The 72,089-nt window shown below is 45.8% G+C and overlaps 1 protein-coding gene across 4 annotated transcripts; it reads right to left on the reverse strand.

Annotated features, from left to right (window-relative positions):
• Positions 1-1,747: 1,747 nt before the first annotated feature.
• On the reverse strand, positions 1,748-58,060 carry LOC115125403 (patatin-like phospholipase domain-containing protein 7). Of its 4 annotated transcripts, none has more exons than XM_065004664.1 (35): positions 57,953-58,060; positions 50,953-51,031; positions 50,738-50,821; positions 48,858-48,945; positions 48,510-48,589; positions 45,896-45,984; positions 45,681-45,821; positions 45,421-45,580; positions 44,978-45,058; positions 44,431-44,559; positions 43,907-43,987; positions 43,206-43,416; positions 43,029-43,114; positions 42,749-42,904; positions 42,282-42,359; positions 38,560-38,765; positions 38,319-38,450; positions 37,612-37,735; positions 36,623-36,736; positions 32,215-32,281; positions 31,933-32,082; positions 30,199-30,262; positions 29,513-29,681; positions 28,212-28,394; positions 25,067-25,185; positions 21,928-22,084; positions 21,247-21,363; positions 20,310-20,379; positions 19,523-19,639; positions 19,161-19,309; positions 15,547-15,699; positions 11,942-12,061; positions 4,608-4,695; positions 3,820-3,938; positions 1,748-3,479 (listed from the first exon to the last, which is right to left on the reverse strand). In XM_065004664.1, exons 2-35 carry the CDS (start codon positions 51,028-51,030, stop codon positions 3,360-3,362), a joined length of 4,080 nt encoding a protein of 1,359 aa, XP_064860736.1. In that variant the 5' UTR covers position 51,031; positions 57,953-58,060; the 3' UTR covers positions 1,748-3,359. The 4 variants fall into 4 exon arrangements, with proteins under 4 accessions (XP_064860736.1, XP_064860735.1, XP_064860737.1 ...); XM_065004663.1 differs by having other exon boundaries at positions 43,029-43,117; XM_065004666.1 differs by lacking the exon at positions 3,820-3,938 and having other exon boundaries at positions 3,390-3,479; positions 43,029-43,117.
• Positions 58,061-72,089: the final 14,029 nt, after the last annotated feature.

Genomic DNA, 72,089 nt, shown 5'->3' on the forward strand with positions numbered 1-72,089 from the left:
ATGAGGCAAATGGTGGTCACACCAGATACTGACTGGTTTTCTGATCCACACCCCTAGGTTTTTTTTTGTTGGTACACTATATATACAAAAGTATGTGTGGATTCGGCTATTTCAGCCTCACCTGTTCCTGACAGGTGTATAAAATCAACACACAGCCATGCAATCTCCATAGACAAACATAGAATGGCCTTACTGAAAAGCTCAGTGATTTTCAATGTGGCAGCGTCATAGGATGCCACCTTTCCAACAAGTCAGTTTGTAAAGTTCTGCCCTGCTAGAGCTGCCATGGTCATCTGTAACTGTTATTGTGAAGAAACGTCTAGGAGCAACAACGGCTCTGCCGCGAAGTGGTAGGCCACACAAGAACGGGACCGCCGAGGGCTGAAGGGTGTAGTGCGTACAATCGTCTGCAACACTCCCTACCGAGTTACAAACTGCCTCTGGAAGCAACGTCAGCACAATAACTGTTCATCGGGAACTTCATGAAATGGGTTTCCATGGCCGAGCAGCCCCACAGCATTCTCTGGAGTGATGAATCACACTTCACCATCTGGCAGTCCGATGGACAGATCTGGATTTGGCGGATGCCAGAACACTACCCGCACGAATACATAGTGTCAACTGTAACATTTGGTGGAGGAGGAATAATGGTCGGGTGCGGTTTGGGCTAGGCCCTCTAGTTCCAGTGAAGGGAAATATCAAGGCTACAGCATACAATGACATTCCAGCAGTTCTGTGCTTCCATCTTGGCAACAGTTTGGGGAAGGCCCTTTCCTGTTTCAGCATGACAATGCCCCCATGCACAAATCGAGGTCCACACAGAAATGGTTTGTCGAGATCGGTGGAAGAACTTGACTGGCCTTTACAGAGCCCTGACCTCAACCCCATCAAACCTTTTGGGTGAATTGGAACTCCGACTGCGTGCCTAATCGCCCAACATCAGTGCCCAATCTCACTTATGGTTGAGTGGAAGCAAGTCCCTGCAGAAATGTTCCAACATCTGGTGGAAAGCCTTCCCAGAAGAGTGGAGGCTGTTACAGCAGTAAAGGGGGGACCAACTCCATATTAATGCCCGTTATTTTGGAATGAGATGGTCAATGAGCATGTCCTGTATCTGTGACAAACAGATTCCCAGTCCTGTGAAATCCATAGATTAGGGCCTAATGAATGTATTTCAATTGACTGATTTTCTTATGAATTGTAACTCGGTAAAATCTTCAAAATTGTTGTTTCTATTTTTTGTTCAGTGTAGTTTGTGACAAAACAAGCAGGTAGAGAATCATTGTACCATCTAAACCGCTATGAAATACCTTTACTATAACCAAAAATATTGTATTTTCAGCTATTCGAAGCCGTTGTACAAAACCAAAAGTAAAGACCCGAAAACAAAACTTAAGAACGGGAAGGCTAGAAATAGCTCACATAGAACAAATCTACCGCTTCTTAGACTTGCTTTAAATGAGAATGACAGATCTAACACACATTAATATGTGAATTTGTTTGGGTTTCCGAAAAGCTAGTTTTTCCCTCCCCACTCAGACCAAGAAAAATGATTGCTGAAAAATTGATCTCGCTAAAAAAGCTCTTTTTTTTTGGACCCTTTTGAATTGAAAACAAGCGCAGTAAGGCACTCAATTGTTACCCAGCAATGACTTGGTAGCGAAAACCCCCCCAAATCCTTTTAACAAATCCCCTCATTAGTACGAAGCTGGGGAAATAGACAAACACAAATGTAAAGAGACTCAGCTAACCAATAGTGGTTTATTATTAGTGATTAGTGTTATACAATGAATGATCAAAAACATACAAATAACATTCACACACGTCTAAATACTACACCAGTTCTTCATTGTTTAACAGGGTCATTGGCAAACTGTGCTCAACATTCAAGTTGAACTAATCAGCAAGTGATTGTCAGTCAAAGGCACAATTAAATAGCTTGAATTGGTGTTAAAAAGGTGAAGTTGGTTTAGTTCAGTAAGGGTTCACAAAAAAGCTTTGTTCCATTCACTGAACATATGCATGCATTTTATAAACAAGACTCCTGTTACGGACACGCTCACACACACACACACACACACAGTCACACACACACGCTCACACACACACGCATACACACACACAGTGTCTCTTCTGCATTTAGATAGGTTGACTCCCAATCCTATCCCCTTGTATAATGCATTACCTCTGCTCCGAGCCCTACTGGTCTACAGTAGTACACTGTAAAAGGAATAGGTTGACTCCCAATCCTATCCCCTTGTATAATGCATTACCTCTGCTCCGAGCCCTACTGGTCTAAAGTAGTACACTGTAAAAGGAATAGGTTGACTCCCAATCCTATCCCCTTGTATAATGCATTACCTCTGCTCCGAGCCCTACAGGTCTACAGTAGTACACTGTAAAAGGAATAGGTTGCCATTCAGGACGCCTTACAACCTCAGGGGACTTTCTAAGATCTACAACACAATGAAAGGCTGCCGGTGCGTGAATATCAGCTGGGTTAAAGACACTGATAAACACGCGTAAAAATTATAATAATACCTTGCATTGATTTGCTTAATGTTCTGCATCTATAAAGTTAGTTCTAGAGGTAAGTAAAGGTTAATCGTTCATTAGTCAAATCAACTGTGTTACACTGGTCAATCGTCTAGCGGTCTTGGATGTTCCTGTACATAGATAAATGCTATATGGCATTAACAGTGTGGTCTGCATTTAACCCTTCATCTAATTGACTGAAGCCAGAAGACGGATGAGAAGAATAACCAGATGCTACCGCTGCTTCTTCTGTGTGTCCCGTCACACACTGTGCACGTCCAATTGCCGCCCAACTGCGCCCCCCGTGACTCGGAAAGGATCCTCTTTCTTCTCGTCGTATCGCGGACCTCAGGCGTACAGAAGACCAGTAGGCAGCCATTTCAGAAGAGACCGCCCCATCTTCACCACCGCCCAGCTTGTGTCCCATTAAGTGATTTATATTCAGAGGGCAGAACACGGGACACAAACAATCAATCTCCACCATCTCCAGGTGGCGGACAGACTCAGACAGGAATAGGATTATGCATTGACTGTTGAAAATAGTTGGTCCTGTATTTGTTGTGGGTCTGTAAGGCACTGTGTTAGCGCTAGTGCTGGAGGGAGCCAGGGAGTCAGTTCCTTGTATTTGTTGTGGGTCTGTAAGGCACTGTGTTAGCGCTAGTGCTGGAGGGAGCCAGGGAGTCAGTTCCTTGTATTTGTTGTGGGTCTGTAAGGCACTGTGTTAGCGCTAGTGCTGGAGGGAGCCAGAGAGTCAGTTCCTTGCGCTTCCAGACGGTGGGTTCAGTGACTCTTGGCATGGTCTTCGCTCAGCGGTGGGGTTCCCCTCAGTTTCCTCCAAAGGGTGGGGCTGTAGGCGGGGGGTGGGGGGAGGAGAGGGGGCTCATGTCGCTGTAGCCCGGGGGAGGAGGGCGACGTCTTCTCCCCATGTCCAGCAGCTCTTCATCCTGAGGATGAGGAGGACACAGTGACTAGCTGATATGTCATTAGGCTAATCTCAGGCTTAAAAGTCTCAAAAGGAGAGAGAAAATGATAAGACGGCACAGGTCCTAAAATGTCCTCTTATTTTACACTGTCACGCAATATCGAGTTAAGAAAAAGCATCAACATTCAACAATGTGTGGCTCAGTTGGTAGAGCAGGGCGCTTGCAACGCCATGTTGTGGGTTCGATTCCCACGGGGAACTAGTACAAAAAAAGGACACAAACGTCAGACTGTAAACCATAAAGTCACTCTGGATAATTAGCGTCTGCTAAAATGACTCAAGATGTAAACCCTTCACCGCACCGTGTCCGCAGTCTCCTCCCCCTCGGTGGTGTGTTCGCTGTAGTGATTGGACAGCTCAAAGTCGGAGTAGGCACTCTCCACCGCCTCCTCCTCATAGTCTGTGGGGTAGTCGGACTCCTCTGAGATAGGGAAGGGTCATGGAGAGCGTGGCGGGGAGAGAGAGATGGAAAGGTGCACAAAGAGAAAGGTGGTGAAGAAGAGAGTGGACAGGGGTGATGAAAGAGGAAGGAGGGGTGTGTCATAGGAACTGTCATAGCTGCATATTAATCATCATTTAACCAAAACAAATGTATCTGCTAAGTGAGTGTGGCTGCATTCACAGAGCCCAAACAATAGTCTACAACAAGCAAGGAGAAAGACAAGATAGAAAATAATCTTCCCCAGGAGAGCAGGAGGCAGAGCAGGAGGGAGAGCAGGAGGGAGAGCAGGACGGAGAGCAGGAGGGAGAGCAGGAGGGAGAGCAGGAGGCAGAGTGCCAAACCCATGACAGAGAGGGGAGGGGGGTGAAAAGCTAGCAGAGCGGCATTAGAAACATAAATATTCAATTGCTCCAGCTGTGACGGTAACAGGAGGGTCATCAGCTATCGGCTCAGCTATTGGCTCGCAGGCTCTTCCCAGCTTACAATCAAAAAAGGCCTTTTCCAGTTAAAATAACAGTTACAGCTTTTCCCCTCTCTTGTTGCCAAATATCTGGGGTCCCAGAGGTCATGTGTCTCGTTGTGATAGGCCTACAACGTATAATGCCTGTTTGACCTCCACAGCACTCTCAGATCATCTGCCAGTCTCACCGTCGACCAGAGCTGGTTTGGCCAGCTCGATGCGGGACACGATCTCTGCCAGGTCAGTGAAGGAGGCATTAGGACAGGTCACGGGTCCCTGCAGAACACATAGGACAGACAGCACACTGGTATCATACAGAAATCATTCCGAATAATAGCATTAAAATACACATTTGTACATTATCTAGTCATGACCATCCATTCTGGTCAGGATTTTATTACTGTTCTGGTTCTGGTTGTCGCCCTGGATATCTGCTGAGGACCTCTTCAACCTCCTCCTGATACCTGCTGCTTCCAGCCTGCCCTGGTCTGTCTCTCTCTGTCTGGTACAGTTGCCCCTGCCCTGGTCTGTCTCTCTCTGTCTGGTACAGTTGCCCCTGCCCTGGTCTGTCTCTCTCTGTCTGGTACAGTTGCCCCTGCCCTGGTCTGTCTCTCTCTGTCTGGTACAGTTGCCCCTGCCCTGGTCTGTCTCTCTCTGTCTGGTACAGTTGCCCCTGCCCTGGTCTGTCTCTCTCTGTCTGGTACAGTTGCCCCTGCCCTGGTCTGTCTCTCTCTGTCTGGTACAGTTGCCCCTGCCCTGGTCTGTCTCAAACGTTTTACTGATCTGCTGTTGGACTACTTGATTTGCGACTCTTTGTTTTGTTGCAAATGACATAAGTGATCACTGTGCTATTGTTGCCTGTGTGAGAGATGGTAAAATTCCTAAGCGATCTCCACCTGTCGTTACGAAAAGAAAACTGGAAAACTTCAAAAACATATTTTAGAAAATCTGAGATGACAGTGTTGTTAACAAAAGGCTAAGCTTGAGAGCTAGCATAGTGATTTCATTTAATTTGCGATTTTCATGAATAGTTAACGTTGTGTTATGCTAATGAGCTTGCGGATAGATTTACACAATCCTGGATACAGGTTTTTGTCTTAGCTAAACGTGACGCACAAAATGGAGCGATTTCTCCTAAACAAATAATCTTTCAGGAAAAACTGAACATTTGCTATCTGAAAGTCTCCTCATTGAAAACATCAGAAGTTCTTCAAAGGTAAATTATTTTATTTGAATGGTTTTCTGGTTTTTGTGAAAATGTTGCCTGCTGAATGTTAACGCTAAATGCTAACGCTAGCTATCAATAGCTATTAATACTGTTACACAAATGCTTGTGTTGCTATGGTTGAGAAGCATATTTTTGAAAATCTGAGATGACAGTGTTGTTAACAAAAGGCTAAGCTTGAGAGCTAGCATATTTATTTCATTTCATTTGCGATTTTCATGAATAGTTAACGTTGCGTTATGGTAATGAGCTTGAGGCTGTATTCACGATCCCGGATCCGGGATGGCTCGACGCAAGAATTTAAACGTCTTTCAAATCTGTGTGTGGCTATGACCCGAAAACTGAAAGCAGACCACTACCATAAATCTACTTTGGGTAATTTAAATAATCCCGCCACATTTTGGCAAGTAGCGAAAGGTTTAAAAAGATACACAGCTTCAGTTGTTGGTAGACACACAGATTGTATCGAAGAGAACCTCTATTCTGAAAGCCTTAAATCAGAACTTTCTAGATGCAGGCAGTTTATTTGAAAAGGTCTACATGAGCCCCCTGTGAATTACTGGTCATGCTCTAGATTGGTTTATAAATTACCTATCAAATCGTACACAATGTGTAATGGTGGGTTGTTGTAAATCTGAGTCTACAGAGTTGTGCTTAGGTGTTCCGCAAGGTTCTATTTTGGGCCCACTGTTGTTCATTTTATATATCAACAACATTGGGGATCATATTGAAATAGCGGATGTACATTTTTATGCAGATAATACTGTTCTTCATTCAAGTGGTAGTAGTTTATCTTCAGCTTTTCAAAAGTGCATATTATTAGGCTTCTTTTTCTTTCTTTCTTTTCTTTTTCTCTACGATGTACATTACTGCTTTACATTTAATTGAACCTTTATTTAACTAGGAAATTCAGTTAAGAACAAATTCTTATTCACAATGGCGGCCTACTCCGGGCCAAATCCTAACCCGGACGATGGGTCAATTGTGCGCCACCCTCGACTCCCAATCATGGCCTGTTGTAATACAACCTGGAATCGAACCAGGGTCTGTAGTGATGCCTCTAGCACTGAGATGCAGTGCCTTAGACCGCTGCGCCAGTGCAGAGTGCATTCGGAAAGTATTCAGCCCCCTTGACTTTTTCCACATTTTGTTACGTTACATTGTTACGCCTAATTCTACAATGGATTAAATAAAACAATCCTCAATCTACACACAATACCCCATAATGACAAAGCAAAAATCAGAAATACCTTCTTTACATAAGTATTCAGACCATTTGCTATCAGACTCAAAATTAAGCTCATGTGCATCCTGTTTCCGCAGATCATCCTTGAGATGTTACTACAACTTGATTGGAGTCCACCTGTGGTAAATTCAGTTGATTGGACATGATTTGGAAAGGCACACACCTGTCTATATAAGGTCCCACGGTTGACAGTGCATGTCAGAACAAAAACCAAGCCATGAGGTTGAAGGAAATGTCCGTAGAGCGCCGAGACAGGATTGTGTCGAGGCACAGATCTGGTGAAGAGTGCCAAAACATTTCTGCAGCATTGAAGGTCCCGAAGAACACAGTGGCCTCCATCTGGAAGAAGTTTGGAACCACCAAAACTCTTCCTAGAGCTGGCCGTCTGGCCACACTGAGCAATTGGGGGAGAAGGAGTTGGTCAGAGAGGTGACCAGGAACCCGATGGTCACTCTGACAGAGCTCCAGAGTTCCTCTGTGGAGATGGGAGAACCTTCTAGAAGGACAGCCATCTCTGCAGCACTCCACCAGTCAGGCCTTTATGATAGAGTGGGGCTTGGAGTTTGCCAAAAGTTCCCTAAAGACTTTCAGACCATGAGAAACAAGATTCTCTAGTCTGATGTAACCAAGATTGATTTCTTTGGGCTGAATGCCAAGCGTCACGTCTGGAGGAAACCCGGTACCATCCCTACGGTGAAGCATGGTGGTGGCAGCATCATCATGCTGTGGGGATGTTTTTCAGCGGTAGGGACTGAGAGAGTAGTCAGGATTGAGGGAAAGATGAACGGAGCAAAGTACAGAGATATCCATGATGAAAACCTGCTCCAGAGACGTCAGGACCTCAGACTGGGGTGAAGGTTCACCTTCCACCAGGACAACGACAACATACAATCAAGACAACACAGGAGTGGCTTTGGGAGAGCTTGAGAGGATCTGCAGAGAATAATGGGAGAAACTCCTCAAATACACGTGTCAAGCTGGAATCATCATACCCAAGAAGACTCTAGGCTGTAATCGCTGCCAAAGGTGCTTCAACAAAGTACTGAGTAAAAGGTCTGAATTACTTATGATATAATTGTTTTACATTTTTATAAAAAAAAAAATTAAAAGTTTTTTGCTTTGTCATTATGGGGTATTGTGATGTCATTATGGGGTATTGTGATGTCATTATGGGGTATTGTGATGTCATTATGGGGTATTGTGATGTCATTATGGGGTATTGTGTGTAGATTGATGACGAAACAAAAACTATTTAATCCATTTTAGAACAAGGCTGTAATGTAACAAAATGTGGAAAAAGCTGAAAAAAAAGGCCCTGTATATATGCAGGCCTCAACCACAACCCTGAGAGCACTTGACTCAGCATGAGGCCCTCAGGTTCATGACCAATGAAAAACGTCTAAACACATCACTGTGATCTCTACAGCGCCGTTGGCTGGTCGTCATCGACCTCGCGTGGGATAAACACTGGTTTATAAGGCCACATTGGGTAAAATAACACTATCTACACCGGTTCTTCTTTAATCAGGTCAGCAAATAAATATCAATTACGGTCCCGTTCTCATTTGCTTTTAACAGTACCAAGAATTAGAACAGTTTTAGTTGCTCCGTGGTCCTGGAATTCTCTCCTGAACATTTAAACACATGATGATCTAGTCACTCCCTGACCCTCCCTCCCTCACGTTGTAGTCACTCCCTGACCCTCCCTCCCTCACGTTGTAGTCACTCCCTGACCCTCCCTCCCTCACGTTGTTGTCACTCCCTGACCCTCCCTCCCTCACGTTGTAGTCACTCCCTGACCCTCCCTCCCTCACGTTGTAGTCCCTCCCTGACCCTCACGTTGTTGTCACTCCCTGACCCTCCCTCCCTCACGTTGTAGTCCCTCCCTGACCCTCACGTTGTTGTCACTCCCTGACCCTCCCTCCCTCACGTTGTAGTCACTCCCTGACCCTCCCTCCCTCACGTTGTTGTCACTCCCTGACCCTCCCTCCCTCACGTTGTAGTCCCTCCCTGACCCTCCCTCCCTCACGTTGTAGTCACTCCCTGACCCTCCCTCCCTCACGTTGTTGTCACTCCCTGACCCTCCCTCCCTCACGTTGTTGTCACTCCCTGACCCTCCCTCCCTCACGTTGTAGTCCCTCCCTGACCCTCCCTCCCTCACGTTGTAGTCCCTCCCTGACCCTCCCTACCTCACGTTGTAGTCACTCCCTGACCCTCCCTCCCTCACATTGTAGTCACTCCCTGACCCTCACGTTGTTGTCACTCCCTGACCCTCCCTCACGTTGTAGTCACTCCCTGACCCTCCCTCCCTCACGTTGTAGTCACTCCCTGACCCTCCCTCCCTCACGTTGTAGTCACTCCCTGACCCTCCCTCCCTCACGTTGTAGTCACTCCCTGACCCTCCCTCCCTCACTTTGTAGTCCCTCCCTGACCCTCACGTTGTTGTCACTCCCTGACCCTCCCTCCCTCACGTTGTAGTCCCTCCCTGACCCTCACGTTGTTGTCACTCCCTGACCCTCCCTCCCTCACGTTGTAGTCACTCCCTGACCCTCCCTCCCTCACGTTGTAGTCACTCCCTGACCCTCCCTCCCTCACGTTGTAGTCACTCCCTGACCCTCCCTCCCTCACGTTGTTGTCACTCCCTGACCCTCCCTCCCTCACGTTGTTGTCACTCCCTGACCCTCACTCCCTCACGTTGTAGTCCCTCCCTGACCCTCCCTACCTCACGTTGTAGTCCCTCCCTCACGTTGTAGTCCCTCTCTGACCCTCCCTCCCTCACGTTGTAGTCACTCCCTGACCCTCCCTCCCTCACGTTGTTGTCACTCCCTGACCCTCCCTCCCTCACGTTGTTGTCACTCCCTGACCCTCCCTCCCTCACGTTGTAGTCCCTCCCTGACCCTCCCTACCTCACGTTGTAGTCACTCCCTGTCACTCCCTGACCCTCACGTTGTTGTCACTCCCTGACCCTCCCTCACGTTGTTGTCACTCCCTGACCCTCCCTCACGTTGTTGTCACTCCCTGACCCTCCCTCCCTCACGTTGTAGTCCCTCCCTGACCCTCCCTCCCTCACGTTGTTGTCACTCCCTGACCCTCACGTTGTTGTCACTCCCTGACCCTCCCTCACGTTGTTGTCCCTCCCTGACCCTCCCTCCCTCACGTTGTAGTCCCTCCCTGACCCTCCCTCCCTCACGTTGTTGTCACTCCCTGACCCTCCCTCACGTTGTTGTCACTCCCTGACCCTCCCTCCCTCACGTTGTAGTCCCTCCCTGACCCTCCCTCCCTCACATTGTTGTCCCTCCCTGACCCTCCCTCCCTCACGTTGTAGTCCCTCCCTGACCCTCCCTCACGTTGTTGTCACTCCCTGACCCTCCCTCACGTTGTTGTCACTCCCTGACCCTCCCTCCCTCACGTTGTAGTCCCTCCCTGACCCTCCCTCCCTCACGTTGTTGTCCCTCCCTGACCCTCCCTCCCTCACATTGTTGTCACTCCCTGACCCTCACGTTGTTGTCACTCCCTGACCCTCCCTCCCTCACGTTGTTGTCACTCCCTGACCCTCCCTCCCTCACGTTGTAGTCCCTCCCTGACCCTCCCTCACGTTGTTGTCACTCCCTGACCCTCCCTCACGTTGTAGTCCCTCCCTGACCCTCCCTCCCTCACGTTGTAGTCCCTCCCTGACCCTCCCTCACGTTGTAGTCCCTCCCTGACCCTCCCTCCCTCACGTTGTAGTCCCTCCCTGACCCTCCCTCCCTCACGTTGTAGTCCCTCCCTGACCCTCCCTCCCTCACGTTGTAGTCCCTCCCTGACCCTCCCTCCCTCACGTTGTTGTCCCTCCCTGACCCTCCCTCCCTCACGTTGTTGTCACTCCCTGACCCTCACGTTGTTGTCCTCCCTGACCCTCCCTCCCTCACGTTGTTGTCACTCCCTGACCCTCCCTCCCTCACGTTGTAGTCCCTCCCTGACCCTCCCTCACGTTGTTGTCCTCCCTGACCCTCCCTCCCTCACGTTGTAGTCCCTCCCTGACCCTCCCTCCCTCACGTTGTAGTCCCTCCCTGACCCTCCCTCCCTCACGTTGTAGTCCCTCCCTGACCCTCCCTCACGTTGTAGTCCCTCCCTGACCCTCCCTCCCTCACGTTGTAGTCCCTCCCTGACCCTCCCTCCCTCACGTTGTTGTCACTCCCTGACCCTCCCTCACATTGTAGTCCCTCCCTGACCCTCCCTCCCTCACGTTGTAGTCCCTCCCTGACCCTCCCTCCCTCACGTTGTAGTCCCTCCCTGACCCTCCCTCCCTCACGTTGTAGTCCCTCCCTGACCCTCCCTCCCTCACGTTGTAGTCCCTCCCTGACCCTCCCTCCCTCACGTTGTAGTCCCTCCCTGACCCTCCCTCCCTCACGTTGTAGTCCCTCCCTGACCCTCCCTCCCTCACGTTGTAGTCCCTCCCTGACCCTCCCTCACGTTGTAGTCACTCCCTGACCCTCCCTCACGTTGTAGTCCCTCCCTGACCCTCCCTCACGTTGTAGTCCCTCCCTGACCCTCCCTCACGTTGTAGTCCCTCCCTGACCCTCCCTCCCTCACGTTGTAGTCCCTCCCTGACCCTCCCTCCCTCACGTTGTAGTCCCTCCCTGACCCTCCCTCCCTCACGTTGTAGTCCCTCCCTGACCCTCCCTCCCTCACGTTGTAGTCCCTCCCTGACCCTCCCTCACGTTGTAGTCACTCCCTGACCCTCCCTCACGTTGTAGTCCCTCCCTGACGTTGTAGTCCCTCCCTGACCCTCCCTCACGTTGTAGTCCCTCCCTGACCCTCCCTCACGTTGTAGTCCCTCCCTGACCCTCCCTCACGTTATAGTCACTCCCTGACCCTCCCTCACGTTGTAGTCCCTCCCTGACCCTCCCTCACGTTGTAGTCCCTCCCTGACCCTCCCTCCCTCACGTTGTAGTCCCTCCCTGACCCTCCCTCCCTCACGTTGTAGTCCCTCCCCTGACCCTCCCTCCCTCACGTTGTAGTCCCTCCCTGACCCTCCCTCACGTTGTAGTCCCTCCCTGACCCTCCCTCACGTTGTTGTTGCTGTGAGTGTTGTGAAACTCTTCCTGACGACGGTCCTTCAGCATCTTCTCCACCACTCCACTGCGACTCCACACGTCAAACACCGTCTTGCCGTGCTGGTAGCCCACCTCCTACACACACACACACAAGGCTGAATGTAATGTAGCTAAGGGGGGGGGGGGGTCTCAGGCAATCCTTGAAAACCTTCTCACACTTTTGACTGAAGATGGAGGAGGCAAGAGAGACAAATAGTGAAGTGTGAAGAGGTGAGGTCTAGAGTAAGAGGGGGTCATGGGAGAACGAGAGAATAACAGACTGACTGCCCAGGTCAAATAAAGAGAGCGAGAATAACAGACTGAATGCCCAGGTCAAATAGAGAGAGAGAGAATAAAATACTGAATGCCCAGGTCAAATAGAGAGAGAGAGAATAACATACTGAATGCCCAGGTCAAATAGAGAGAGAGAGAATAACAGACTGAATGCCCAGGTCAAAGAGAGAGAGAGAGAGAATAACAGACTGACTGCCCAGGTCAAAGACACAGAGAGAATAACAGACTGACTGCCCAGGTCAAAGAGAGAGAGAGAGAATAACAGACTGAATGCCCAGGTCAAAGACACAGAGAGAATAACAGACTGACTGCCCAGGTCAAATAGAGAGAGAGAGAATAACAGACTGACTGCCCAGGTCAGAGAGAGAGAGAGGGAGACTCACAGCGATCTCGTCAGAGAGAGAGAGAGGGAGACTCACAGCCCAGGTCAGAGAGAGAGTTGAGGGAGACTCACAGCGATCTCGTCAGAGAGAGAGAGAGAGGGAGACTCACAGCGATCTCGTCAGAGAGAGAGAGGGGGAGACTCACAGCGATCTCGTCAGAGAGAGAGAGGGAGACTCACAGCGATCTCGTCAGAGAGAGAGAGACTCACAGCGATCTCGTCAGAGAGAGAGAGAGGGAACCTCACAGCGATCTCGTCAGAGAGAGAGAGAGGGAGACTCACAGCGATCTCGTCAGAGAGAGAGAGAGGGAGACTCACAGCGATCTCGTCAGAGAGAGAGAGAGGGAGACTCACAGCGATCTCGTCAGAGAGAGAGAGAGACTCACAGCGATCTCGTCAGAGAGAGAGAGAGGGAGACTCACAGCGATCTCGTCAGAGAGAGAGAGAGGGAGACTCACAGCGATCTCGTCAGAGAGAGAGAGAGGGAGACTCACAGCGATCTCGTCAGAGAGAGAGAGAGGGAGACTCACAGCGATCTCGTCAGAGAGAGAGAGAGGGAGACTCACAGCGATCTCGTCAGAGAGAGAGAGGGAGACTCACAGCGATCTCGTCAGAGAGAGAGAGAGGAGACTCACAGCGATCTCGTCAGAGAGAGAGAGAGGGAGACTCACAGCGATCTCGTCAGAGAGAGAGAGAGGGAGACTCACAGCGATCTCGTCAGAGAGAGAGAGAGGGAGACTCACAGCGATCTCGTCAGAGAGAGAGAGAGAGGGAGACTCACAGCGATCTCGTCAGAGAGAGAGAGGGAGACTCACAGCGATCTCGTCAGAGAGAGAGAGAGAGGGAGACTCACAGCGATCTCGTCAGAGAGAGAGAGAGAGGGAGACTCACAGCGATCTCGTCAGAGAGAGAGAGAGAGGGAGACTCACAGCGATCTCCTCAGAGAGAGAGAGAGGGAGACTCACAGCGATCTCCTCAGAGAGAGAGAGAGGGAGACTCACAGCGATCTCGTCAGAGAGAGGGAGACTCACAGCGGTCTCGTCAGAGAGAGAGAGGGAGACTCACAGCGGTCTCGTCAGAGAGAGAGAGGGAGACTCACAGCGGTCTCGTCAGAGAGAGAGAGGGAGACTCACAGCGGTCTCGTCAGAGAGAGAGGGAGACTCACAGCGGTCTCGTCAGAGAGAGAGAGGGAGACTCACAGCGGTCTCGTCAGAGAGAGAGAGAGGGAGACTCACAGCGATCTCGTCAGAGAGAGAGAGAGGGAGACTCACAGCGATCTCCTCAGAGAGAGAGAGAGAGGGAGACTCACAGCGATCTCCTCAGAGAGAGAGAGAGAGGGAGACTCACAGCGATCTCCTAAGAGAGAGAGAGAGGGAGACTCACAGCGATCTCCTCAGAGAGAGAGAGAGGGAGACTCACAGCGATCTCCTCAGAGAGAGAGAGAGGGAGACTCACAGCGGTCTCGTCAGAGAGAGAGAGGGAGACTCACAGCGATCTCGTCAGAGAGAGAGAGAGGGAGACTCACAGCGATCTCGTCAGAGAGAGAGAGAGGGAGACTCACAGCGATCTCCTCAGAGAGAGAGAGAGAGGGAGACTCACAGCGATCTCGTCAGAGAGAGAGAGAGGGAGACTCACAGCGGTCTCGTCAGAGAGAGAGAGAGGGAGACTCACAGCGATCTCGTCAGAGAGAGAGAGAGGGAGACTCACAGCGATCTCCTCAGAGAGAGAGAGGGAGACTCACAGCGGTCTCCTCAGAGAGAGAGAGACTCACAGCGGTCTCCTCAGAGAGAGAGAGACTCACAGCGATCTCGTCAGAGAGAGAGAGAGGGAGACTCACAGCGATCTCCTCAGAGAGAGAGAGGGAGACTCACAGCGATCTCCTCAGAGAGAGAGAGGGAGACTCACAGCGATCTCGTCAGAGAGAGAGAGAGGGAGACTCACAGCGATCTCGTCAGAGAGAGAGAGGGAGACTCACAGCGATCTCGTCAGAGAGAGAGAGGGAGACTCACAGCGATCTCCTCAGAGAGAGAGAGGGAGACTCACAGCGATCTCCTCAGAGAGAGAGAGGGAGACTCACAGCGGTCTCGTCAGAGAGAGAGAGAGAGGGAGACTCACAGCGATCTCGTCAGAGAGAGAGAGAGAGGGAGACTCACAGCGATCTCGTCAGAGAGAGAGAGAGAGGGAGACTCACAGCGATCTCGTCAGAGAGAGAGAGAGAGGGAGACTCACAGCGATCTCGTCAGAGAGAGAGAGAGAGGGAGACTCACAGCGATCTCCTCAGAGAGAGAGAGGGAGACTCACAGCGATCTCCTCAGAGAGAGAGAGAGAGACTCACAGCGATCTCCTCAGAGAGAGAGAGGGAGACTCACAGCGATCTCCTCAGAGAGAGAGAGAGGGAGACTCACAGCGATCTCCTCAGAGAGAGAGGGAGACTCACAGCGATCTCCTCAGAGAGAGAGAGGGAGACTCACAGCGATCTCCTCAGAGAGAGAGAGGGAGACTCACAGCGATCTCGTCAGAGAGAGAGAGGGAGACTCACAGCGATCTCCTCAGAGAGAGAGAGAGAGGGAGACTCACAGCGATCTCCTCAGAGAGAGAGAGAGGGAGACTCACAGCGATCTCGTCAGAGAGAGAGAGGGAGACTCACAGCGATCTCCTCAGAGAGAGAGAGAGGGAGACTCACAGCGATCTCCTCAGAGAGAGAGAGAGGGAGACTCACAGCGATCTCCTCAGAGAGAGAGAGAGAGGGAGACTCACAGCGATCTCCTCAGAGAGAGAGAGAGAGGGAGACTCACAGCGGTCTCGTCAGAGAGAGAGAGAGGGAGACTCACAGCGATCTCCTCAGAGAGAGAGAGAGAGGGAGACTCACAGCGATCTCGTCAGAGAGAGAGAGAGGGAGACTCACAGCGATCTCGTCAAACTTGCCAAACTCCAGTGTACGGTAGCGGTCTATGGGAGGCCTGATGTACTCGCAGTAGTCACAGCTCTTCACTGCCTCCAGTTGACGCACACAGCACACGTACGCCAGCCGCGTCTGAATCTCTGCCATGTTCAACACCTACAGGGGTGTCAAATGCCACAACACTTAGCGCAGCAGGGTGACAACTGGGCACATACCTCCAGTGCCTAGTGTGTCCAAAGTGGCACCCTAATCCTTATATAGTGCACACGTTTTGACCAGAGCACTAAATAGGGAAGAGGGAACCATTTTGGACACACAAAGTAACTCCACACATTCACAGTTCGTGAAAACCTGCAGAACGACAACACATTTTCACTCCGATATGAAACCATTTCATAACAATGAATTGCAAAGTCGGACATGACATGAATGCCATATTATCACACCATATCTTTGGGATTACACCTGAGGCTGTAGTTCTATACAGTGAATGCTATATTATCACACCATATCTTTGGGATTACACCTGAGGCTGTAGTTCTATACAGTGAATGCTATATTATCACACCATATCTTTGGGGTTACACCTGAGGCTGTAGTTCTATACAGTGAATGCTATATTATCACACCATATCTTTGGGATTACACCTGAGGCTGTAGTTCTATACAGTGAATGCTATATTATCACACCATATCTTTGGGATTACACCTGAGGCTGTAGTTCTATACAGTGAATGCTATATTATCACACCATATCTTTGGGATTACACCTGAGGCTGTAGTTCTATACAGTGAATGCTATATTATCACACCATATCTTTGGGATTACACCTGAGGCTGTAGTTATATACAGTGAATGCCATATTATCACACCATATCTTTGGGATTACACCTGAGGCTGTAGTTATATACAGTGAATGCCATATTATCACACCATATCTTTGGGATTACACCTGAGGCTGTAGTTCTATACAGTGAATGCCATATTATCACACCATATCTTTGGGATTACACCTGAGGCTGTAGTTCTATACAGTGAATGCTATATTATCACACCATATCTTTGGGGTTACACCTGAGGCTGTAGTTCTATACAGTGAATGCTATATTATCACACCATATCTTTGGGATTACACCTGAGGCTGTAGTTCTATACAGTGAATGCTATATTATCACACCATATCTTTGGGATTACACCTGAGGCTGTAGTTCTATACAGTGAATGCTATATTATCACACCATATCTTTGGGATTACACCTGAGGCTGTAGTTCTATACAGTGAATGCTATATTATCACACCATATCTTTGGGATTACACCTGAGGCTGTAGTTATATACAGTGAATGCCATATTATCACACCATATCTTTGGGATTACACCTGAGGCTGTAGTTCTATACAGTGAATGCTATATTATCACACCATATCTTTGGGATTACACCTGAGGCTGTAGTTCTATACAGTGAATGCTATATTATCACACCATATCTTTGGGATTACACCTGAGGCTGTAGTTATATACAGTGAATGCCATATTATCACACCATATCTTTGGGATTACACCTGAGGCTGTAGTTATATACAGTGAATGCCATATTATCACACCATATCTTTGGGATTACACCTGAGGCTGTAGTTCTATACAGTGAATGCCATATTATCACACCATATCTTTGGGATTACACCTGAGGCTGTAGTTCTATACAGTGAATGCTATATTATCACACCATATCTTTGGGGTTACACCTGAGGCTGTAGTTCTATACAGTGAATGCTATATTATCACACCATATCTTTGGGATTACACCTGAGGCTGTAGTTCTATACAGTGAATGCTATATTATCACACCATATCTTTGGGATTACACCTGAGGCTGTAGTTCTATACAGTGAATGCTATATTATCACACCATATCTTTGGGATTACACCTGAGGCTGTAGTTCTATACAGTGAATGCTATATTATCACACCATATCTTTGGGATTACACCTGAGGCTGTAGTTATATACAGTGAATGCCATATTATCACACCATATCTTTGGGATTACACCTGAGGCTGTAGTTATATACAGTGAATGCCATATTATCACACCATATCTTTGGGATTACACCTGAGGCTGTAGTTATATACAGTGAATGCCATATTATCACACCATATCTTTGGGATTACACCTGAGGCTGTAGTTCTATACAGTGAATGCTATATTATCACACCATATCTTTGGGATTACACCTGAGGCTGTAGTTATATACAGTGAATGCCATATTATCACACCATATCTTTGGGATTACACCTGAGGCTGTAGTTCTATACAGTGAATGCTATATTATCACACCATATCTTTGGGATTACACCTGAGGCTGTAGTTATATACAGTGAATGCCATATTATCACACCATATCTTTGGGATTACACCTGAGGCTGTAGTTATATACAGTGAATGCCATATTATCACACCATATCTTTGGGATTACACCTGAGGCTGTAGTTCTATACAGTGAATGCTATATTATCACACCATATCTTTGGGATTACACCTGAGGCTGTAGTTCTATACAGTGAATGCTATATTATCACACCATATCTTTGGGATTACACCTGAGGCTGTAGTTATATACAGTGAATGCCATATTATCACACCATATCTTTGGGATTACACCTGAGGCTGTAGTTATATACAGTGAATGCCATATTATCACACCATATCTTTGGGATTACACCTGAGGCTGTAGTTCTATACAGTGAATGCCATATTATCACACCATATCTTTGGGATTACACCTGAGGCTGTAGTTCTATACAGTGAATGCTATATTATCACACCATATCTTTGGGGTTACACCTGAGGCTGTAGTTCTATACAGTGAATGCTATATTATCACACCATATCTTTGGGATTACACCTGAGGCTGTAGTTCTATACAGTGAATGCTATATTATCACACCATATCTTTGGGATTACACCTGAGGCTGTAGTTCTATACAGTGAATGCTATATTATCACACCATATCTTTGGGATTACACCTGAGGCTGTAGTTCTATACAGTGAATGCTATATTATCACACCATATCTTTGGGATTACACCTGAGGCTGTAGTTCTATACAGTGAATGCCATATTATCACACCATATCTTTGGGATTACACCTGAGGCTGTAGTTATATACAGTGAATGCCATATTATCACACCATATCTTTGGGATTACACCTGAGGCTGTAGTTATATACAGTGAATGCCATATTATCACACCATATCTTTGGGATTACACCTGAGGCTGTAGTTCTATACAGTGAATGCTATATTATCACACCATATCTTTGGGATTACACCTGAGGCTGTAGTTATATACAGTGAATGCCATATTATCACACCATATCTTTGGGATTACACCTGAGGCTGTAGTTCTATACAGTGAATGCTATATTATCACACCATATCTTTGGGATTACACCTGAGGCTGTAGTTATATACAGTGAATGCCATATTATCACACCATATCTTTGGGATTACACCTGAGGCTGTAGTTCTATACAGTGAATGCTATATTATCACACCATATCTTTGGGGTTACACCTGAGGCTGTAGTTATATACAGTGCTGTGAGAGAGGCTCACCTTGACTTTCTCTGCCAGTGGGTTGAGGCGTTTCCATAGCAGCCACCAGCCGGAGAGCGAGTCGCCGTAGTTGGTGAGGTTGGTCTCGTCCTGGCTGCCCACGTCTATGGCGATCACCACCTTGGCACCCATGGAGCGAGCCACGTCCGCTGGGAGAGGGGCGGAGACGCGGGTTTAGGGCTTAGAGTAACAATGAACATTGAGGAGTTTCACTTTTTACACACTTGAACATCGAGACAAATAGAAGCACCCACCAAATATAAATGATTAGTGGTACATCGCTGAGCAGGAGAGAAGCCACCTTGTCTTATCTTGCCACTGCAGTGTGTGTGTGTGTGTGTGTGTGTGTGTGTGTTGCTGACCTGGTAGGTTGTTGATGTAGCCACCGTCCATCAGTAGGTGTCCGTCTTTAGGGTCACATAGAGGGGGCAGGTAGCCAGAGAGAGACATGCTGGCACGCACATACCTCCACAGAGAGCCTGAGACAGGGACAATTCAACACATGGAGGCACGTATAGGAGGAACAGCTTCACAATTCAATCAGTTAAAACAGAGAGAGTGGTAGAGAGAGAGAGAGAGACAGAGCGGTAGAGAGAGAGAGAGAGAGACAGAGCGGTAGAGAGAGAGAGCGGTAGAGAGAGAGAGAGAGAGAGAGCGGTAGAGAGAGAGAGAGAGAGAGCGGTAGAGAGAGAGCGGTAGAGAGAGAGCGGTAGAGAGAGAGCGGTAGAGAGAGAGAGCGGTAGAGAGAGAGAGGTAGAGAGAGAGAGAGAGACAGAGCGGTAGAGAGAGAGAGCGGTAGAGAGAGAGAGAGAGAGAGAGAGAGAGACAGAGCGGTAGAGAGAGAGCGGTAGAGAGAGAGAGCGGTAGAGAGAGAGAGCGGTAGAGAGAGAGAGAGAGAGAGCGGTAGAGAGAGAGCGGTAGAGAGAGAGCGGTAGAGAGAGAGAGCGGTAGAGAGAGAGAGAGGTAGAGAGAGAGAGAGAGACAGAGCGGTAGAGAGAGAGAGCGGTAGAGAGAGAGAGAGAGAGAGAGAGCGGTAGAGAGAGAGAGAGAGAGAGGTAGAGAGAGAGCGGTAGAGAGAGAGAGAGAGAGGTAGAGAGAGCAGTAGAGAGAGAGAGAGCGAGAGCTATAGAGAGAGACTTGAGGCCTAACCGTCTGTGTGCACTCTCATGGTGGAGGCAGTGATGTCAGTGGTGATGTTGAAATAGGGGATCCACAGGTCCTGAACAAACAACACCACTAGTCATTAAATGGTTATGTCAATATTGCAACTGTAAAAGAAGGTTCAGGGCGGAGGCTTAATTCCCTTCAATTATATTTATTGCCAACACGTTTCAAAGCTCCTTTTCTTATTAGTATAATAAGTTCAATCTTCCAGGCCGTGTGCGACAGGCCATTTTTAAAAATGTATTTAATCTACTCTTTGTTTACACAGGTGATCCCATTATGATGAAAAATGCCTTTTTACAAGAGAGAGGCAAGACCGACTAACTCCAACTGTGCCATTCCTCACCTCTATCCGCTCCTCCTCACCTCTATCCCCTCCTCCTCACCTCTATCCCCTCCCCTCCTCACCTCTATCCCCTCCTCCTCACCTCTATCCCCTCCTCCTCACCTCTATCCCCTCCTCCTCACCTCTATCCCCTCCTCCTCACCTCTATCCCCTCCTCCTCACCTCTATCCCCTCCTCCTCACCTCTATCCCCTCCTCCTCACCTCTATCCCCTCCTCCTCACCTCTATCCCCTCCTCCTCACCTCTATCCCCTCCTCCTCACCTCTATCCGCTCCTCCTCACCTCTATCCGCTCCTCCTCACCTCTATCCGCTCCTCCTCACCTCTATCCGCTCCTCCTCACCTCTATCCCCTCCTCCTCACCTCTATCCGCTCCTCCTCACCTCTATCCGCTCCTCCTCACCTCTATCCGCTCCTCCTCACCTCTATCCCCTCCTCTCCTCACCTCTATCCCCTCCTCTCCTCACCTCTATCCCCTCCTCTCCTCACCTCTATCCCCTCCTCTCCTCACCTCTATCCCCTCCTCTCCTCACCTCTATCCCCTCCTCTCCTCACCTCTATCCCCTCCTCTCCTCACCTCTATCTGCTTGTCCGTGAACACCGTGTAAATGCTGGAGTTGAAGGCAGCGCCAGAGAACATAGAAGTGATGGGGTAGGTCAGGTCCAACACCTTCTTAAACACCAACGTCATTCCCTGCAACACACCACCAAGAAGAACCCCCAACAAATCCATGAGAACACGTTTACTGTCACCTTTATTTGACCAAGTCGTCCCATTGAGGTCAAAATCATGTTTCTTCAAGGTTGCCAGGCCATTTAAACACTTGAAGGTTGAGTGAAGATCAAGTTAATATTCCTCGATTTGGTCTTTTCTTGATTCCTCGCATCCTCTCTCCTTGCCTCCTTCTCAAGGCATTTTGGACAAAAAGATACAACGTCCTTCCCCTTGGAGTTGTTCCTCCTAATGCAGTTTGAGAAGGAGAGACTAACAGACTGACTGCCCAGGACAGGTGGGGCGGCAGGTAGCCTAGCGGTTAAGAGCGTTTGGCCAGCAAATCAAAAAGGTTTCTGGTTCGAATCCCGGAGACAAAAAAAAAGAAGAAAATCAGTTGATGTGCCCTTTAGCAAGGCACAACCCGAAAAAAGTCGCTTTGGATCAGAGCGACTACTAGATGACTAAAACGTCAACGTGAAACGACAGAGGACGCGAGGAATCGGGAAAGATGCGCTGCGAAAGAGACTAGTCGTATCCTCTCACCATAGCCCACTCTCGTGCCCTCATCCTCATGCGGCAGTGACTGCGGTCCTCTGCGTACAGCGCCCCCATCAGGGAGCCGATGGAAACACCTCCCACCAGGTCCACAGGGATCCCTGCCTCACTCAGAGCATGCATGATACCCACCTGAGAACAGCCCCTGAGAGAGGAACGGGAGAGAGAGGATGAGAGGAAGAGGAACGAGAGACATTGGAAATATGCTCACGACTCCACACACTCACACACACACACTCCCTCATTAAAACGTATCGGAATGTAGATTGAGGTAATGTCTTGGCTTCCATCGTCATGTTTGTGGTTCTGATGCCTAGCCTGTCTGTTCCCTGTATTTGGCAGGTGCACTAACAGATTGCATTGCAGGTTGTTGGAAATGATTTCACACAACATACATACATCTCCGTGTACTGTTAGGGATTGTAACTGCCAAGTAGCCAACTTGTTTAACACTACCACATACAGTATGTCAACACCAGTACCACAACAATTCACAAGGGGCCCAAAATGTACGCCTTATCCGACACACTTCCCAGTAGTTGGTATTCAGGCTTACCTTATGCAGGTATGTAAAGGGATTTGCAGGCGTGGTTCCCTTGCGTGCGCTGAATACGTTGAATTCAACCACTGAATACGTTGAATTCAACCGCTGAATACGTTGAATTCAACCGCTGAATACGTTTAATTCAACCGCTGAATACGTTTAATTCAACCGCTGAATACGTTGAATTCAACCGCTGAATACGTTGAATTCAACCTCTGAATACGGTGAATTCAACCACTGAATACGTTTAATTCAACCACTGAATACGTTTAATTCAACCACTGAATACGTTTAATTCAACCACTGAATACGTTTAATTCAACCACTGAATACGTTTAATTCAACCACTGAATACGTTTAATTCAACCACTGAATACGTTTAATTCAACCACTGAATACGTTTAATTCAACCACTGAATACGTTTAATTCAACCACTGAATACGTTGAATTCAACCACTGAATACGTTGAATTCAACCACTGAATACGTTGAATTCAACCACTGAAAATCCTCCCACTCGCTGGACAACACATTTGCTCATGGAGTTTGCATTCCAAAGGGCTTTCAGTGTATTTATGGTAAGCCGTCCCTTTAAATGCAGTGTGCCGTCCCTTTAAATGCAGTGTGCCGTCCCTTTAAATGCAGTGTGCCGTCCCTTTCAATGCAGTGTGCCGTCCCTTTCAATGCAGTGTGCCGTCCCTTTCAATGCAGTGTGCCGTCCCTTTCAATGCAGTGTGCCGTCCCTTTCAATGCAGTGTGCCGTCCCTTTCAATGCAGTGTGCCGTCCCTTTCAATGCAGTGTGCCGTCCCTTTCAATGCAGTGTGCCGTCCCTTTCAATGCAGTGTGCCGTCCCTTTCAATGCAGTGTGCCGTCCCTTTAAATGCAGTGTGCCGTCCCTTTAAATGCAGTGTGCCGTCCCTTTAAATGCAGTGTGCCGTCCCTTTAAATGCAGTGTGCCCGTCCCTTTAAATACAGTGTGCCGTCCCTTTAAATACAGTGTGCCGTCCCTTTAAATACAGTGTGCCCGTCCCTTTAAATACAGTGTGCCGTCCCTTTAAATACAGTGTGCCGTCCCTTTAAATACAGTGTGCTGTACCTTTAATATGTGTTTGTTGACAGACTCACTAGAAGACGGGTTCAGATTATAGGGATCAATCAAAGAACGCCATCTAAATGTATGTGTATTGGTCTCCGTTTCAGCACCAACTGGTAGATTTAAAAACACTCTGATCTTGGAGATGATTTAGGCACATTTAAAGGTTAGGAACGTATTGAGTTAAGAGCCTTTACGCACAAAATATATTGAGGAATAAAAAATACAGTGTTTTGCTTCAACCTGAAAGTTGCCATTTTCTAGATCATGAAATATTGGAAGGTAGAAGAAAAGGAAAGTGTACAACATGAGTTGAACAATAGTCCTATAAATGTACCCTAATCATGGAACTGTATGACAACGGTCCAGTCATCATGAACCGTGCGCCAGGCTCCAGGTTTAAACTGCTAACTGTGGGGTCATAGTGCCATGACCATTCAAAACAGGCTACATGTCCCAAATGCTCGCACAACATTAGCCTAATGTGATCCACTAATGCTAGAGACCCTCAGGAACAACTACACTGATGTGACAGAGGAACGAAAGGCACGTTGGAATGGAATGACGCAAGGTACAAATTGAAGGAAACCCTAAAGTGACAGTTCTAAATGTATCACGGAAAGGTGGCTCCAGACATCGTGGCTAATATTTCACATGCTAGAAACGGTCAAATACAACAGATGTTATCTCGGCAGATTATAAGGGCATACAATAAAATATCTGAATAACGGCACAGCTATTTATAGCCTATTTCACTGTGGAAAAGGGCCCACAATACATCGTCACGTCGATATGACTGTCAGTTTGCCGGTATGGTTCCGCCTTCAGGGATCATAGCTCTTATAAAATGTCTAAATTACAGTTGCATTGAGATTCTAAAAAATAATAATCGTGAAAAATAAAGCAGATGCTTTTTCCACTTGGAACCGGTAGGTTCGCTGAAACCTTATTCATGGTTTTCCTCGTGTGAAAAGAGGGTGGAATTATTAGGGGATTAAGTCAAGGTCAGAATACGGCGTATGTAGACTTACGCCACATATTCTCATGCTAAAGTTCAAGGTTAGAATAAGAGTAGAGACAAAAGGGGCATGAAAAAAGAAAATGACCTTCCATTTAACGCGTGCTTCACGCGAGTCCCGAATTCCCCAAGGGGAACAAGACAAATATTAGTACAAAGCATTTAACAGGCATGAGTTAAGAGCGAGAGAGAGACAAGAGGAACCAACCTTGAAACATCTCCTGAACACAACACAAAAACAGGACAAATGGAAGGAGAAGAGAGAGAAAGACAGGAGAAGAGAGAGAAAATGAAAATGAGCAAGATATTACATTAGGCAGAAAAGTGGAAGCAGTCTGCTTTGAGTGTTTCATGCATTAGGAAAGACAACACCCCCCCCCACCCCTACACGGCTCCATAGAAATGACTAAAAATGGGGCCTAGTCACGTCAGTGACCTAGAGGACAGAGGTCAGGGGTCATTGGGGCGTACCTGGCCCCTCCTCCCCCCAGTATGAGGGCGATGGCGTTCCCGGTCAGGACCCTGGCCAGCCGGGAGAAGTCAGAGTGGCGGTCAGCCGGCTTCTGGAACACACGCTGATACATCTCAATCTGGAGAGGAGAGCAATACACAGCAGATATTAAAACACTATTTCTTCAAATGGTGGGACACTGGAAATAACTGTGGGGTTGTGAGGCAATTCCTTCCTTAGTTATGAGTTAGGGGCGTGAACATTTCAATTAAAATTTTAAAAAAATGTAAAATCGGGATGCAGAAAGTAAAACAGCATTTGAAGCGCGAGGCTCATCTTCGCCTCTGTTTTGGTGCCCTGGCCACCACTCCTCTGTTTTGGTGCCCTGACCACCACTCCTCTGTTTTGGTGCCCTGACCACCACTCCTCTGTTTTGGTGCCCTGACCACCACTCCTCTGTTTTGGTGCCCTGACCACCACTCCTCTGTTTTGGTGCCCTGACCACCACTCCTCTGTTTTGGTGCCCTGACCACCACTCCTCTGTTGTGGTGCCCTGGCCACCACTCCGTGAACAGCACGGAGCGAGCCAATACACATGTGCAGATACGGCAACAAATCAGTCTCCAAAAAATGCTGAATCTTAGGAGTCAATTCTTGGAGGAAACAAATCTTGGCACTCAATGGGAGTCGACGTGCAAGGAGTCGAGGAATCAATGGGAGTCGACACTTCACCACTATGACATCATCGTTAACAGTTGGAAAAATGGCAGAGGAAGACAAACGACGGCAGCGAAGGGAAATGAGAAGGAAACTTTGCGAGGTGGAATTGAGGTACAGTAATGACAGCACAGGTGCAATGCTTAACCTTCTGAAAAAGACCCAAACTGTAGCTGGCAGCAGCCTTGTGAATTCCCGTGGAATTTTATTAATTTTCTTATTGTTTTGACGGAAAACCGATTAAAAACGGCAGTTTAAACATTAAAGAAAGAAATGTCATATTTGTCACATCCTTATCAGGTGTGTGTGAACCAGTTTGGGAAGATCAGGTGTGTGTGTGTGTGTACCAGTTTGGGAAGATCAGGTGTGTGTGTGTGTGTGTACCAGTTTGGGAAGATCAGGTGTGTGTGTGTGTGTACCAGTTTGGGAAGATCAGGTGTGTGTGTGTGTGCACCAGTTTGGGAAGATCAGGTGTGTGTGTACCAGTTTGGGAAGATCAGGTGTGTGTGTACCAGTTTGGGAAAATCAGGTGTGTGTGTGTGTACCAGCTTGGGAAGATCAGGTGTGTGTGTGTGTGTACCAGTTTGGGAAGATCAGGTGTGTGTGTGTGTGTGTACCAGCTTGGGAAGATCAGGTGTGTGTGTGTGTGTGTGTACCAGTTTGGGAAGATCAGGTGTGTGTGTGTGTACCAGCTTGGGAAGCTCAGGTGTGTGTGTGTGTACCAGCTTGGGAAGCTCAGGTGTGTGTGTGTGTGTACCAGTTTGGGAAGATCAGGTGTGTGTGTGTGTGTACCAGTTTGGGAAGATCAGGTGTGTGTGTGTGTACCAGTTTGGGAAGATCAGGTGTGTGTGTACCAGTTTGGGAAGATCAGGTGTGTGTGTGTGTACCAGTTTGGGAAGATCAGGTGTGTGTGTGTACCAGCTTGGGAAAATCAGGTGTGTGTGTGTACCAGTTTGGGAAGATCAGGTGTGTGTGTGTACCAGTTTGGGAAGATCAGGTGTGTGTGTGTACCAGTTTGGGAAGATCAGGTGTGTGTGAACCAGTTTGGGAAGATCAGGTGTGTGTGTGTGTACCAGCTTGGGAAGATCAGGTGTGTGTGTGTGTGTACCAGCTTGGGAAGATCAGGTGTGTGTGTGTACCAGTTTGGGAAGATCAGGTGTGTGTGTGTACCAGTTTGGGAAGATCAGGTGTGTGTGTGTGTACCAGTTTGGGAAGATCAGGTGTGTGTGTGTGTACCAGTTTGGGAAGATCAGGTGTGTGTGTGTGTACCAGTTTGGGAAAATCAGGTGTGTGTGTGTGTACCAGTTTGGGAAGATCAGGTGTGTGTGTGTGTACCAGTTTGGGAAGATCAGGTGTGTGTGTGTGTGTGTGTACCAGTTTGGGAAGATCAGGTGTGTGTGTGTGTACCAGCTTGGGAAGCTCAGGTGTGTGTGTGTGTACCAGCTTGGGAAGCTCAGGTGTGTGTGTGTGTGTACCAGTTTGGGAAGATCAGGTGTGTGTGTGTGTGTACCAGTTTGGGAAGATCAGGTGTGTGTGTGTGTGTGTACCAGTTTGGGAAGATCAGGTGTGTGTGTGTGTACCAGTTTGGGAAGATCAGGTGTGTGTGTGTGTACCAGTTTGGGAAGATCAGGTGTGTGTGTGTGTACCAGTTTGGGAAGATCAGGTGTGTGTGTGTACCAGTTTGGGAAGATCAGGTGTGTGTGTGTACCAGTTTGGGAAGATCAGGTGTGTGTGTGTGTACCAGTTTGGGAAGATCAGGTGTGTGTGTGTGTACCAGTTTGGGAAGATCAGGTGTGTGTGTGTGTGTACCAGTTTGGGAAAATCAGGTGTGTGTGTGTGTACCAGTTTGGGAAGATCAGGTGTGTGTGTGTGTACCAGTTTGGGAAGATCAGGTGTGTGTGTGTGTGTGTGTACCAGTTTGGGAAGATCAGGTGTGTGTGTGTGTACCAGCTTGGGAAGCTCAGGTGTGTGTGTGTGTACCAGCTTGGGAAGCTCAGGTGTGTGTGTGTGTGTACCAGTTTGGGAAGATCAGGTGTGTGTGTGTGTGTACCAGTTTGGGAAGATCAGGTGTGTGTGTGTGTGTGTACCAGTTTGGGAAGATCAGGTGGGTGTGTGTGTACCAGCTTGGGAAGATCAGGTGTGTGTGTACCAGTTTGGGAAGATCAGGTGTGTGTGTGTGTACCAGTTTGGGAAGATCAGGTGTGTGTGTGTATACCAGTTTTGGAAGATCAGGTGTGTGTGTGTGTGTGTGTACCAGTTTGGGAAGATCAGGTGTGTGTGTGTGTACCAGCTTGGGAAGATCAGGTGTGTGTGTACCAGTTTGGGAAAATCAGGTGTGTGTGTGTGTACCAGTTTTGGAAGATCAGGTGTGTGTGTGTGTACCAGTTTGGGAAAATCAGGTGTGTGTGTGTGTATACCAGTTTGGGAAGATCAGGTGTGTGTGTGTACCAGTTTGGGCAGGCTTCTCTTGGAGAAGACCCTGCGTGGGCAGGAGAGGTGCAGGTGTCTGGAGATCCAGCTCCTCATGTTGAGCCACTCCACAGTGCCCTGGGGCGGGGGGCCGTCCTCCCTGTGTAACAACACCAGTTGCTTCTGGGCCCTCACCGCACTGCCCTCCAGCATCCGCTCCAACTACAGGGTCAAAGGCCAGGGGTCAACTAGAGGTTGGCCAAGGAGAAGTAGGACATAGTTTGTCCAGAATTAAACAGGCAGGTACTGCATACTGAGAGGAGTTTCTTACACAATAGTATCAAGCCACTTGAGTCTGTGACTGGTTGGTATTCCTCTCTTTATCTTAGTAAATGGATATCATATCAGGGATAAGAGGTCAGCGAGGTCAACCCTGCCACCAAGACCCAGGCATGACTAAAGAACCCAAGGATCTGCACTGACCCTAATCCCACATCAGTGGCCTGCTAACACGCTAAGCTAGCTAACCTCTCCCCAAGCACCATGGAAATACGCTAAGCTAGCTAACCTCTCCCTAAACATCATGCTAACACGCTAAACTGGCTAACCTCTCCCCAAGCACCATGGAAATACGCTAAGCTAGCTAACCTCTCCCTAAGCATCATGTTAACACGCTAAGCTAGCTAACCTCTCCCCAAGCGCCATGGAAATACGCTAAGCTAGCTAACCTCTCCCTAACCATCATGCTAACACGCTAAGCTGGCTAACCTCTCCCCAAGCGCCATGGAAATACGCTAAGCTAGCTAACCTCTCCCTAAACATCATGCTAACACGCTAAGCTGGCTAACCTCTCCCCAAGCGCCATGGAAATACGCTAAGCTAGCTAACCTCTCCCTAAGCATCATGCTAACACGCTAAGCTAGCTAACCTCTCCAAAAGCCTAATGCTAGTTTTGCAACAAACATGGGAGGTCTCGGTCTGTTTTGTCCGTCCCTCCGTCAGTCAAACAGAACGGTGAGCATCCTACCGGAATTTGTCCAATAGAAACTCTTGTTTTGATTGCAACTGTTTGCACTAAGGATTACACCCCAGGAGAGGGGCCTATTTCCTCTGCTTCTGAAGCATTTGCTGCCACTGAAGATATTCAAAGGCAAAATTGAGTAAGTGTGGTCACGCACGCAAACATATTGCTACACCCTCTGTGGAAGCACATAAATGATTCTGTAACAGTCCAAATGTGTTACAAAAGTGACAGACTCATAGGATGGCTCCGTAGAATTCCATTTCCCAAAATCAGTTCCCCTCCCAGAGCCCCCAGTCCCTCCTGGTTCCCCCCGTACCTCCCCCACAGCGGGGTCTTGCTCCCCCAGTCCCACGATGATGATGCAGTCGGCCTGGCGGATACATCGCTGGGTCCAGGGGGTCAGGGTGTAGTCTGTCTGGTAGAGCACGATACGGTGGATGTCCTCCTGCTGGCCCAGCCAACTGGACAGACGATACTCATGAACACTGACACAGAGAGAGGTAGAGAGAGGTGGAGAGAGAGAGAGAGAGAGAGAGGTAGAGAGAGGTGGAGAGAGAGAGAGAGAGGTAGAGGGGTAGAGAGGGGTAGAGAGGGGTAGAGAGAGAGAGAGGTAGAGAGAGGTAGAGAGAGGTGGAGAGAGGTGGAGAGAGAGAGAGGTGGAGAGAGAGAGGTAGAGAGAGGTAGAGAGAGAGAGACAGACAGACAGAGAGAGAGAGAGAGAGAGAGAGGTAGAGAGAGAGGAGAGAGAGAGAGGTAGAGAGAGAGAGAGAGAGAGGTAGAGAGAGAGAGAGAGAGAGACAGACAGACAGAGAGAGAGAGAGAGAGAGGTAGAGAGAGAGGTAGAGAGAGAGGTAGAGAGAGGTAGAGAGAGAGAGAGAGAGGTAGAGAGAGAGGTAGAGAGAGGTAGAGAGAGGTAGAGAGAGAGAGAGAGAAATATAAGGAACCCTTTATAATGCATGTGGGTAGTTCAAGATGCACACAACCCCGTTCATTCAAGCCCACCTGTCCAGTGCGGCCGCTCCCAGGCGCTGCTTGATGCTGTCGCTGGTCAGTAGAAGTGTGGGGCCTATGAATAAGGACAATTTAGGTCAGGTCTGTGGAAAGGGCATACTTAAATCAAATCACATTGTAGTGGTCACGTGCTCCGTAAACAACAGGGGTCGACTAACAGTGAAATGCTTACTTACGGGTCCTTTTCCAACAATGCAGGATTAAAGATAATACAAAATGAAAAGACACAGTCCAACTGTACTCACTCATATCAGTCCCCAGGCCCTAAAGCTTTCTAAGAGATGACCAGCGGAACACAGCTCATTCTACTGAGGAGGGAGGACGGCCATCTATAGAAGGGCAGCACTGCTGAACTGTCATAGTCCAACTGTACTCACTCATATCAGTCCCCAGGCCCTAAAGCTTTCTAAGAGATGACCAGCGGAACACAGCTCATTCTACTGAGGAGGGAGGACGGCCATCTATAGAAGGGCAGCACTGCTGAACTGTCATAGTCCAACTGTACTCACTCATATCACTCCCCAGGCCCTAAAGCTTTCTAAGAGATGACCAGGGGAACACAGCTCATTCTACTGAGGAGGGAGGACGGCCATCTATAGAAGGGCAGCACTGCTGAACTGTCATAGTCCAACTGTACTCACTCATATCAGTCCCCAGGCCCTAAAGCTTTCTAAGAGATGACCAGCGGAACACAGCTCATTCTACTGAGGAGGGAGGACGGCCATCTATAGAAGGGCAGCACTGCTGAACTGTCATAGTCCAACTGTACTCACTCATATCAGTCCCCAGGCCCTAAAGCTTTCTAAGAGATGACCAGGGGAACACAGCTCATTCTACTGAGGAGGGAGGACGGCCATCTATAGAAGGGCAGCACTGCTGAACTGTCATAGTCCAACTGTACTAACTCATATCAGTCCCCAGGCCCTAAAGCTTTCTAAGAGATGACCAGCGGAACACAGCTCATTCTACTGAGGAGGGAGGACGGCCATCTATAGAAGGGCAGCACTGCTGAACTGTCATAGTCCAACTGTACTCACTCATATCAGTCCCCAGGCCCTAAAGCTTTCTAAGAGATGACCAGCGGAACACAGCTCATTCTACTGAGGAGGGAGGACGGCCATCTATAGAAGGGCAGCACTGCTGAACTGTCATAGTCCAACTGTACTAACTCATATCAGTCCCCAGGCCCTAAAGCTTTCTAAGAGATGACCAGCGGAACACAGCTCATTCTACTGAGGAGGGAGGACGGCCATCTATAGAAGGGCAGCACTGCTGAACTGTCATAGTCCAACTGTACTAACTCATATCAGTCCCCAGGCCCTAAAGCTTTCTAAGAGATGACCAGCGGAACACAGCTCATTCTACTGAGGAGGGAGGACGGCCATCTATAGAAGGGCAGCACTGCTGAACTGTCATAGTCCAACTGTACTCACTCATATCAGTCCCCAGGCCCTAAAGCTTTCTAAGAGATGACCAGCGGAACACAGCTCATTCTACTGAGGAGGGAGGACGGCCAATTCAAGGTCCCCATGAATGGAGATCATTAATTCAGCCTCAGCAGAATATTAGATCATAGGAAACAGCACCCGGGCATAAACACAATGTCACCCCCCCCCTATCTATATAGATGAGAAATCTATAGAAGGGCAGCACTGCTGAACTGCACTGTCTAGACAACCTTGAACTGACATGATGAAGAGAGAGGTGGAATGTGTGTGTGGTTACCAATGGCGATGAGTGCGTGCTGCAGCTCCAGCGTGAAGGCTGTGAGGGGTACCTCCTCAGACACAGGCAGCACGGTGACCGTGGACAGGTTGGACGCCGGGTTCCCTGCATCCCACTTACTGCCTGGGGTGTGCAGGGCCAGGCTCCGGGCTGGGAGGAGGACAGACACACAGCCATGGATGGAGAGAGCCACATTATCATAAAGAGATATTACACATAGCAGGTAAATGAGGGGTTAGATCCTTCTGGGTACAAAAGGTGCCTGTAAACACACCTACACACCTGTCAGAGGGCCATTGACCTGCTGAAGGATCTTCTGGCCAAGAAGGTGAATCAACCTCGTGACTACCTAAAACAAGAGAAAGAGATCGTCAGCTTGTGTGTGTGTGTGTGTGTGTGTGTGTGTGTGTGTGTGTGTGTGTGAATGAGAAGTGTGTGTGAGGGAGTGAAAGCCAGTCATAGACCAAGTTAGACTTCTCATCTTTGTATCTGTCCCATCATGGCATCTGTGAAAGCACGGGCAGCACCATCTCTATTTGAAAGTAGTCCATGTATTCTTCTACTTCTATGAGTTGGTAAACAAACTGAGAGGGTGCATACTGCCCCCTGGAGTGGGTTGTTTGAGCAGGTATAAAACCCAAGGTTGGTGATTTACTGCCCCCTGGAGTGGGTTGTTTGAACAGGTATAAAACCCAAGGTTGGTGATTTACTGCCACCTGGAGTGGGTTGTTTGAACAGGTATAAAACCCAAGGTTGGTGATTTACTGCCCCCTGGAGTGGGTTGTTTGAACAGGTATAAAACCCAAGGTTGGTGATTTACAGCCCCCTGGAGTGTGTTGTTTGAACAGGTATAAAACCCAAGGTTGGTGATTTACTGCCCCCTGGAGTGGGTTGTTTGAACAGGTATAAAACCCAAGGTTGGTGATTTACTGCCCCCTGGAGTGTGTTGTTTGAACAGGTATAAAACCCAAGGTTGGTGATTTACTGCCCCCTGGAGTGTGTTGTTTGAGCAGGTATAAAACCCAAGGTTGGTGATTTACTGCCACCTGGAGTGGGTTGTTTGAACAGGTATAAAACCCAAGGTTGGTGATTTACTGCCCCCTGGAGTGGGTTGTTTGAACAGGTATAAAACCCAAGGTTGGTGATTTACTGCCCCCTGGAGTGTGTTGTTTGAACAGGTATAAAACCCAAGGTTGGTGATTTACTGCCCCCTGGAGTGGGTTGTTTGAACAGGTATAAAACCCAAGGTTGGTGATTTACTGCCCCCTACAGTTACGGAACGTTTGCTCATATGTAGGTGTGTGGCGGTCACAAATTTTCGTGAGCAAATAACTGTCGATCTCATGGTAATTGACCGTTAATTAACAAACACATGTAGCATCTCCTGGCTTCCACACACCTACAAGCCACTGATGGAGAACTTTGGAACATCTGCGTTTTAAAAAAGTCTAATAAATCCATGTAATATAGCTTAAACCTTCACAATAAATCCATGTAATATAGCCTAAACCTTCACAATAAATCCATGTAATATAGCCTAAACCTTCACAATAAATCCATGTAATATAGCCTACACCTTCACAATAAATCCATGTAATATAGCCTAAACCTTCACAATAAATCCATGTAATATAGCCTACACCTTCACAATAAATCCATGTAATATAGCCTACACCTTCACAATAAATCCATGTAATATAGCCTAAACCTTCACAATAAATCCATCATTTATTTTAGACAGGTCTAAAGGAACATGTTATGAAGAAAATGTGGTCTATTTCAGAAGAATATAATAGCATACTGAGTTGTCCTTATGGTAGGTCCTGATCTGACTATTCCATATGGCTGTGGGCTACGCTAGTTCATTTTAGCAGACAAGATTTGCTTAGGATTCCGTGGCATTATTTTATAGTATGAAAAATACAATTGAACATAGCTAGATTACATTGAAAGGATATTTTCTCCAAACGATTTCCAGGGAGTGCGCACATGCGGCTATTCTGTGTTGAGCGGTTAACAAAGAAATAGGTATCTATATGTTTAATATACAGTTATTCATGTAACTAGTTGTTCTACAAACAGGCTATATGTTTTGATTTTTAATACATTTTAAGTCTGCACAACAGTGATCACCGAACAATGAGACAGCCTATAGGGAGGAGGTCAGAGACCTGGCCGTGAGGTGCCAGGACAACAACCTCTCCCTCAACGATGAGACAGACTATAGGGAGGTCAGAGACCTGGCCGTGTGGTGCCAGGACAACAACCTCTCCCTCAACGATGAGACAGACTATAGGGAGGAGGTCAGAGACCTGGCCGTGTGGTGCCAGGACAACAACCTCTCCCTCAACAATGAGACAGACTATAGGGAGGTCAGAGACCTGGCCGTGTGGTGCCAGGACAACAACCTCTCCCTCAACAATGAGACAGACTATAGGGAGGTCAGAGACCTGGCCGTGAGGTGCCAGGACAACAACCTCTCCCTCAACAATGAGACAGACTATAGGGAGGTCAGAGACCTGGCCGTGAGGTGCCAGGACAACAACCTCTCCCTCAACGATGAGACAGACTATAGGGAGGTCAGAGACCTGGCCGTGAGGTGCCAGGACAACAACCTCTCCCTCAACAATGAGACAGACTATAGGGAGGTCAGAGACCTGGCCGTGAGGTGCCAGGACAACAACCTCTCCCTCAACGATGAGACAGACTATAGGGAGGAGGTCAGAGACCTGGCCGTGAGGTGCCAGGACAACAACCTCTCCCTCAACAATGAGACAGACTATAGGGAGGAGGTCAGAGACCTGGCCGTGTGGTGCCAGGACAACAACCTCTCCCTCAATGTGAAAAAGACAAAGGAGATGATTGTGGACTACAGGAAAAGGGGGCCCGAGCACGCCCCCATTCTCATCGGCGGGGCTTTTCCTTTTTTTATTTAGTTCACCTTTATTTAACCAGGTAGGCCAGTTGAGAACACCTTTATTTAACCAGGTAGGCTAGTTGAGAACACCTTTATTTAACCAGGTAGGCTAGTTGAGAACACCTTTATTTAACCAGGTAGGCTAGTTGAGAACACCTTTATTTAACCAGGTGGGCCAGTTGAGAACACCTTTATATAACCAGGTAGGCCAGTTGAGAACACCTTTATTTAACCAGGTAGGCTAGTTGAGAACACCTTTATTTAACCAGGTAGGCCAGTTGAGAACACCTTTATTTAACCAGGTGGGCTAGTTGAGAACACCTTTATTTAACCAGGTAGGCCAGTTGAGAACACCTTTATTTAACCAGGTGGGCCAGTTGAGAAAACCTTTATTTAACCAGGTAGGCTAGTTGAGAACACCTTTATTTAACCAGGTAGGCCAGTTGAGAACACCTTTATTTAACCGTGTAGGCTAGTTGAGAACACCTTTATTTAACCAGGTAGGCCAGTTGAGAACACCTTTATTTAACCAGGTGGGCTAGTTGAGAACACCTTTATTTAACCAGGTAGGCCAGTTGAGAACACCTTTATTTAACCAGGTAGGCCAGTTGAGAACACCTTTATTTAACCAGGTGGGCTAGTTGAGAACACCTTTATTTAACCAGGTAGGCTAGTTGAGAACACCTTTATTTAACCAGGTAGGCCAGTTGAGAACACCTTTATTTAACCAGGTAGGCCAGTTGAGAACACCTTTATTTAACCAGGTGGGCTAGTTGAGAACACCTTTATTTAACCAGGTAGGCTAGTTGAGAACAAGTTCTCAGTTACAACTGTGACCGGGCCAAGATAAAGCAAAGCAGTGTGAGACAGACAACACAGAGTTACACATGGAATGAACAAGCCAAAAACACAATAAACAAGTCAATGACAGTAGAAAAAACAGAAAGTCTATATACAGTAGTGGGACTGCAGTAGAGCAGGTTGAGAGCTTCAAGTTCCTTGGTGTCCACATCAACAACTAACTGTCATGGTCCAAGCACACCAAGACAGTCGTGAAAACAAAGCGTATTCCCCCACAGGAGACTCAAAAGATTTGGCATGGGTCCTATGATCCTCAAAAGGTTCTACAGCTGCAACATCAAGAGCATCCTGACTGGTTACATCACTGCCTGGTATGGCAACTGCTCGGCCTCAGACCGCAAGGCACTACAGAGGGTAGTGCTTGCGTCCCAGTACATCACTAGGGCCAAGCTTCCTGCCATCCAGAACCTCTATACCAGGCGATGTCAGAGAAAAGCCCTAAAGACTCCAGCCACCCTAGTCATAGACTGTTCTCTGTTACCGCACATCAAGCGGTACCGGAGCGCCAAGTCAAAGTCCAAAAGGCTTCTTAACAAAAGGCTACTCCGGTTGTAAAAATAAACAATGTGCTTAACATTAGGAAAGTTGACAAATAAATATAGTAGGCCTAGCCTATAGAAAGCTATAGAAATCCTCCTCTTTTTAATAGAGGCCATCACTCTGTTTTCTCATGCAACTGCATAGCCTATAGAAATGTTGCGCAGCATGAGCTCATGAAGTGTTTGATTAGATTTTTGAACTATTTGCATTGATGTCCGTGATTAGAGGGACAATAGAGTGCTGAGTACCAGGCAGTTATCAAGTTTTGTAGCTACTAATGACCATCAGCAGCATCAGAGCTTGGTGAAGCCTAATTAATTTTGGGTATTAGAGTCGTCTATCTAAGTCTATGAAGCCAGTTGACCTACATACCTGTGGGAACTTCCTCTTAATGTAGCCGAGTGCTCCCTCTGGTAGTTTGGCCAGCTCCGAGTCACGTACTGCATGCACCGTGGTGGCTCTGTTCTGATGGGTCAGGGCCTCCACCTGGACGGGGACACATCAACCACCAGAGGCTCCCATTGGTCAACGCATCATCCCTCAATCATTATACAGGAACTATGCACCAAACTTACCCCTTAACACTCTTGCAATTGATTTAATAATCATTGCACATTCCTTGTTTTCATATGGAGTTGAAGTGATCTTAGCCCTACAAATAGGAACATATTTCGTTTTTAAAAAAGCACTTACTGGTGCAGAAAATGTAAATAACTATTGAAGATAAAAATGAGTGATCAGAGGAACGGACCAAGAAAAGTGAGCCAGACTTTTTAAGCCCCGGTGATTCTCGTGTCCATTTTCATCAGCGTCAACAAGCCAACCAGGCAGTGACCTTTCCTATCAAAGCGATTGATCTCTGTAATAACACTGTGCTGCTGGTACACACATGGTCTAATTCTGTATCCTCGCATTCCACGCTCTCCTGACTCTGTCCTCACGGACACCGTAACTACGGCTACCGTCTGGAGCCGGTAACCATGGCATCGGACCATTCGCCTCAGGCAGGTATTCTTAGCAGCATAGGCATCGCCACAGCAATGCAAATCCACGTCAGCCAATGGGAGCGTAATGCAGTGAATTAAAGGGAGAGGGGTTACCAAACAGAGCTAAATCCTCTCTGGAGTGAGTGAGTGACACACACACACACACACACACACACACACAGCTCTGAGATGTTGTGAATAGCCATGTCATGGTGGGGCGTACTCATGACCCTGCATAAAACCGTGTCGGTGTCTAAATGGGTTTGCTTACATCTACAATCAATAAAAATCTATAAATTCTTTAAAAGCCTGGCATTGTTTAAGCTACGGCGGCTGCATACCACCCATTGTGCCACCTGACATTTGACCCCTTACCACGCCGATGAGGTCACCGCGGCCGTACTCTCCGGTCAGCTCCTTCTTGCCGTCCTCCTTCATGATGACGGAGCGCAGACGGCCACTCAGAACTATGAAGGTGCTGTCTGACTTATCCCCCTGTCTGAGAGAGAGAGGATTGTTTCAACTGTAGCCAGACAAATTCAAGCTTCCCGAATTGTAATGTCTTGACTTTCATTATGATGTTTGTTTTCTCCTTGCCCAGAGTCAGACGAACTCATGGAATCCATTCTTATGTCTCCGGGTGCCGTTTGGAGATGATTGACGTCCCGCTAACAGACGCAATAATGGGACAGATGCCGCTCTCTATGCGACAGAGAACAAGTGGATAGAATCTCGTTTCTTATTATCATCAGTCAAATTAAAAAGATGACACAAATAGCGACTACTTTGTGAGACTATAAATGACCAACAGCTTTGGAGTAGTTGAGTCTTATTTCCCTGCTTTTGAGGGGAGCTAATGTAGCATAAAGATATGCTAACTTTAAATCATCTCCAAACCTGCATGCAGATACATAGAAATGGTACGTAGAAAAAACAACCTAAAATCTTGAAATCTCGCCGTATCCCTTTAAGACTAATCACACTTGGGGATTCATTGTAGATGGAAATACTGTAGATCAGTGAAGGCAGTCGAGCTGAACTGAACGTGATAGACATCGGTGTGGACAGAGGGGTTTACCTACCTGTAGACTGCCCGGCCGGCCTCCACAGCCATCCAGTCCAGAGCAAAGTCTATCTGCCTGACGAAGGACGACATCCTCCGAACAACCGTGTGAGCTACGTTCAGCACCACTGTGGGTTCTGCACGCATGATCCTGAGGGGTGGGACACACACACACACACACACACGTAAATGTCGGAGTGTGCATGCATGTATGCATATGAAATACATGTGCAAGACAGTGTGTATTCCCAGTGCCTCACTCGTAGAAGTGGGTCTTGGAAATGGAGAGGAAGCTGCAGTCTCGGTGGGCTCGGACAGTGAAGATGAGGGGCTCGCCGGTCAGTACAGCCAGCTGGCCCACCAGCTCCCCGGGGTGGGTCACAAACAGACATGTGTCCTCCTCGCGGTCGATCATCCGCTGGTACACATGCAGCAGGCCCAAGATCACAAACTGCACACTCACCTCCTGCAAAACACACTGGGATGAATACTTTCCAGGAAATCAACCAAGTTCCTATCCTGGGAATAATTCATATTTATACCGGAAAAAATTGGAAGTGCCGATTTAAAAACCAAGAAATGGTCACTATGCTAGGGTTCTCCCAAAATAAGATTGTCGACTTGGCTGCTTCTCTATGTCCTGATTTTCACAGCAAGTGAAACTGATATTTGGTCATGAGTGTAACTTTGATCGCCAATGACATTGTTGTGAATTGCGAAAAAACTATTTGAAAATCACACTGATTATCAAACAAGTCAAAGGCTTTTGGTCAGGACAATTAACCAAATATACAGACAGATTCAGAGAAACAAAATCACACTGATTATCAGACAAGTCAAAGGCTTTTGGTCAGGACAATTAACCAAATATACAGACAGATTCAGAGAAACAAAATCACACTGATTATCAGACAAGTCAAAGGCTTTTGGTCAGGACAATTAACCAAATATACAGACAGATTCAGAGAAACAAAATCACACTGATTATCAGACAAGTCAAAGGCTTTTGGTCAGGACAATTAACCAAATATACAGACAGATTCAGAGAAACAAAATCACACTGATTATCAGACAAGTCAAAGGCTTTTGGTCAGGACAATTAACCAAATATACAGACAGATTCAGAGAAACAAAATCACACTGATTATCAGACAAGTCAAAGGCTTTTGGTCAGGAATAGGACAAGGCTGAAGAGAAAAATATATTTGTATTACATGCTAGCAAAATCAGCTAATACAGTTGAAGTTGGAAGTTTACATACACTTTAGCCAAATACATTTAAACTCAGTTTTTCACAATTCCTGGCATTTAATCAGAGTAAAAATTCCCTGTTTTAGGTCAGTTAGGATCACCACTTTATTTTAAGAATGTGAAATGTCAGAATAATAGTAGAGAGAATGATTTATTTCAGCTTTTATTTCTTTCATCACATTCCCAGTGGGTCAGAAGTTGACATACACTCAAATAGTATTTGGTACCATTGCCTTTAAATTATTTAACTTGGGTCAAACGTTTTGGGTAGCCTTCCACAAGCTTCCCACAATAAGTTGGGTGCATTTTGGCCCATTCCTCCTGACAGAGCTGGTGTAACAGAGTCAGGTTTGTAGGCCTCCTTGCTCGCACGCGCCTTTTCAGTTCTGCCCACACATTTTCCATGGGATTCGTGATGGCCACTCCAATACCTTGACTTTGTTGCCCTTAAGCCATTTTGCCACAACTTTGGAAGTATGCTTGGGGTCATTGTCCATTTGGAAGAACCATTTGCGACCAAGCTTTAATTTAACTGATGTCTTGAGATGTTGCTTCATTATATCCACATGATGCCATCTATTTTGTGAAGTGAACCAGTCCCTCCTGCAGCAAAGCACCCCCACAATATGAGCTGCCACCCCCGTGCTTCAAGGTTGGGATGGTCATTATGGCCAAACAGTTCTATTTTTGTTTCATCAGACCAGAGGACATTTCTCTAAAAAGTACAATCTTGGTCCCCATGTGCAGTTGCAAACCATAGTCTGGCTTTATTATGGTGGTTTTGAAGCAGTGGCTTCTTCCTTGCCGAGGGTCCAGGTTATGTTGATATAAGACTTATTTTACTGTGGATATAGATACTTTGTACCTGTTTCCTCCAGCATCTTCCCTAGGTCCTTTGCTGTTGTTCTGGGATTGACTTGGACTTTTCGCACCAAAGTACATTAATTTCTAGGAGACAGAACGCGTCTCCTTCCTGAGCAGTATGACGGCTGCGTGGTCCCCTGGTGTTTATACTTGCGTACAATTGTTTGTACAGATGAACGTGGTACCTTCAGGCATTTGGAAATTGCTCCCAAGGATGAACCAGACTTGTGGAGGTCTACCAATTGTTTTTATGAGGTCTTGGCTGATTTCTTTTGATTTTTCCATGATGTCAAGCAAAGGACCACTGAGTTTGAAGTTAGGCCTTGAAATACATCCACAGGTACACCTCCAATTGACTCAAATGACGTCAATTAGCCTATCAGAAGCTTGTAAAGCCATGACGTCATTTTCTGGAATTTTCCAAGCTGTTTAAAGGCACAGTCAACTTAGTGTATGTAAACTTCTGACCCACTGGAATTTTGATACAGTGAATTATAAGTGAAATAATCTGTCTGTAAACAATTGTTGGAAAAATAACTTGTCTCATGCACAAAGTAGATGTCCTAACCGACTTGCCACTAACTATAGTTTGTTAACAAGAAATGGGTGTAGTGGTTGAAAAACGAGTTTTAATGACTCCAACCTAAGTGTATGCAAACTTCTGACTTCAACTGCATATGAGCAAACAAGAGTAAAGATGATCATTAGCACTCACCTTAACTTAGCAAACATTTTCCCAGTCTAATTGTTACCAAATATCCAAATGGAGATTCAGTGTTAAACACAAATTTGATATTGATTGGTTTATCTAGACGGGTCCCCTGCGCTTGTCTCAAAACAGCGCGATCACAATCAAAACAGTGCTGAAATGATAACCTAGGTGACCACACACACACGACTATTGCTTTAAATTAGTATGACGGTTGGATATGACTTTGGGAGTTTCAGTAGAAGCCAGAATTTGATAAATTACTAAAATTGCATTAGCCTACTTAATTCCAATATTTTCCTCATTCAGTTGATCCTTAACTAAAGAGTTTCTGTCTCTGTTTCTAGGCACAATGGCTGTTTCCTCTTCTCCTCACGTCGCTGCTGCCCGCATTTCTGTGATGCTGGACCACGTCTGGGCTTTCATTTCTGTGATGCTGGACCACGTCTGGGCTTTCATTTCTGTGATGCTGGACCACGTCTGGGCTTTCATTTCTGTGATGCTGGAACACGTCTGGGCTTTCATTTCTGTGATGCTGGACCACGTCTGGGCTTTCATTTCTGTGATGCTGGACCACGTCTGGGCTTTCATTTCTGTGATGCTGGACCACGTCTGGGCTTTCATTTGTGGGTCAGAAGGGGACAGAATTTTCAGTTCTGACAAGAACTCTAAACGGCATTCGGTTTTCGTGTGCAGTCGATTGTCCAATCCAGTGTCAATTATGCGTGTGCTTTGAATATATGGCGAATTTGTGTGCTAAATACATTAGCCTAAAGGCTTTCATGTGACAACCTGTTTGTATAATGTCCCATTTCATTTGTTTGCAATCTTCTGCTGTACATGTTGCGCATTTTGTGGAATTGCATCAGTGCGACAGTGGGGAGGAGATGTTGTAATTTCCCCAGTGTTCGGATGATTCCATTGGTCCATTAAGCTACGGAAGTTAAATCATTTTGTGGAATTGCATCAGTGCGACAGTGGGGAGGAGATGTTGTAATTTCCCCAGTGTTCGGATGATTCCATTGGTCCATTAAGCTACGGAAGTTAAATCAAGCACAGACAAAGGAATGCTTCCAAGTACTATTTGAACCCAGGTGTGGATAGACCAAAGAGGAGAACCGGGTTGATGAAGGAAAGAAGACAGTATGGTGCTCTGACCTGGTCTCCCTGTCTGGCCACCACAGAGCCCGCTTTGACCTGGTGCAGAGTCACCCTGCCCTCCAACAGACCAGGGTCCTGACAGAGAGGGAGATATTATGGTACAGCAGGATTAAGGTGAGAGACTGCTAGGGATTCAGACATTGACGAGAGAGAACGTGAGGCCGCAAGAGGAAGCAACGTTCCCGGGAACACACCTGGTCCCGACTCACAGTGGTGCTCTCCATAGATGTAGAACGGCATATGGCACGCAGATCCACACATGGACAGAAGAATGACTTGAAAGGTAACGACTGTTCTAGTTATTCTACGTCTATGGAGAGCATTACAGTGAGAGATAGAATACATGCGGCCGCCGATCCACCAGTCACACTGGAATGACTCACATTGGAATGTCTAGTAATTATATTTCTGTGTATTTAACAATATACTATAGATCTATATGGTCCCTGTCCGAAACGTCTCACCTGCAGCTGGATGATGCCCAGCAGGTCTTTCTTGGCAGCCTGAAAGATGGAGCTGACCTTGCTGGGGTGGACGGTGTCGGAGCGCCCCCCGCTGTCCGTGTAGTGGAACACGGCAGAGGGCGTGTGCTGCATGGTCACACTCTTCTTCAGGATGGACTGGAGGAAGATGAGGGGAGGCAGAGGTCTGTCAGTGACCTGCGTCCCATATGGCACCCTATTCCATATTTAGTGCACTACTTTTGACCAGGGCCCATAGGCGGAGGGAGAAAAGGGGGCTCACCTTGTAAATGACAGGGCTGGAGGGGCGCTCGTCTATGGTGACTCTGGCTCGCTCGTACGCCATGTTCAGGTCGATCCCTGCCACCCCTGCTGAGCAGAGAGAGGTATTGATGGGCACAGTGTACGCGTGAAGTCCCCAGTGAGTGTAGTTGCAGCACTGGGCAGGGGACAAGCCTACCTGTACCGTCAGTGGGCATAGAGATAGAGCGCATCTTCCTAAAGGCGTTGGACGGACTCTCTTTCCCGGCGTCTGTGTCTGAGGAGGTTTCTGCGAGGGCAGGTGTGGGGGCGAAGACTGGGTCCTCCTGAAAGTGGGGTCTGCGTGGGATCCTGCCCGGACTCCCCTCTATCACCCCAGCGACCGCCACCAAGGGGACCGCCTGACGCTCCTGTCAATCAAAGAGGCAAAATATTGCATTAACTATTCACCCCATATCAACCTCATCATGCATTTCACTAATAACACAACAAATGAGGCCTTGGATGCATGTTTGATTGGCTATAAAGAGAATGCAATATGAGGTGGGTGAACAATAGAATGAATACGAGAGAAAATCCAATCTGTATGACAGAACTCCACTGTAGAATAATGTGGCTGTTGGAGAAGATTGGGTCAGGGAGGGTCTGAGTGACATCACTTTTAAACCCTCTAGCCGTTGCTCTTCCATCAGTATTACTGCCCCAGAATAATGTGGCTGTTGGAGAAGATTGGGTCAGGGAGGGTCTGAGTGACATCACTTTTAAACCCTCTAGCCGTTGCTTTTCCATCAGTATTAATGTTATTTATAGAGGCTTGGGATCCATGTTATTCATTTTCACTGAGCTGTATGATTCTGCAGGGAGGATAGCGTTATGATGCTTAATGTGTGTGTGTGTTACCGGGTTGAAGAGCTCTGTGGTCAGGCCCAGGTAATTATGTAATGCCAGGAAAGTCACTCTCTGGAGTCGCACCATGATGATCTGGAACACGAACAAACACCAAGGTGGATCAAACACCAAGGTGGATCAAACACCAAGGTGGATCAAACACCACGACACAACAACGCCTGTGATACAAAATAAAAGACCTCTCCAGAACAATCAGGGTTTCAACTCAGGCAGAGTATTCACCCTTGGGTGTGTCCCAAACAGGCCAATAGGGAATAAGGTGGAGTTTGGGATGCAGCCCTTGCCATTAGGGGGGGGGTCTCATCAAAGAGTTGTTTGAAGTGTGTTCGGGAGGGGGCTGAGGTTGGGGCCGTTCGAGAGGGGGCTGAGGTTGGGGCCGTTCGGGAGGGGGCTGAGGTTGGGGCCGTTCGGGAGGGGCTGAGGTTGGGGCCGTTCGGGAGGGGGCTGAGGTTGGGGCCGTTCGGGAGGGGGCTGAGGTTGGGGCCGTTCGGGAGGGGCTGAGGTTGGGGCCGTACCTGAATGACGCGCACCAGAGTCTCGGGGTACTTCTCAAACACAGACTGGAAGGCTGAGGCGGGCAGACGCAGGATAGTGGAGCGAGACGCAGCCCGCGCTGACACAGTCTTATAGGGGGCGGGGTAACCCTGAGGAACACAGGAAACAACCAATCACACAGGGAGGGGGAGAGAGAGAGGACAAAAGAGACAGGGGAGGAGGTGAAATCAGAAAAACAGGAAGGAGGAGGAGAGGGAGGAGTGATGTCTGAAAAGAGAGTGGGAAACATGAACAGATGAATAGAGGTACAGTAGTTAAGAGACAAAAGGCAGAGAGATGGATGGATGGAGAGGATAAGCCAGAGGTACAGTAGTTAAGAGACAAAAGGCAGAGAGATGGATGGATGGAGGACAGGACAGGGAGGAGGGAGAGATGGATGGAGAGGATAAGCCAGAGGTGAGGAGGACAGAGGTGTGACACGTGTCAGATGGAGGGAAGACATAGGACGGTCAAAGGTAGTGGACTAAAAAGGGAATAGGGTGCCCTATAAGACCGCAGTAAACTCACGGTGATGATGTCCAGAATACTGAGCAGGCTGTGGACACTGTCCCCCGGGAGCACGTCCTTCACAACCGGCTCTGTGCCATCCTGTACACACACACACACACACGGATAACTAACCATGTGGGGACACACAAATCAGTCTCATTCAAAATCATATTTTCACTGCACCTAACCCTAACCCAAAAGTCTAACTTTAACCCTAGCTCCTAACCCTAACCCCAAATCTAACCCTAAACTTAATTCTAAACCCTCTAGAAATAGCCTTAGACCTTGTGGGGACAAACAAAATGTCCCCAGTTGGTCAAATTTTTCTCCAGAAAGATAAGTTCCTCTAGGTGCAAAGAATGACTTATAAAAATAAGTCTGATATTGACTTAGCTGGCGCTGAGCTCGTCTACAGTAGGGTTCATTGTGTATTCCCAGCAGGTATTCAAGCCCAGTCTTACATTCTCGTGGATGCAGAGTTCCAGACGTCCATCCTGGACAACGTAGATGCTGTCGTCGTCGTCGCCCGGCCGGAAGAGCCCCTCCCCCTCCTGCAGCTCCACAAAGACCATGTGACGACACAGCTCCAGGAACAGAGGCTTTTCAAAGTGACCCAGCACCCTGAGAGCAGAGGGAGACAGCAAAAAGTGACACAGAACACACACAATGCTACTGGTGTTCGCGTGTGTGTGCGTGTGTGTGTGTGTGTGGTTGTGATTACCTGACGTTTTTGAGCATGTAGAGGACCTCTGAGGGCAGGTTGGAGTTCTGAACATCAAACTCAGTCAGGTCCGCCTCCAGCAGGGAGGGAGGGGGTTCCTTGGGCTGCAGAGTAGGGGGCTCCTTACGGATACGCAGGATCCTAGAACACAAACGCATTAAATAGCAGAGACTAGTGCACCCTTCCTTATCGGTAGTTTTGAGTAGAGATGGTACCTGCGAGCTATACTCAGGACTTTGGGTCTCTTCCGAGGGCGCAGCTTGGACACAGAGGTAGAAGATGGAGTTGAGGAAAGGGTCTGGACCTGTGAGTGACAGAGAGAGAGACAACGAAGGAAGGAAGGAAGGAAGGAATGAGTTCCCAAAAGCACAAAATGCTATGTCGCTCTGCCCTCTAGTGGGGAAACATGTAACTGACATTTCTTATCATCAGCCAAATATATTGTCACCCCTTGCACTTTGTGGTGCTCATTTGTCATGAAGCAATTTTATTTAGGCTGGATCACGTTGTTGTATGTTTTGATTCTGTAATGTATTGATTGTTGTAGCCTTGGCCAGGTCTCCCTTGAAAAAGAGACTCTGGGTCTCAATGAGCTTTTCCTGGTTAAATCAAATCAATTAAAAAGTGCCTTGCTCAGAAGGCACATTGACTGATTTTTCACCTTGTCGACTCGGGATTCAAACCGGTGCCTCTGATGAAGGTTGTGGGTCTTTCAGCAGGACAAGGACCCCAAAACACACATCAAAAGCACCCTGGAATGTTCTGGAGCAAAGAAGCCATACCTGAATCACATCCATAACAGCAGCTATGAAACATGAAAACAGCAGCTGGTGGTGGGCACACCTCAAACAGAGCAGTTTTCTGCAGAAGATTGGGCCAATTTGCCAGTAGAAAGGTGCAGCAAGCTCATTGACGGCAACAATAAGTACTTGTTGACAGTTCTCTTGGCCTAAGGCCGTACAACAAAGTATTAGCTACGGGGTGCCAATCATTTTGCACATGACCTTTGTCTTTATTTTCCTAATTAAAATTGTAAACTTAAGTTGACAAAAATTAAATTGGTTCTGCAATAGCTGTAACAGTGACCAAAAGTTTAAAAAAAAAATTTATTCTCTACCTGATTTTAGAATAAATAATAATTTAATAAAAGTGCGAGGGTGTCAATATATACAGCGCATTCAGGAAGTATTCAGACCCCTCAATATATACAGCGCATTCGGAAAGTATTCAGACCCCTCAATATATACAGCGCATTCAGGAAGTATTCAGACCCCTCAATATATACAGCGCATTCAGGAAGTATTCAGACCCCTCAATATATACAGCGCATTCGGGAAGTATTCAGACCCCTCAATATATACAGCGCATTCGGAAAGTATTCAGACCCCTCAATATATACAGCGCATTCGGAAAGTATTCAGACCCCTCAATATATACAGCGCATTCGGAAAGTATTCAGACCCCTCAATATATACAGCGCATTCAGGAAGTATTCAGACCCCTCAATATATACAGCGCATTCGGAAAGTATTCAGACCCCTCAATATATACAGCGCATTCGGAAAGTATTCAGACCCCTCAATATATACAGCGCATTCGGAAAGTATTCAGACCCCTCAATATATACAGCGCATTCGGAAAGTATTCAGACCCCTCAATATATACAGCGCATTCGGAAAGTATTCAGACCCCTCAATATATACAGCGCATTCGGAAAGTATTCAGACCCCTCAATATATACAGCGCATTCGGAAAGTATTCAGACCCCTCAATATATACAGCGCATTCGGAAAGTATTCAGACCCCTCAATATATACAGCGCATTCGGAAAGTATTCAGACCCCTCAATATATACAGCGCATTCGGAAAGTATTCAGACCCCTCAATATATACAGCGCATTCGGAAAGTATTCAGACCCCTCAATATATACAGCGCATTCGGAAAGTATTCAGACCCCTCAATATATACAGCGCATTCGGAAAGTATTCAGACCCCTCAATATATACAGCGCATTCGGAAAGTATTCAGACCCCTCAATATATACAGCGCATTCGGAAAGTATTCAGACCCCTCAATATATACAGCGCATTCGGAAAGTATTCAGACCCCTCAATATATACAGCGCATTCGGAAAGTATTCAGACCCCTCAATATATACAGCGCATTCGGAAAGTATTCAGACCCCTCAATATATACAGCGCATTCGGAAAGTATTCAGACCCCTCAATATATACAGCGCATTCGGAAAGTATTCAGACCCCTCAATATATACAGCGCATTCGGAAAGTATTCAGACCCCTCAATATATACAGCGCATTCGGAAAGTATTCAGACCCCTCAATATATACAGCGCATTCGGAAAGTATTCAGACCCCTCAATATATACAGCGCATTCGGAAAGTATTCAGACCCCTCAATATATACAGCGCATTCGGAAAGTATTCAGACACCTCAATATATACAGCGCATTCGGAAAGTATTCAGACCCCTCAATATATACAGCGCATTCGGAAAGTATTCAGACCCCTCAATATATACAGTGCATTCGGAAAGTATTCAGACCCCTCAATATATACAGTGCATTCGGAAAGTATTCAGACCCCTCAACTTTTTCCACATTCTGTTACGTTACAGCCTTATTTAAAAAGTGTATTAAATGTTCACATTTAATCACATTTACACATTTATGAATGTGGGCCCTGATACGTAATGCATGGCAGAGAGCTGAGTGACTTGGGGAAGAATCACTTCCATTTTGCACTATAACTATAAATGGCACTATAAAGGGACTAGGGTGCCGTTTGGAACACAGACCAATAATGACTAACCTTCCTCATAATCTTCCGGCCGTAGAAGAGCACCTTGTCTCTCTTCCTGAAGCGATAGCGCGGAACAGCCTGCTGTCCACCTTCAAATAGACACAACAACATGCTATCAACAAAGATAACAGCACTTGTGCAACAGTGGCTACTGAGCATACAATGAATGCTGTCCCGTAAAACATAGGACTTCTCTGTTCAGGTCCAATTCACAAGAGTCCCGTTATTAATTCCTGTTATTATGCCGATGTGGTTACACTGTTCAGTTACTTTCATTTGTCAAAGTTTAATATCAACTGTTTCCTTGCCCCTCATGTTTGTCCCATGAAGTGGGGAGGAAGAGGATGGATGACTCACTGGCCAGCTTGTATCTTCTATAGAGGAAGAGCACCACGATGCCAATTAGAGAAACTGCCACCACAGCCCCGATCAGCACGCCAGTCAACTGGACAACAAAACAAAGTTATTACCATAAAGATCCATTCAATTACAGTGTTCTATTCTATGTCTAGTTTGGTGTCAGACACAGGCACTATTCTATGGCTAGTTTGGTGTCAGACACAGGCACTATTCTATGGCTAGTTTGGTGTCAGACACAGGCACTATTCTATGGCTAGTTTGGTGTCAGACACAGGCACTGGGAACCACAGAACATTCCAACAACAACAAACATGATCACTGAAGTCCGATCAAGAAGTTTTGTAGAGACCAAAGGGGGATGTGTGGGGGGGGGCTACATCAAAGACATCCTTCCTCTTTTTGTTTATTATTGGTGCCTAAGGCGGCTTTACTAGACATTGTTGATGTAGGACTTACTTTCAGAAGGCCAGACTTTACTATGGTTATCGTGTAGAGACTGTACTATGGTTGTCACGTAGAGACTTTACTATGGTTGTCACGTAGAGACTTTACTATGGTTGTCACGTAGAGACTTTACTATGGTTGTCACGTAGAGACTTTACTATGGTTGTCACGTAGAGACTTTACTATGGTTGTCACGTAGAGACTTTACTATGGTTGTCACGTAGAGACTTTACTATGGTTGTCACGTAGAGACTTTACTATGGTTGTCGTGTAGAGACTTTACTATGGTTGTCGTGTAGAGACTTTACTATGGTTGTCGTGTAGAGACTTTACTATGGTTATCGTGTAGAGACTTTACTATGGTTGTCGTGTAGAGACTTTACTATGGTTATCGTGTAGAGACTTTACTATGGTTGTCGTGTAGAGACTTTACTATGGTTATCGTGTAGAGACTTTACTATGGTTGTCGTGTAGAGACTTTACTATGGTTGTCGTGTAGAGACTTTACTATGGTTATCGTGTAGAGACTTTACTATGGTTGTCGTGTAGAGACTTTACTATGGTTATCGTGTAGAGACTTTACTATGGTTGTCGTGTAGAGACTTTACTATGGTTGTCGTGTAGAGACTTTACTATGGTTATCGTGCAGAGACTTTACTATGGTTATCGTGCAGACTTTACTATGGTTATCGTGTAGAGACTTTACTATGGTTATCGTGTAGAGACTTTACTATGGTTATCGTGTAGAGACTTTACTATGGTTATCGTGTAGAGACTTTACTATGGTTATCGTGTAGAGACTTTACTATGGTTATCGTGTAGAGACTTTACTATGGTTATCGTGTAGAGACGTTACTATGGTTATCGTGTAGAGACGTTACTATGGTTATCATGTAGAGACGTTACTATGGTTATCATGTAGAGACGTTACTATGGTTATCATGTAGAGACGTTACTATGGTTATCGTGTAGAGACTTTACTATGGTTATCATGTAGAGACTTTACTATGGTTATCATGTAGAGACTTTACTATGGTTATCATGTTAGGTTTTCTGCTTTATCAAAATGTTTTGCCCGCATGGAAATAGAAGTTTATCTGGGGTGTATTCACTAGTGCACCGTAGCAAACAGTACCAAAACGTTTCACAAATGGAAACATTTTTTTTTGCAATGTAAACAAGTTTCTATTGGACAAGATCGGGTACGTCCCGTTAGCGTCCTAGTGAATACACCCGGGTGCACTCACTAGGAAGCATCAGAACCGATCGGAGGTAAACAGAAGCTAATGGAGCGAAACAGGGAGGGACCAAACTGAATTCGTCTAACAAAAAAATGGTATGCTGTTGCGAAAAGGTTTGCTGCGGTGTGCGACAATAAATACACCCTAGCTAAGTACACATTCATGTTCATAAAGCTTAGTGGATCTCTGTACCATGGTAGTCTGCATCCTCTCCTCCACAAACTGCTGGACACGTGCCCTGATATCCTCCCTGCTGGGCACCTTTCCTGCTAAGTACTGTGGCGAAACAGGCAAACAAAGTCATAAAGAAAATAATTGATGTAGAGTGCAGACAAATGCAAAGATTTATAGATCCAGTAATCCCCCCACACACACACACACATCAGCATTTGCTGGAGTTCAGATACCGTTTGCAGTCCTGACATGTCATCGTTGAGATTGTGACTCCAACTGCACTGGTCATCAGTATCCTCTCCACCGCCCATTCCCACACACACACACACACACACACACACACACACACACACACACACACAGTGATACAGCATTGTAAACAAGTATTTGCCCCTTTCTGAGCCTATACTTTTACATATCAGATCTTCAACCAAAACCTAATATTAGATAAAGGGAACCAACACTGCACTTCATACCAACGATGGTGTGATGCTTTGGAGATGCTTTGCTGCCTCAGGACCTGGACGACTTGCCATCATTGAAGGAACAATGAATTCTGTCTTGTATCAGAATTTTTTTATTTTTTAAATAATATTTAAATGGACACACCTACTCATTCCAGGGTTTATCTTTATTTTTACTATTTTCTACATTGTAGAATAATATTGAAGACAACATGTACAGTCGTGGCCAAAAGTTTTGAGAATGACGCAAATATAAAGTCTGCTGCCTCAGTTTGTATGATGGCAATTTGCATATACTCCAGAATGTTATGAAGAGTGATCAGATGAATTGCAATTAATTGCAAAGTCCCTCTTTGCCATGCAAATGAACTGAATCCCCAAAAAAACATTTCTGCTGCATTTCAGCCCTGCCACGAAAGGACCAACTGACATCATGTCAGTGATTCTCTCGTTAACACAGGTGTGAGTGTTGACGAGGACAAAGCTGGAGATCACTCTGTCATGCTGATTGAGTTTGAATAACAGACTGGAAGCTTCAAAAGGAGGGTGGTGCTTGGAATCATTGTTCTTCCTCTATCAACCATGGTTACCTGCAAGGAAACACATGCCGTCATCATTGCTTTGCACAAAAAGGGCTTCACAGGCAAGGATATTGCTGCCAGTAAGATTGCACCTAAATCAATCATTTATCGGATCATCAAGAACTTCAAGGAGAGCGGTTCAATTGTTGTGAAGAAGGCTTCAGGGCACCCAAGCGCCAGGACTGTCTCCTAAAGTTGATTCAGCTGCGGGATCGGGGCACCACCAGTACAGAGCTTGCTCTGGAATGGCAGCAGGCAGGTGTGAGTGCATCTGCACGCACAGTGAGGAGAATACTTTTGGAGGATGGCCTGGTGTCAAGAAGGGCAGCAAAGAAGCCACTTGTCTCCAGGAAAAACATCAGGGACAAATTGATATTTTTCAAAAGGTACAGGGATTGGACTGCTGAGGACTGGGGTAAAGTCATTTTCTCTGATGAATCCCCTTTCCAATTGTTTGGGGCATCTGGAAAGAAACTTGTCCGGAGAAGATAAGGTGAGCGCTACCATCAGTCCTGTGTCATGCCAACAGTAAAGCATCCTGAGACCATTCATGTGTGGGGTTGCTTCTCAGCCAAGGGAATGGGCTCACTCACAATTTTGCAGTTTGGTGACGAACAATGCCTTTTCCAGCATGATGGAGCACCTTGCCATAAGGCAAAAGTGATAACTAAGTGACTCGGGGAACAAAACATTGATATTTTGGGTCCATGGCCAGGAAACCCCCCAGACCTTAATCCCATTGAGAACTTGTGGTCAATCCTCAAGAGGCGGGTGGACAAACAAAAACCCACAAATTCTGACAAACTCCAAGCATTGATTATGCAAGAATGGGCTGCCATCAGTCAGAATGTGGCCCAGAAGTTAATTGACAGCATGCCAGGGCGGATTGCAGAGGTCTTGAAAAAGAAGGGTCAACACTCCAAATATTGACTCTTTGCATTAATTTCATGTAATTTTCAATAAAAGCCTTTGACACTTATGAAATGCTTGTAATTATACTTCAGTATTCCATAGTAACATCTGACAAAAATATCTCAAGACACTGAGGCAGCAGACTTTGTGAAAATGCATATTTGTGTCATTCTCAAAACTTTTGGCCACAACTGTAGTAACCAAAAAAAAAAAGGGTTATCTGGAATGCTTTTTTCCCCCAAAAGTTTGGAAGTAGTTCCCACATATGCTGAGCACTCGTTGACTGTTTTTCCTTCACTCTGCGGTCCAACTCATCCCAAACAATCTCAATTGAGTCAAGGTTGGGTGATTGTGGAGACCAGGTCACCTGATGCAGCACTCCATCACTCTCCTTGAACAAATAGCCCCTACACAGGCTAGATGTGTGCTGGGTCATTGTCCTGTTGAAAAACAAATGATAGTCCCACTAAGCCCAAACCAGATGGGATGGTGTGTCACTGCAGAATGCTGTGGTAGCCATGCTGGTTAAGTGTGGCTTGAATTCTAAATAAATCACTGACGGTGTCACCAGCAAAGCACCCCCACACCATCACACCTCCTCCTCCATGCTTCACGGTGGGAACCACACATGCAGAGATCATTCGTTCACCTACTCTGCGTCTCACAAAGGCACGGCGGTTACAACCAAGAATCTCTCATTTGGACTCATCAGCCCAAAGGACAGATTTCCAAGGGTCTAATGTCCATTGCTCGTGTTTCTTGGCCCAAACAAGTCTCTTCTTATTATTGGTGTCCTTTAGTAGTGGTCTCTTTGCAGCAATTCGAACATGAAGGCCTGATTCACGCAGTCTCCTCTGAACAATTGACGTTGCGATGTGTCTGTTACTTGAAGTCTGAAGCATTTATTTGGGCTGCAATCTGAGGTGCAGTTAACTCTAATGAACTTATCCTCTGCAGCAGAGGTAACACTCTTTTTGCAACTGCACTTGAAGAAACTTTCAAAGTTCTTGAAATGTTCCGGATTGACAGTCCGTCATTAATTTAAGACATGAAGGTCCATCGTTTCTCTTTGCTTATTTGAGCAGTTCTTGCCATAACACAGACTCGGTATTTAACCAAATAGGGATATCTTCTGTATACCACCCCTACCTTGTCATCACAACACAACAGATTGGCTCAAATGCATTAAGGAAAGATGGTTGAGACATTGCCAAGAGTGTGCCGAGCTGTCATCAATGCAAAGGGCGGCTACTTTGAAGAATCTCAAATTTAAAATATTTTGATTTGTTTAACACTTTTTTTGGTAACAACATGGTGTAATTTCATAGCTTTGATGTCTTCACTATTATTACAATATAGAAAAAATAATTTTAAAAAACCCTGGAATGAGTAGTTGTGCCCAAACTGTTGACTGGTCCTGTACAAACAACAACTTGCAGACTCACACAAACAACTACAGTGTCATCAGAAAGTATTCACACCCCTAGACTTTTTCCACATTTTGTTGTGTTACAGCAATTTAAAATGGATTCAATACAGATGTCTTTGTCACTGGGCTACATACAAAACCCCATAATGACAAAGTGGAATATTTTTCTTATTACAAATTAATAAAACATTCAAAGCTGAAATGTCTTGAGTCAATAAGGATTCAACCTCTTTGTTATGGCAAGCCAAAAATAAATAGAGGATTAAAAAATGTGCGTAACAAGTCACATAGTAAGTTGCATGGACTCATTCTGTGTGCTATGTGACTACCTCATCTCTGTACCCCACACACATCATCTGTAAGGTCTGGCAGTCGAGCAGTGAATTTCAAACACAGATTCAACCACAAAGACCATGGAGGTTTTACAATGCCTGGAAAAGAAGAGCACCTATTGGTAGATGGGTAGAAAGTACTGACTCAGGGGTGTAAATAGTTATGTAAATTCATTTGTTTTATTTGTAATAAATTAGCAAAAAAATATATATATATATATATATATTTTCACCTTATCATTATGAGGTATTGTGTATAGATGGTTGAGAACAAAATATATATTTCATCCATTTTGAATTCAGGCTGTAACAACCAAATGAGGAATAAGCTGAGGGGTATGAAGACGTTGTGAAGACGTTGTGAAGTACATCTCCTTTGCCCAGATCTGCATGCTTACACCCCCCTCCTTTGTGATTGCATTGTTGTTTGCCACTTGGCCTTAAATTGTTCCAATTTGTTTTTCCTCAGTCGCCATTTCAATATTCAATTGGATTTTTTTTCCATTGTGTTAATAATGAGAAGAGAATCATCGAACCCATTGGGGTATCTCGCCAAACCCCCATATAGTAGGTCTTGAAATATGCAAACAGATTCAAAGTAGCTTTACATTGTAATACTCCTGACAGTCAACTTTCTAGCTCCCGTCCATAACTTCTGGACATTCCAAGAAAGCATGGATGATTGAGTAATCATTAGTTTTACATTTAAGACATGACTCTGCCGTTGTGCTGTAGAATCTGTGAATTTTTGTCTCATAATAAATTCTAAACATTAGTTTATACTGGATTAAGTCATGGTTCAGATAGTTTCTATTTTTTTCTACGTGATTTCAGTTGGAAATGCTCTCTGCAAGGTTTTGTACATTATCTTTGTCATATGAACATACTTTCCTGACTCAAATAAGATTCCCACAGCGTTGCTCTGATGGCCAAAAGATTTCAAATGGAAGTTGTGATATGTAACTTTTAAGTTTAAGCAGGTGGTCAGTCAAAAATTACTTTTTAAAATTGTGTCATGGAAATAGCCATATTTCCTGTTACCAAGACATTTACGGTTTCTATTCACGTTTTGTCTGACCATAGGGGAATTAACGTACTATAGCCAACATCAAATATGTCAAAATATATATGATAGTAAAATGTAGCACACACTTTTTCACAGGAATGACATCTTATTTTTTCCAACTTTAAAAATGGAGAGTTTAAAAATGCTCCCAAGCACAATTTAACCAGTTATTCTAGACTAGAGGTAAATTAGACTGATTTCGTCCATTATTGGGCCAACGTTACTCCTTATAGTCCAAGGACCTTACATGTTCTGTTAGAAAGGTGCATTTGCTCTGGAAACCAAAACAGCCAAATACTCCATCTAAACGTGAATCTATTCTCAATTGCGGTACGGTTCTAGAAACATACAGCCCTCTACTTTCATATCAATCACAATGATTTCACAGCTGTTTTAACACCGTTGCAGCAGACAGTATTATTCAGAGATGTTTATGGTGTCCGCCTTCCGTTTACTCACAGGTGTTAGACGCAAATAGCTCATTCAAACAGGTCTTCCGTCTGTTTTCTGTAACATGACGATATGGCCTTGTGGGAACACGAACCCTAAAAAGGTGTGTATCAATTTAACCTTTTGTTTTCGGGAGGAGAAAAATGAAGATTGAAGCAGAAGCTGCTGAGGATCTTGAATCTAATGGCGGTAGAATTAAGTAAAATATGACAACAGAAAATGGAAAACAGCAAAGTAGCGTACAGCGTTGAGAATGTCCCTTCGTATCTTGTAAGAGTACAGTTTGTTGATGATGAGCAGTTGATTGGATTACCAATCTTGAAGAATTCATTTGAGATATCCAAACTGGTGGAGAAAGTGCTGGGTAAAGTAAAGGCTATGATAATCACAAGGCAGGCTTGTTTTATGTACTTCTGAGGATCAGTGTGTGCTCCATCTCACCCGATTCGAGAGGTTTGCCCGTGTCTCTTCGGAACAGGGCGCACTTCAAGGTGGTAATATCTGACATCTCGTGGGAAGCCGATGTTGCACAGACTAAACATATTCTTGGAGTGATTGATGCACGTCGGTTGAATCGAGTGGTTAATGGAGCGAAAGTGAAATGTCGGTCTTTTGTTTTTAAAGCGGAGCCCCTCCCTACCCAGGTGATGTTGGGATATGTGAATTATAATGTATTGTAGAAGTGAGGAGAAAGTGAATTGTTGCAATTGTGGTGGAAACCATGAAGCGACATCTTTGGAGTGCCCGACGAGGGTGAAGGAAGATGTGCCCGACGAGGGTGAAGGAAGATGTGCCCGACGAGGGTGAAGGAAGATGTGCCCGACGAAGGTGAAGGAAGATGTGCCCGACGAGGGTGAAGGAAGATGTGCCCGACGAGGGTGAAGGAAGATGTGCCCGACGAGGGTGAAGGAAGATGAGGTGGCTAGTGTCAGGATTAATCAGATCATCTCATATACAGCAGCAGTGAGACAGGTTTAGGGATTGAGTGGTCCTGAAGAGTCCACGGTGGTCGGTAGGCATTCTCCACGGGCGGGCTCTCACCAGCAGGACCCAGAGATGTTGCATGTGAAGGTGGAATTTGTTTTTGTTTTTTATGGCAATGGTGGTCAATGGCACAGCTAAGGTGGAGAAGAGGTCCAGAAGGATGGATGTTATTGTGGATGTGGCAGAGCGGTTCCTGGGACTGAAGGATTTTTGGGGAAAGGATTTACACGATGTACTGGCATGAGCAGAGGTTTAAAGTACTTAAGTAAAAATACCTTAAAGTACTAAAGTGTTTTTTGAGGGGGGTATCTGTACTTTACTTTTTTTTTTTTTATCTTTGACAACTTTTACTTTACTACATTCCTAAAGAAAACCAGAATGGCTGCGTCTGGTTTGCTTAATATCAGGGATTTGTTTTATACTTTTGATACTTAAGTATATTGAAAACAAAATACTTTTTGAATTTTACTTAAGTAGTATTTTACTGGATTACTTTTACTCGAGTCATTTTCTATTAAGGTATCTTTACTTTTACCCAACAATTGGGTATCACTTTTTCCAACCGGTCACGTACAATTTACCACCCTCTCAGGCCCCGGAGCCTGGGGAGGGAGTTATGGAAATTTGATGGACTGAAAGAGTGGGAGATATCATGGAACTGAGAGCCATGATCAAGGGCTAGAGCCTCTAGTAACGTTAAGAAGTAAGTTAGAAGTTCTGGCAGCAGGCTGAACGTTTGACGTCCCAGTCAATATCCATGCAACTTCAAGCGAGACGCTAGCTAGTTAGCTGACTTGCGTTTGACTTAGCTACAATAAACATTACGATTATTACGTGCACGCTGGTGTGTACAAGAAGACATGCATACTGTTCAATGTACTAGTTTACGTTACCTGGCTAACGTTTCTAGTAAGCAGAAACGCTGGTTAACGTTGGAAACAGTCAATCAATCGAAGCCACACAAAGTCTAATCACATTAAGATAAAGCTCATGAAATGTAGGAGCTGGAAACTTACTTTAGAACTTTCTTGACTTGCTATTTCTCTCTTTCTCGTCCAACATAGCTAGCCATATGATACAGTTGAGAAAAAAATAAGCTACTCCTCCTGGCTGCCCAACCCCACCCATTTACATCACTAGTCAATCCCTGCTGTTGTCGTCAGAACTACACACAGTGTAATTCATTCCAATTGGCTATCGTTATATGGACTCATCCTATCAGAGTCGTGCTTATATTCTCAGTTAGCTATGTACTTCCTGTTTACACGAGCACGGTCAGAGAGGAAGAGGCGAAGCGAGATGTTTTACTCCACCCAAAATAAGCCGTATTCTTCTTCGACGAGGTTTAACGTCGGACATCCAATAAATGTTGCATTACCGCCACCTACTAGACTGGAGTACAGCTCCCTTATACTTTGCTTGAAAATACCCTACCACCAAACACTCACTTTTTTTTTTAATAACATCCTATAAAAAATAACATCACCCTACTCCACTATTTAAATGTATTTTGTCCTACCTCAGGCCAACAACCTGAAAGGATGGGACACCACCACTTAACCACTTAACACACCCTGTAACTCGTCTGATGTCTAGCACACCCAAATACCTCTCTGCAGCTGCCACCACGACCCCAATTTTCTGCAACTTACATTCCATCCCTGCAGGTCAGTTGATAACTATTGCTATAAATGCTAAAAATCCAATCATACTGAAACATATATCACTTGTTGGCCTTGACCCATCTTCCTCTACTTTCTTCACTGCCTCAGCATATGACAGCTCTAACCCTGGAAACCTCAACGTGCCCCTCTCTCGCATGGGACATTTCTTATCCTCAGCCCCATGGGCACCCTTACAATTAACACATAGGTCTCAAAATTAGGTCTCAAAAATCACAGGTATCTAAGTTCGCAGCTAGCTTAACTACAGTCAAAATAAGGAGAAGCATGTTGTTATGATGGGATAAGTCATCTATGTGAAGCTAGCCACAATACAGATTAGCCACAATAGTGGAATTTGTTGTTCACCTTAGTAATTGTTAGTGAGATGAGACATTGTGCCATAATATAAATCATATCTTAGCTAGCAATAAATGCACATGTATACCATGTAATTTGTCATGCATACTTTTAATCCGATAAATTGTTGTCATATACAGACATGAATGTGAAGTAGGCAAACTGATACAATAATCCTAAATATAGGTACTATTTTGTTTAGTTATTTGGCTTGTCATCTGATTTACTGGAGCCTGGTGGAGATAGATGCAACCATACAACAAGGCCTCTCCTTTTAGCACTCACTACCTATATCAGTCTCTCTCCCTCTCTCTCTCTCTCTCTCTCTCTCTCTGTCTCGAGGTGCTACAGAGACAGAATTGTCTTTGACAATTTTTTGGGGCCTTCCTCTGACACCACCTAGTATTTAGGGCCTGGATGTCAGGAAGCTTAGCCCCAGTGACTTTGTGAATGTTGACCTGTTTAAAGGTCTTTCTCACATCGGCTACAGAGAGCGTGATCACATAGTCATCCAGAACAGCTGGTGCTCTCTTGTATGCTTCAGTGTTGCTTGCCGCATAAAAGGCATTTAGCTCGTCTGGTAGGCTCGTGTCACTGGGAAGCTCGCGGCTGTGTTTCCCTTTGTAGTCCGTAATAGTTTTCAAGCCCTGCCACATCTGACGAGCATCAGAGCCGATGTAGTAGGAATCATTCTTAGTCCTGTACTGACACTTGGCCTGTTTGATGGTTCGTCTGAGGGCATAGCATGATGTCTTATAAGATTCCGGATTAGTGTTCCACTCCTTGAAAGCGAAAGCTCTTAGCCTTTACCTTGGTGCGGATGTTGCCTGTAATCCATGGCTTCTGGTTGGGAAATGTACGAATGGTCGCTGTGGGGACGACGTCGTCGATGCACTTATTGATGAGGCTGGTGACTGAGGTGGTATACTCCTCAATGCCATTGGATGAATCCCGGAACATATTCCATTCTGTGCTAGCAAAACAGTCGTGTAGCTTAGCTTCAGCGTCATATGACCACTTCCGTATCGTCTCACTGGTACTTCCTGCTTTAGTTTTTGCTTTTAAGCAGGAATCAGGAGGATAGAATTATGGTCAGATTTGCCAAATGGAGGGCGATGGAGAGCTGTGTATGCATCTCTGTGTGTGGAGTAAAGGTGGTCTAGAGTTTTTTAAAATCTGGTTGCACATGTGACATGCTGGTAGAAATGAGGTAACGTGGATTTAAGTTTGCCTGTATTAAAGTCCCCGGACCCGAGGAGCGCTGCTTCTGGATTAGCATTTTCTTGTTTGCTTATGGCCTTATACAGCTCATTGAGAGCCGTCTTAGTGCCAGCATCGGTTTGTGGTGGTAAATAGACGGCTACGAATAATATAGATGAGAGGGTCTTCACCTTATCATGAGGTATTTTACCTCAGGCGAGCAATACCTCGAGACTTCTTTAATATTACACATCGCGCACCAGCAGTTATTGACAAATAGACTCAGACCCCTCGTCTTACCAGATGTAGCTGCTCTGTCCTGCCGAAACACGGACAAGCCAGCCAGCTCTATATTATCCATGTCGTCGTTCGGCCACGTCTCGGTGAAACATAAGATATTACAGTTTTGAATGTCCCGTTGGTAGGATAGTCTCAATCGTAGATCATCCAGTTTTCCTATGATTGCGCGTTGGCCAATAATACAGGGGGGGTGGTGGTTTGCTCACTTGCCGACAAATTCTCACAAAGCACTGAAAGGAATTTTATAATATCGGTACAATACAGGAACACCTGTAATTACAAAAGTACAATGATTAATGTTTTGCTTTAGCTTGAGATTAAGAATAAGTGGTAGAGACTTTGTAAGTGCACGAAGACTGTACAAAACTGTACAAAAAGTCCGATGTCTGTGTGTTGAAGCTATACTTTCAGTTCCTGTTGATACTATGTTCCAGTCTTACTTCTGCTAGCACATGATAGCAATAGAAGGACGAAGGATTGGGAAACTAACTGCCATTAACAATAAGCTGAACTCCGCCTAGCAGAGACATCTTTGTATTAGCAACTATTAATTATGAGCTTATATGGTATAACATTTAAGGTACATAACCCTGGGCGGGGTGATCCTCAGTAGGGGATGAAAAGGGAAAACCCCATATTTTGTGCTGTGTTACTTGCAAATTACTGTAAGTGTAAACTCCGGGTTGCAATCCGGTTTGCAATCCTTATTAAACAAATTAACCTCTGATTAAAGAAGTTTCCTGTGGTCACTTATGTGCATATAGGGCAGAATTCCCTTACAGAACTCAGACCTCCACCCCCAGTTTTTCGGTCTTTTCTTCACGCGAATGACGGGGATTTTGGCCTGGTCTCCGGGAAGCAGTATATCCTTCGTGTCGGACTCATTAAAGAAAAAATCTTCGTCCAGTTCCAGGTGAGTAATCGCTGTTCTGATGTCCAGAAGCTCTTTTCGTTCATAAGAGACGGTAGGAGCAATGGTACTAGCAACATTATGTACAAAATGAGTTACAAAAAATGCAAAAAAATATACAAAAATAGCACAGTTGGATAGGAGCCCGGTAAAACGGAAGCCATCCCCTCCAGTGCCATTATTCACTGAGCAGTGAGCATGACTACAACAGAAGAACCACCTTAAAACAATCCTTGCTGCTTTGCCTCCTAATTTGACTTGCTGATGCATGTCCACAGAAAACAGAACAGTAGTTCACCTGACTCTCAATTAATGCTTGGGTTATTTGCTTAAGAATCTTTTCCGGTAAACATTGAGCTATCCTTCTGATCATACATGCAGTTTTAATATTTTTCTTTACATAGATGAGTTATTTGAGACAACCATGATAAGCAGCTGTGTAGCTGCACCCGTAGTAGTTTGGTTTCTGCCACTTCCTCAATTTGTAATCCCCGATTAAGGCAGCCCCCCGCCCTTCTCTGATTCAGAGGGGTTGGGATAAATTCGGAAGACACATATTAGTTGTACAACTGACTTGGTATCCCCCTTTCCCTTTCCTTTCCCCATACATAATTGTATCCCATGCTTTGTTGGTCTTTTCCTGATGGAACAGACCAGCTTAACCTTGGTTTTCTTAGTGTTCACAACCAGTTTGTTCTAGCAAACCCACTCCCTGATATTTTCTAGATCTACTTGTAGAGATTTCTGTACCTGTTGAAGGGATTGCCTTGTTGTATAAATTGTAGTATCATCTGCAAATATAGTAGCTTGAGTTTCAGATAAGGCATAAGGAAGGTTGTTGGTATATATATTAAGTAAAGAAGTGGCCCAAGGCAGCTGCCCTGCAGTATTCCACAGTCTAAAGCATGAGGGGAAGAAAACAACCCATGGATATACAGTGGGGCAAAAAGGTATTTAGTCAGCCACCAATTGTGCAAGTTCTCCCACTTAAAAAGATGAGAGAGGCCTGTAATTTTCATCATAGGTACACTTCAACTAAATGAGAAAAGAAAATCCAGAAAATCACATTGTAGGATTTTTAATGAATTTATCTGCAAATTATGGTGGAAAATAAGTATTTGGTCACCTACAAACAAGCAAGATTTCTGGCTCTCACAGACCTGTAACTTCCTCTTTAAGAGGCTCCTCTGTCCTCCACTCGTTACCTGTATTAATGGCACCTGTTTGAACTTGTTATCAGTATAAAGACACCTGTCCACAACCTCAAACAGTTACACTCCAAACTCCACTATGGCCAAGACCAAAGAGCTGTCAAAGGACACCAGAAACAAAATCGTAGACCTGCACCAGGCTGGGAAGACTGAATCTGCAATAGGTAAGCAGCTTGGTTTGAAGAAATCAACTGTGGGAGCAATTATTAGGAAATGGAAGACATACAAGACCACTGATAATCTCCCTCGATCTGGGGCTCCACGCAAGATCTCACCTCGTGGGATCAAAATGATCACAAGAACGGTGAGCAAAAATCTCAGAACCACACGGGGGACCTAGTGAATGACCTGCAGAGAGCTGGGACCAAAGTAACAAAGCCTACCATCAGTAACACACTATGCCGCCAGGGACTCAAATCCTGCAGTGCCAGACTTGTCCCCCTGCTTAAGCCAGTACATGTCCAGGCCCGTCTGAAGTTTGCTAGAGAGCATTTGGATGATCCAGAAGAAGATTGGGAGAATGTCATATGGTCAGATGAAACCAAAATATAACTTTTTGGTAAAAACTCAACTAAAAAACTCAACTCGTCGTGTTTGGAGGACAAAGAATGCTGAGTTGCATCCAAAGAACACCATACCTACTGTGAAGTATGGGGGTGGAAACATCATGCTTTGGGGCTGTTTTTCTGCAAAGGGACCAGGACGACTGATCCATGTAAAGGAAAGAATGAATGGGGCCATGTATCGTGAGATTTTGAGTGAAAACCTCCTTCCAACAGCAAGGGCATTGATGATGAAACGTGGCTGGGTCTTTCAGCATGACAATGATCCCAAACACACCGCCCAGGCAATGAAGGAGTGGATTCGTAAGAAGCATTTCAAGGTCCTGGAGTGGCCTAGCCAGTCTCCAGATCTCAACCCCTTAGAAAATCTTTGGAGGGAGTTGAAAGTCCGTGTTGCCCAGCAACAGCCCCAAACTTCACTGCTCTAGAGGAGATCTGCATGGAGGAATGTGCCAAAATACCAGCAACAGTGTGTGAAAATCTTGTGAAGACTTACAGAAAACGTTTGACCTCTGTCATTGCCAACAAAGGGTACATAAGTATTGAGATAAACTTTTGTTATTGACCAAATACTTATTTTCCTCCATAATTTGCAAAAAAATTCATTAAAAATACTACAATGTGCTTTTCTGGATTTTTTTTCTAATTTTGACTGTAATAGTTGAAGTGTACCTCAGTAAATTCATTTTCTTTGTTAAAAAAAATCTGCAAAATGATTGCCTGGCTCAAACCCAGAGTCTCTGGTGGCACAGCTAGCACGATGCGATGCAGTGCCCTAGACCACAATGCAGTGCCCTAGACCACTGCGCCACCCGGGAGGCCCCAACTGTACTCTTTCTTACTGGTGTATGATGGTCCATTACCTCAGTGAGCAAATCAATAAAACATTCTGTAGCGTGATTTAAATCATCCTCTAGAGAAATCAGCTCCCAGAGTACAGCAGCCAAATCATTTAGAAATAACTCATGATTAAATGTTTTAAAATGTCTTTTGACCACAATCCTAGGGGGTTTCTTTGGAACCTTGGTGTTCATGGTTATGGTCACAATATTATGGTCTGTCCAGCCCACTGGCATTGAACGAACTAGAAGGAACTACAAAAATCTCTGAAACTGGAAACACTTATCTCCCTCACTAGCTTTAAGCACCAACTGGATGATCAGCTCACAGATTACTGCACCTGTACAGAGCCCACCTATAATTTAGCCCAAACAACTACCTCTTTCCCTACTGTATTTCATTTATTTATTTATTTTGCTCCTTTGCACCCCATTATTTTTATTTCTACTTTGCACATTCTTCCATTGCAAAACTACCATTCCAGTGTTTTACTTGCTATATTGTATTTACTTTGCCACCATGGCCTTTTTTTGCCTTTACCTCCCTTATCTCACCTCATTTGCTCACATCGTATATAGACTTGTTTATACTGTATTATTGACTGTATGTTTGTTTTACTCCATGTGTAACTCTGTGTTGTTGTATGTCGAACTGCTTTGCTTTATCTTGGCCAGGTCGCAATTGTAAATGAGAACTTGTTCTCAACTTGCCTACCTGGTTAAATAAAGGTGAAATAAAATAAATAAATAAATAAAAATATAGCATGTATTCATTATAGTGGAGATCAATAGAGCATGTATTCATTATAGTGGAGATCAATAGAGCATGTATTCATTATAGTGGAGATCAATAGAGCATGTATTCATTATAGTGGAGATCAATAGAGCATGTATTCATTATAGTTTAAGTTGTCATGATACACTACAACACAAACTCAGATTTGAACATTAAATTAAAATAGCCAGGGAGTTACTCTAGAGTCCCGATACAGTTGGATTAACATAGCCAGGGAGTTACTCTAGAGTCCCGATACAGTTGGATTAACATAGCCAGGGAGTTACTCTAGAGTCCCAATACAGTTGGATTAACATAGCCAGGGAGTTACTCTAGAGTCCCGATACAGTTGGATTAACATAGCCAGGGAGTTACTCTAGAGTCCCGATACAGTTGGATTAACATAGCCAGGGAGTTACTCTAGAGTCCCGATACAGTTGGATTAACATAGCCAGGGAGTTACTCTAGAGTCCCGATACAGTTGGATTAACATAGCCAGGGAGTTACTCTAGAGTCCCGATACAGTTGGATTATCATAGCCAGGGAGTTACTCTAGAGTCCCGATACAGTTGGATTAACATAGCCAGGGAGTTACTCTAGAGTCCCGATACAGTTGGATTAACATAGCCAGGGAGTTACTCTAGAGTCCCGATACAGTTGGATTAACATAGCCAGGGAGTTACTCTAGAGTCCCGATACAGTTGGATTAACATAGCCAGGGAGATACTCTAGAGTCCCGATACAGTTGGATTAACATAGCCAGGGAGTTACTCTAGAGTCCCGATACAGTTGGATTAACATAGCCAGGAGATACTCTAGAGTCCCGATACAGTTGGATTAACATAGCCAGGGAGATACTCTAGAGTCCCGATACAGTTGGATTAACATAGCCAGGGAGTTACTCTAGAGTCCCGATACAGTTGGATTAACATAGCCAGGAGTTACTCTAGAGTCCCGATACAGTTGGATTAACATAGCCAGGGAGTTACTCTAGAGTCCCGATACAGTTGGATTAACATAGCCAGGAGTTACTCTAGAGTCCCGATACAGTTGGATTAACATAGCCAGGGAGTTACTCTAGAGTCCCGATACAGTTGGATTAACATAGCCAGGGAGTTACTCTAGAGTCCCGATACAGTTGGATTAACATAGCCAGGGAGATACTCTAGAGTCCCGATACAGTTGGATTAACATAGCCAGGGAGATACTCTAGAGTCCCGATACAGTTGGATTAACATAGCCAGGGAGTTACTCTAGAGTCCCGATACAGTTGGATTAACATAGCCAGGGAGTTACTCTAGAGTCCCGATACAGTTGCCCGTTGATGTAAAGGAGACTCGTTGATTTAGGCAACGCTTTTCCTTCATGATGGGATACTTTTTCTTTCTTTTCATTGATCTGCGTGGGGAAGTGATCGTTCATTCCCAAAATCAGTGTTTCTGAGTTCTCTTTCGCTTAAATTTATCAAAACATGCAATAATAGCCCGTGGTCTATTCCCCAGAGGCCTTACCTATTCTATGGACTCTGGAGAAAGTGGTCTATTCCCCAGAGGCCTTACCTAATTCTATGGACTCTGGAGAAAGTGGTCTATTTCCAGAGGCCTTGCCTATTCTATGGACTCTGGAGAAAGTGGTCTATTTCCAGAGGCCTTGCCTATTCTATGGACTCTGGAGAAAGTGGTCTATTTACAGAGGCCTTACCTATTCTATGGACTCTGGAGAAAGTGGTCTATTTCCAGAGGCCTTACCTATTCTATGGACTCTGGAGAAAGTGGTCTATTTCCAGAGGCCTTGCCTATTCTATGGACTCTGGAGAAAGTGGTCTATTTCCAGAGGCCTTACCTATTCTATGGACTCTGGAGAAAGTGGTCTATTCCCCAGAGGCCTTACCTATTCTATGGACTCTGGAGAAAGTGGTCTATTTCCAGAGGCCTTACCTATTCTATGGACTCTGGAGAAAGTGGTCTATTCCCCAGAGGCCTTACCTATTCTATGGACTCTGGAGAAAGTGGTCTATTTCCAGAGGCCTTACCTATTCTATGGACTCTGGAGAAAGTGGTCTATTTCCAGAGGCCTTACCTATTCTATGGACTTTGGAGAAAGTGGTCTATTTCCAGAGGCCTTACCTATTCTATGGACTCTGGAGAAAGTGGTCTATTTCCAGAGGCCTTACCTATTCTATGGACTCTGGAGAAAGTGGTCTATTTCCAGAGGCCTTACCTATTCTATGGACTCTGGAGAAAGTGGTCTATTTCCAGAGGCCTTACCTATTCTATGGACTCTGGAGAAAGTGGTCTATTCCCCAGAGGCCTTACCTATTCTATGGACTCTGGAGAAAGTGGTCTATTTCCAGAGGCCTTACCTATTCTATGGACTCTGGAGAAAGTGGTCTATTCCCCAGAGGCCTTACCTATTCTATGGACTCTGGAGAAAGTGGTCTATTTCCAGAGGCCTTACCTATTCTATGGACTCTGGAGAAAGTGGTCTATTTCCAGAGGCCTTACCTATTCTATGGACTCTGGAGAAAGTGGTCTATTCCCCAGAGGCCTTACCTATTCTATGGACTCTGGAGAAAGTGGTCGATTCCCCAGAGGCCTTACCTATTCTATGGACTCTGGAGAAAGTGGTCTATTTCCAGAGGCCTTACCTATTCTATGGACTCTGGAGAAAGTGGTCTATTTCCAGAGGCCTTACCTATTCTATGGACTCTGGAGAAAGTGGTCTATTTCCAGAGGCCTTGCCTATTCTATGGACTGGAGAAAGTGGTCTATTTCCAGAGGCCTTACCTATTCTATGGACTCTGGAGAAAGTGGTCTATTTCAGAGGCCTTACCTATTCTATGGACTCTGGAGAAAGTGGTCTATTCCCCAGAGGCCTTACCTATTCTATGGACTGGAGAAAGTGGTCTATTTCCAGAGGCCTTGCCTATTCTATGGACTCTGGAGAAAGTGGTCTATTTCCAGAGGCCTTGCCTATTCTATGGACTCTGGAGAAAGTGGTCTATTTCCAGATGCCTTGCCTATTCTATGGACTCTGGAGAAAGTGGTCTATTTCCAGAGGCCTTGCCTATTCTATGGACTCTGGAGAAAGTGGTCTATTTCCAGAGGCCTTACCTATTCTATGGACTCTGGAGAAAGTGGTCTATTCCCCAGAGGCCTTACCTATTCTATGGACTCTGGAGAAAGTGGTCGATTCCCCAGAGGCCTTACCTATTCTATGGACTCTGGAGAAAGTGGTCTATTTCCAGAGGCCTTACCTATTCTATGGACTCTGGAGAAAGTGGTCTATTTCCAGAGGCCTTACCTATTCTATGGACTCTGGAGAAAGTGGTCTATTTCCAGAGGCCTTGCCTATTCTATGGACTGGAGAAAGTGGTCTATTTCCAGAGGCCTTACCTATTCTATGGACTCTGGAGAAAGTGGTCTATTTCCAGAGGCCTTACCTATTCTATGGACTCTGGAGAAAGTGGTCTATTCCCCAGAGGCCTTACCTATTCTATGGACTGGAGAAAGTGGTCTATTTCCAGAGGCCTTGCCTATTCTATGGACTCTGGAGAAAGTGGTCTATTTCCAGAGGCCTTGCCTATTCTATGGACTCTGGAGAAAGTGGTCTATTTCCAGATGCCTTGCCTATTCTATGGACTCTGGAGAAAGTGGTCTATTTCCAGAGGCCTTACCTATTCTATGGACTCTGGAGAAAGTGGTCTATTCCCCAGAGGCCTTACCTATTCTATGGACTCTGGAGAAAGTGGTCGATTCCCCAGAGGCCTTACCTATTCTATGGACTCTGGAGAAAGTGGTCTATTTCCAGAGGCCTTACCTATTCTATGGACTCTGGAGAAAGTGGTCTATTTCCAGAGGCCTTACCTATTCTATGGACTCTGGAGAAAGTGGTCTATTTCCAGAGGCCTTGCCTATTCTATGGACTGGAGAAAGTGGTCTATTTCCAGAGGCCTTACCTATTCTATGGACTCTGGAGAAAGTGGTCTATTTCCAGAGGCCTTACCTATTCTATGGACTCTGGAGAAAGTGGTCTATTCCCCAGAGGCCTTACCTATTCTATGGACTGGAGAAAGTGGTCTATTTCCAGAGGCCTTGCCTATTCTATGGACTCTGGAGAAAGTGGTCTATTTCAGAGGCCTTGCCTATTCTATGGACTCTGGAGAAAGTGGTCTATTTCCAGATGCCTTGCCTATTCTATGGACTCTGGAGAAAGTGGTCTATTTCCAGAGGCCTTGCCTATTCTATGGACTCTGGAGAAAGTGGTCTATTTCCAGAGGCCTTGCCTATTCTATGGACTCTGGAGAAAGTGGTCTATTTCCAGATGCCTTGCCTATTCTATGGACTCTGGAGAAAGTGGTCTATTTCCAGAGGCCTTACCTATTCTATGGACTCTGGAGAAAGTGGTCTATTCCCCAGAGGCCTTACCTATTCTATGGACTCTGGAGAAAGTGGTCGATTCCCCAGAGGCCTTACCTATTCTATGGACTCTGGAGAAAGTGGTCTATTTCCAGAGGCCTTACCTATTCTATGGACTCTGGAGAAAGTGGTCTATTTCCAGAGGCCTTACCTATTCTATGGACTCTGGAGAAAGTGGTCTATTTCCAGAGGCCTTGCCTATTCTATGGACTGGAGAAAGTGGTCTATTTCCAGAGGCCTTACCTATTCTATGGACTCTGGAGAAAGTGGTCTATTTCCAGAGGCCTTACCTATTCTATGGACTCTGGAGAAAGTGGTCTATTCCCCAGAGGCCTTACCTATTCTATGGACTGGAGAAAGTGGTCTATTTCCAGAGGCCTTGCCTATTCTATGGACTCTGGAGAAAGTGGTCTATTTCCAGAGGCCTTGCCTATTCTATGGACTCTGGAGAAAGTGGTCTATTTCCAGATGCCTTGCCTATTCTATGGACTCTGGAGAAAGTGGTCTATTTCCAGAGGCCTTGCCTATTCTATGGACTCTGGAGAAAGTGGTCTATTTCCAGAGGCCTTGCCTATTCTATGGACTCTGGAGAAAGTGGTCTATTTCCAGAGGCCTTGCCTATTCTATGGACTCTGGAGAAAGTGGTCTATTTCCAGAGGCCTTACCTATTCTATGGACTCTGGAGAAAGTGGTCTATTTCCAGAGGCCTTGCCTATTCTATGGACTCTGGAGAAAGTGGTCTATTTCCAGAGGCCTTGCCTATTCTATGGACTCTGGAGAAAGTGGTCTATTCCCCAGAGGCCTTACCTATTCTATGGACTGGAGAAAGTGGTCTATTTCCAGAGGCCTTGCCTATTCTATGGACTCTGGAGAAAGTGGTCTATTTCCAGAGGCCTTGCCTATTCTATGGACTCTGGAGAAAGTGGTCTATTTCCAGAGGCCTTGCCTATTCTATGGACTCTGGAGAAAGTGGTCTATTTCCAGAGGCCTTGCCTATTCTATGGACTCTGGAGAAAGTGGTCTATTTCCAGAGGCCTTGCCTATTCTATGGACTCTGGAGAAAGTGGTCTATTTCCAGAGGCCTTGCCTATTCTATGGACTCTGGAGAAAGTGGTCTATTTCCAGAGGCCTTGCCTATTCTATGGACTCTGGAGAAAGTGGTCTATTTCCAGAGGCCTTGCCTATTCTATGGACTCTGGAGAAAGTGGTCTATTTCCAGAGGCCTTACCTATTCTATGGACTCTGGAGAAAGTGGTCTATTTCCAGAGGCCTTACCTCTTCTATGGACTTTGGAGAAAGTGGTCTATTTCCAGAGGCCTTACCTATTCTATGGACTCTGGAGAAAGTGGTCTATTTCCAGAGGCCTTACCTATTCTATGGACTCTGGAGAAAGTGGTCTATTCCCCAGAGGCCTTACCTATTCTATGGACTCTGGAGAAAGTGGTCTATTTCCAGAGGCCTTACCTATTCTATGGACTCTGGAGAAAGTGGTCTATTTCCAGAGGCCTTACCTATTCTATGGACTCTGGAGAAAGTGGTCTATTTCCAGAGGCCTTGCCTATTCTATGGACTGGAGAAAGTGGTCTATTTCCAGAGGCCTTACCTATTCTATGGACTCTGGAGAAAGTGGTCTATTTCAGAGGCCTTACCTATTCTATGGACTCTGGAGAAAGTGGTCTATTCCCCAGAGGCCTTACCTATTCTATGGACTGGAGAAAGTGGTCTATTTCCAGAGGCCTTGCCTATTCTATGGACTCTGGAGAAAGTGGTCTATTTCCAGAGGCCTTGCCTATTCTATGGACTCTGGAGAAAGTGGTCTATTTCCAGATGCCTTGCCTATTCTATGGACTCTGGAGAAAGTGGTCTATTTCCAGAGGCCTTACCTATTCTATGGACTCTGGAGAAAGTGGTCTATTCCCCAGAGGCCTTACCTATTCTATGGACTCTGGAGAAAGTGGTCGATTCCCCAGAGGCCTTACCTATTCTATGGACTCTGGAGAAAGTGGTCTATTTCCAGAGGCCTTACCTATTCTATGGACTCTGGAGAAAGTGGTCTATTTCCAGAGGCCTTACCTATTCTATGGACTCTGGAGAAAGTGGTCTATTTCCAGAGGCCTTGCCTATTCTATGGACTGGAGAAAGTGGTCTATTTCCAGAGGCCTTACCTATTCTATGGACTCTGGAGAAAGTGGTCTATTTCCAGAGGCCTTACCTATTCTATGGACTCTGGAGAAAGTGGTCTATTCCCAGAGGCCTTACCTATTCTATGGACTGGAGAAAGTGGTCTATTTCCAGAGGCCTTGCCTATTCTATGGACTCTGGAGAAAGTGGTCTATTTCCAGAGGCCTTGCCTATTCTATGGACTCTGGAGAAAGTGGTCTATTTCCAGATGCCTTGCCTATTCTATGGACTCTGGAGAAAGTGGTCTATTTCCAGAGGCCTTGCCTATTCTATGGACTCTGGAGAAAGTGGTCTATTTCCAGAGGCCTTGCCTATTCTATGGACTCTGGAGAAAGTGGTCTATTTCCAGAGGCCTTGCCTATTCTATGGACTCTGGAGAAAGTGGTCTATTTCCAGAGGCCTTACCTATTCTATGGACTCTGGAGAAAGTGGTCTATTTCCAGAGGCCTTGCCTATTCTATGGACTCTGGAGAAAGTGGTCTATTTCCAGAGGCCTTGCCTATTCTATGGACTCTGGAGAAAGTGGTCTATTCCCCAGAGGCCTTACCTATTCTATGGACTGGAGAAAGTGGTCTATTTCCAGAGGCCTTGCCTATTCTATGGACTCTGGAGAAAGTGGTCTATTTCCAGAGGCCTTGCCTATTCTATGGACTCTGGAGAAAGTGGTCTATTTCCAGAGGCCTTGCCTATTCTATGGACTCTGGAGAAAGTGGTCTATTTCCAGAGGCCTTGCC

This window comes from Oncorhynchus nerka, linkage group LG19 (assembly GCF_034236695.1).
Source record: "Oncorhynchus nerka isolate Pitt River linkage group LG19, Oner_Uvic_2.0, whole genome shotgun sequence".
In the NCBI taxonomy this organism is placed as follows: domain Eukaryota; kingdom Metazoa; phylum Chordata; class Actinopteri; order Salmoniformes; family Salmonidae; genus Oncorhynchus; species Oncorhynchus nerka.

Excerpts from the sequence above, each read along its gene's own strand:
- LOC115125403 (XM_065004663.1), bottom strand. The coding sequence starts at position 51,030 with ATGGGCGGTGGAGAGGATACTGATGACCAGTGCAGTTGGAGTCACAAT. Across the intron at positions 45,059-45,420 it reads AACTCTGCATCCACGAGAAT|GATGGCACAGAGCCGGTTGT; the intron begins GTAAGACTGGGC and ends GTGTGTGTACAG. Across the intron at positions 19,310-19,522 it reads CTACATCAACAACCTACCAG|CGGACGTGGCTCGCTCCATG; the intron begins GTCAGCAACACA and ends CCCCTCTCCCAG.